Genomic DNA, 72,089 nt, shown 5'->3' with positions numbered 1-72,089 from the left:
GTGTGTCTATCCCTTGGGGTGTTGTGTCCTCCCACTGCACCCGTTTGTCGGTTGCGTTCCCTCTCTTTCGCCCTCGCCCTCTGCCCCAACCTCTGTCTAAAAAAGGCTGGTTATCATGAGGGGCAAATTGAGGGGGGTACTGTGGTCCAAATTGTGGTGTGGCATGGGGGAATTGAGGATACTGCCACATAGGATGCCCCGAAAAATGCATTTGTGGAAGGGGCAATGGGTATTGCCCCCGTCTCCCGCCTCTTCCTCCACGTCATTGACGTGGGTGCCGTTCGTCCCCACTGGAGTTGCTTTCACTATTAGACCCTCTTCTCGAGGAGTTGTTACTGGAGTCAGAGAGATACCCTGTGCCTGACGGAGTATAGTCCTTTTTAAGGTATGGGTACACTTTCTTTTTGTCAAAACGGTCAATATCCTTTTGTAATTTGTTGACCTTTTGTTTCATCAAATAATCCTTGTGTTCACTGATCTCCTTATTGATTTCTGCCAGTTTTGTTTTGAAACCTGGGTTAGTGACAGCGTTTTTCAGTGTTGCTTCTAATGCCTGGATCTTTTCTAGCAAGGCATCAGCCAGACGCTTGGAGGTATTCACAATCAAAATCAATAAATCGTGTGTGCACTTCCACAATATCTGGGACCATTCAACCTTAAATTGGCCGTCTTCCCAGAATATCCTAGGGAAATTCTTGACAATCAGCCCGTTTGGGGCAATTTTGGCTTTGAAATATTCTGCCATTAGCGCACCTTGCAGACTGATTCTTATCCACTCTCTTTTGAGATCAGAGAGTGTTTTCCAGTCAGCTGTGTTGCTACCCGTTGCAGTGTCGTTATCCAAGTTTAAAATAGAGGGAGTTCTGAGAATAGCTGCGGCTTCATCCTCACCAAAACTTAGTCCCTGCCCTTCCATGTTGAGTGGTGGGGGGACCGTGTGGGGGGATGTATTTAGAGAAACAATGCCTGGCTTTGTTTGGGCTAGGCAGAGGGAACGGTTGGGGGACAGAACTGATCTTACCCACCGATGGGGGAACTCCTACGGGTGTTAGCCGTGCGAAGGATTTGGTATCAAAAAGAGAGGAGTGACGGGCTATTGCTGCTCTAGAAGAGTAGGAGGTCCAGACACGACGTGCCCAAATAGTATGTCTAAACAAAGTTGTCGTGTTGTTCCTAAGGAAGAGAAGAAAATTACAGTCTCTGATGCAGATGATTTATGGCAAGGTAACCAGGCGGTAGCCTTGGGAATCCATTTTGTTGGATTTAATGCCCTCACACACCCTTTCAGGTGTCATGCTTCATCATTTGGGCCTGCTCCTCGTTGGGTCGGTGGTGCAATACCCAACGGGCAACACCTCATAGAGGGGCTCTTTGGCGGAGATCTTTTTCCAACAGCCGTATAGATGAAGTGCGGGTGTGGGGCCAGAACAATGGGGTAGACGTGATGTTGTGAGTTAAAATAAAGCTAGTGGTACCGGGAATACTTTATTCAGAAGGGCCACTGCTTTAGTTAAAAGCAGTTGTTCTAGAGGAGAGTAAAGGAAAATGATGTTTCCAACTGTCATCTAGAATTTGTTGTGTAGTCCGGTCAACATGTTTCTCGCTACTCTGCAATTTGTCTAGCGATTCTTCAGGACCCGGTTGACTATTAGCAGGTACCTAATGTTGTAAAAACTGTCTACGCTAGTACCCTGGAGTGTGGTGCTTCTATTCTATTGTGGCTACCACATTGGTGGGTAAAGGGGAACTAAATGTTATATTACCCTTCTTCTAGTTGTGATTGTCAATACCTGTTGAAGGAAGAGGGAGAACGTATCACAAACAGATTGATAACAGGTGCATCAGTGACTGTAATACTTGTGCGTTTTGCATGCCGGTGAAAGTCAGGCGTGTCACAACACCATTGCACAAGTCTATCAAACCCTCTCACGTGTGAAGATTTGGTGAGTGTATCATGTGAGTATCTATACAACTTTTAGAATAAAATCTGAACACCAATTTGGTATTCATAGCTCGCAAGTCATTACAAAAACTCATCTAAAGTTAAAAACAATCAAATAAGACAGTGTCCAGCAGGTAAAGCTCCAGGGAGTTCTTCCACTACAAGGCTATGTAGAGGAAAAATCTTAGTGCCTTATGTTTTGTATACATATATACAATGTCTTGGTAGTGTTTATAATCATCTGTAAAAGTATTGTCTTTTGTACATTTATTACACATGTATACATATATACTAGTGTTCCAGAACTTGACTATGGCTCTAAGGCTATCTAGAGATATCAGGTTATGATAGGAGGGTATGGAGGCGAAGTCGTCAGAGGTGAAGCTAGATCCCACTCAAGGGGCCCCTTCCACAAATGCCTTTTTCGGGGCATCCTATGTGGCAGTATCCTCAATTCCCCCATGCCACACCACAATTTGGACCACAGTACCCCCCTCAATTTTCCCCCCCATGGTAACCAGCCTTTTTTAGACAGAGGTTGGGGCAGAGGGCGAGGGCGAAAGAGAGGGAACGCAACCAACAAACGGGTGCAGTGGGAGGACACAACACCCCAAGGGATGAACACACGTAGCAAAACGAACAAAAAATTTGCCTTGTAGTCAACCTCTCCTCACACCAGTTAACCAATGAAGAGGAGAAGGTCTTACAAAAAGGGCTCGGTTTTGTCCCAACTCCCAGAACCGACTATTTCCATCAAACCGTTGAATTGCAAAAATTCTTCAGGAAAATAAGACTGCATGCCTTTTTTGATGGCAAACCGCAAGAACCCAATAATGACTCTGGGTTACATAACGCTTTCACCTTTACTCCGCACAGTGGCCTGGTACAGAGTGAGGTCCTCACTTTTGAGCAAGCAGTCCTAGGAGATATTAACAACTTATCAAACTTCTCTACACATAACAATCTGTCTAGGGACGAAAGAAACATTCTAGATACATTATCCAACAACCCCTCGCTGACGATCAAACAAGCTGACAAAGGGGGTGCAACTGTAATAATGAATACTGTGGACTATGAGACAGAGTGTCAAAGACAACTTGACGATACAAGATACTATAAGGCTATCACACAGAACCCAACAGAACGCCTCACAACGTCCTTTGTGAGTATGGTTGAGTCAGCAGTATGTGACGGCTGGTTAAGCAAAAAGGAAGCAGAATTCTTAGTGAAAAAGAACCCTAGGGTTCCGTATTTTTATACATTGCCCAAAATACATAAAGGAGTAACTCCGGTTCCGGGTCGACCTATTGTTTCAGGCATTGACTCCTTGCTAGAACCTTTATCCAAGTTTTGCAACCATTTCCTACAGCCCCTGGTGAAGCAAATTCCTTCGTACATCCAGGACACAACAGATTTACTACGTCTGTTGCAAGACTATGGCGAGACCCAATCGATTGACTTCCTCATAACCCTAGATGTTGAGGCCCTCTACACCAACATTCCTCAGAGGGCCTCCCTAGGTGTTATGGAGGCGGAACTCGAAAAAACTGAATGGACATCTGCAACACCCATTACCTTCATCATGGACTGCGCGGAAAAAGTCCTCACTGAGAACTACTTCGAATTCAAAGGCACCTACTGCCATCAGATACAGGGAACTTGCATGGGGAGCACAGTAGCCCCTAGTATAGCATGTCTGTACATGTCAAATTTTGAAGAGAACCACATATCTTCAATGACAAACCCCTACCACAGGAATATCAAGCTATGGAAACGTTAGATAGACGATATTCTGATCTTTTGGTCAGGGAATGAGGACTCATACACACAGTTCTTTGAGTGGATTAATAACATCAACCCTTACCTCAGTTTTACAATCACGGCCTCTAATAGTCAGATAGCTTTATAGGACTTAAAAATAAGCATCGAAGGGGGAACCCTCAGTACTACCCTATTTAAGAAAAGCACAGACAGTAACAGTCTGTTACACTATGCCAGTCACCACCCAAAAGCCCTGCGTTCCAACCTACCGTTTGGGCAATTCCTTAGGATCCAACGTAATTGTAGTACAATGGCCAATTACAAAACTGAATCTGCGATCCTATCTAGGAACCTAAGAGAAAGAGGATACCCAACCAGAGACATCAAAAGAAGTATGAAGAGAGCACAGAACAACAGGGAGAGCCTGATAGAACCAAAAGAAAGGCATCCCCTGACCGACCAACCCATGACATGTGTGACAACCTTCACACCGGTGTCCAATCAGATAAGAAAAATCGTAAAACATCACTGGCCTATACTTAACACTGGTACCCTGAATATAGACCAACCAAGGTTTGCCTTTAAAAGGTCAAAAAATATCAAAGAGATGTTGATCCATACCAGACCGAAAAACACTAATGAACCTAATTGCCAAGTAACACTATGGAATTTGCCACCGGTTACTGGACATTACGCATGCGGTGGCTGTGCAGCATGCCCTTTCACTAAGAAATACAAAAGTATTGTCCTTTCTGAAACTTTTAGGTGGGAAATGAGAGGTCATACGAATTGCAATAGCACCAACTGCATATACCTAATCATATGCCCGTGTAACCTATATTACATAGGCATGACGACACGCAATATCAAGACTAGAATCTTTGAACACCGTAGCAACTTCAGGTGTAAGAAAAGCAACACCAAGATGTGTAAACATTTCCTGGAAATGAATCACAACCCAGACTCCCTTCACTGGCTTGTTCTAGAAGCAAGTCAACAGATATCCAAGGAAGGGTTATTCTATAAAGAACAGCGTTGGATCCATAGATTATCTTCTGACAGGAATGGTCTAAACAAAGATATACCTTGGGCCAGTCTTTAGGGAAATCAATGAATTCCTTCCGCCCTAATCTGCATACGTACACTGCACAATGAATTACAAAAGTTAATACTCCTCAAGATGCCCCCGAGAGGAACCTATAACCCTAAGTATATAGTGCCGTAAATAACAATTCATTTAATTAAACCATTTGACCAAAATGGCCGAAATGTTGCTTTCTAAGACCCACACAACCATCCATTATGTTGTCTCAGTATGTCATTATTTATACATAGGCCCAACCATTTATTATAATTTCTTCCACCATTTGAACAGACATACGCTAGCGCCCCATACCCGCAATCCTAAGTACCTTATTGGTGATTATCCTAACGAATCCACTAGCTCAAGATGGCCGAAATGTTGCCTCCCAGGACCTACAATACTGTCCATTATGATATCACAATACGGCATCAGACACTCAAAGATCCAACCACTAAGTGTAACTCTTTTCTAGTAATTTATTACGAAACCGCTAGTGCAAGACACCGGCAATCCTAAATGTCAACATGAGTTGAGGACAAAAAAACGGGTCCATTTACCGACTTTTAGACCCGATCCAAGTCCAAATAATGTATTTGGTTTAAGTCTTTCGCTCACAAAACCTACACTTATAAAACATTTATTAAACATTTAAGTGGTATGATATATGTATTAGAATATGTAAAGCTTTAGCCACTACAATATGGCCCCCATTGTATTTATCCAATCAGAGCCAGGGCTCACGCCTTTTAACCGGAACTCACCCCTCCCACTACCTCCACCCGGTTCCAGCGGCGAAGGGTAGGTGCAGTCAGCGAAGCCCAGGCATTACCAAGTAAGTGGCTTGCAGTTAGGTTAATAAACTATTGTAGCCCTCGACTAAGAGTCGTTCTCAGCGCGTAGTTTTTAAATAATTCTAGCGTCCCTGCACAACCGTAACTAAATGGCCCCCCCGTTAAAATAAAATACACTTAGAGTTGTTTCCAGCGCCTAGTACCGAAATAGCTGTAACGTCCCTGAACCACCTCATTGTACTTGCAAACCTATTGAAATTGGCTCTCACGCCAAACCGCGGCCACTATTTATCACGAAAACACCGTGAACTAGAATACCGCGCATAGCTGTAATGAACCAAAACCTCCAATCACAATAAACTGACTGAATGCGGGCTATTGTTCACGGCGATAGATTCCTGCCTAACATACCCAGAACGAGTATAGGGCACACAACAGTAATGGGTTTACGGCGGACTAACGATGTATTACCGATGGTAACGTTGTTATTCAATATTAGCCAGCGTTTAAGGCACAACAAACAGGCACACATACTTGGGGTGTCTTGAGTGGGTTCTAGTTATTTCTGCAGTCCATTACTGAATGCGGACATTTCTTCACGGCAATATATTCCGGCTTAACATACCCTTAACGAGCATAGGGCACAAAACAGCCAAGGGTTTAGCGCTGATAAACAACGTATTACCAAAGGTAACGTGGTTATTCAATATTAGTCAACGTTCAAGGCACAAGAAGTAGACATACATACCAGGGGCCCCTTGAGTGGGATCTAACTTCACCTCTGACGACTTCGCCTCCATACCCTCCTATCATAACCTGATATCTCTAGATAGCCTTAGAGCCATAGTCAAGTTCTGGAACACTAGTATATATGTATACATGTTTAATAAATGTACAAAAGACAATACTTCTACAGCAGATTATAAACACTACCAAGACATTGTATATATGTATGCATGTGTAATAAATGTACAAAAGACAATACTTTTACAGGTGATTATAAACACTACCAAGACATTGTATATATGTATACAAAACATAAGGCACTAAGATTTTTCCTCTACATAGCCTTGTGGTGGAAGAACTCCCTGGAGCTTTACCCGCTGGACACTGTCGTTGTTTGATTGTTTTTAACTTTAGGTGTGTTTTTTGAATGACTTGCGAGCTATGAATACCGAATTGGTGTTCAGATTTTATTCCAAAAGTTGTATAGATACTCACATGATACACTCACCAAATCTTCACACGTGAGAGGGTTTGATACACTTGTGCAATGGTGCTGTGACACGCCTGACTTTCACTGGCATGCAAAACGCACAAGTATTACAGTCACTGATGGACCTGTTATCAATCTGTTTGTGATACGTTCTCCCTCTTCCTTCAACAGGTATTGACAATCACAACTAGAAGAAGGGTAATATAATATTTAGTTCCCCTTTACCCACCAATGTGGTAGCCACAATAGAATAGAAGCACCACACTCCAGGGTACTAGCGTAGACAGTTTTTACAACATTAGATACCTGCTAATAGTCAACCGGGTCCTGAAGAATCGCTAGACAAATTGCAGAGTAGCGAGAAACATGTTGACCGGACTACACAACAAATTCTAGATGACAGTTGGAAACTTCATTTTCCTTTACTCTCCTCTAGAACAATTGCTTTTAACTAAAGCAGTGGCCCTTCTGAATAAAGTATTCCGGGTACCACTACCTTTATTTTAACTCACAACATCACGTCTACCTCATTGTTCTGGCCCCACACCCGCACTTCATCTATACGGCTGTTGGAAAAAGATCTCCGCCAAAGAGCCCCTCTATGAGGTGTTGCCCGTTGGGTATTGCACCGCCGACCCAACGTGGAGCAGGCCCAAATGATGAAGCATGACACCTGAAAGGGTGTGTGAGGGCATTAAATCCAACAAAATGGATTCCCAAGGCTACCGCCTGGTTACCTTGCCATAAATCATCTGCATCAGAGACTGTAATTTTCTTCTCTTCCTTAGGAACAACACGACAACTTTGTTTAGACATACTATTTGGGCATGTCGTGTCTGGGCCTCCTACTCTTCTAGAGCAGCAATAGCCCGTCACTCCTCTCTTTTTGATACCAAAAATACATGGAAGACCGCCATGGCTCTCCCACTACTCCCTGCCCGGGCACGGGTGCCGCAGCACTCCCCTCAGCCTGCCCAAGCCCAGCCTGCCTTTGCGTCTTCAGGGGGCCCTTGCCCTTGGAACCCTGAGACCTGACCACCTCTTTCCGGCCCCCAGAATGGTAGACCGGCTGTTCGAGGATAGGGCACACCTCCTCCCCCCCAGACTCCCCCTCTGACAGCTCAAGAGCAAAACCCTCACCAGCCGCCACCTCCCACTCACCCAGGTCCTCCCCCCACTACCTTCACTACTCTCCTCATACTCTACCAACTGGCCCTTGCTCCCTGACCCCCCGGCCTGTGAGGCCAGTGAAACCTGACCCTGCCCGGGCTCCCCAACAGCACGCTGGGGGCCATCGTGCCCTTCCCCCTCGCCCCCCCCTCCTGGCACCACTTCCCCGACCTCGATCCTGGCAGGGAGGCTCAGCCGCCACCCCCCTTTTTTGGGTGCCTCCTGCTGCCGTTTTCCCCTCTCCCGCCTAGGCATACCTTCCTGCTCATCCATGCATGCTGCGACGACCGCAGCAACCCCCGCAGACGCGGACCTAGGCGTGAGGGTCATCCCGACCCACGCCTGGTCCGGAACGCCGGGCTGGAGGAGATCAGTCCTCCCAGCCCGGCCAAGCACCAGGAGCGCCGCCCGCACCGCCTCTGCATCTGGCGTGGCCATTGCAGGACCCGAGCGCTCCTTCCGTCCGCGAAATGCGTGGGATATCGCACCTCCTCTCGCCACTCCGGGGCACCAGTGGCGACACGCTGTTCCGCCTAAATGCCACTCCACCTACGAGAACCCAGAAATCTAAGCTAATCGCCGCACCGGGGCACCAGTTGCGACGTCCAAAACCACTAAATCACACTCCGACTGCCTAATTGACACTCCGCCTGCTAACTTCCAAAACTAACTTGGCACTGGGTACAGGAAGAGGAAGTCCTTCCCCTCCTGTCCCCTTAAATAGACTCCTAACCCCTCCCACCCCTGACCTAAACCCCCTACCTAACTTCCTGGCTGTCCTGTCTTGCGCGAACACCTCGGGGAAAAGACTGGTCTTCCGACCTGCTTTCCCCGGGGGCCGCATTGGGGAGCCATCTATCACCAGTCGCTGAAGAAACTGTAGCAGGTACTCTTCAATGAAGCGCCTGATTAGCAGCAGCTCAGTTTGTTTTAACCATTTTCTGTTGCGGGGGTACTGCATCAGGTGGAGGCAGGGGGGTGGGTCCTGAAGGGTTGTCAAAATGCGTAAACCGCCAGGATTAGACTTCTCTCAGATCCTGCCATTTCTGCTGAACCTCTGTCACAGCCAGCTAGCACCGCTATAGGCGTTCTAAGCGGCCACCATCTTGCCCCCTGGGCTCTATAATTCCTTAAATTCTACTCTCTGTTTTGTTAACTTATTTGAAATCCCATTAATTATAATTCTCTTTTACTGAATAACCAGCATACTCTTATTTGACAGCTGGAGTAAATAAAGGAAAAGTGTAATTCCAGTATCTCAAATAAAGGAGATTTATATGCATGCTGTGTCTCTCTATGAGTTGATAATTTTCTTTAACTGTTTAACACACTTTATCTGCACTTACAATAATTACTAGGGCCAGCTTGTTTGGCATTCAATTATCATGTTTTCTAACATATCAATAGAAGGTAAACAAGCATCAGTCACTCTGTTAATGAGAGCAATCCATCAAAAGCAACAGCACTAAACCCTACAATCTACATAACCCTCATGGCTGTTCTCTGCATGGAAGCTTGAAATTCATAAAAGAGAACAGTGGAAAAAGAAGCATTGATTCTTAATTGGTGCTAAATGTACAGTGCAATCAGATTCTGGAACTTATTATTCAATGGTCAATACTATTTATGTATTATACTTTTTTATTTTAAACACGTCTCTCTTCTTGGAGGAAAAAAGAAAATGAACAATTTTGTTTGCACTATACTAAGAAATATAACACACACGAAGCAAAGGAGTACACCAGATCTGCACCCTCACTTTATTTGTTCCATAAAATGCTGGTCCTTCATACAAAATGGAAAAGTGAGCATTTGAGAATGTGCACACGGCTAAAACATGCATGATAAGGATTCACAAACATCAGCAAATGCAAGAAACAGGGAGAACAAGGCAGTTCTTCCCGCGTATACTCAGTGCTATTTGTAACTCCTGCACTATCTTTAGATAGTGCAACATGTTAAAAACAGATGCACAGCTATGCTACTCGCCAGCGCACATTTCCATGAAACTGGCCCAGGTGCACAGACATGTTTATCATTGATGCACAATAGTAACGCTGTCCCCAACCCAAAAACCTAGGAAGGGCGCAGTTAGACTTGCGGACAAAGGGGCTCACTACGTCATCTACAGAAGTCCTACCAGGTGAGCTCTTTGGCCAGTGGCTTCTTGCTTCCCCAAGTTTGAGTCTTTAGGGGTTTCCCCTATATAGGGCAATTGGTGCAAAGAGAATCGGAACAATGTCATTGGGGATTGTTGGTGGGGAAGCTGTCTGGCTACCTTGGGGCCTATATTCTTTGCCTGTTCCCTGGGATGCTTCCTGGACCTGCTGCAGTTTTAAGGATTAGTACATGGCAGTCATGTTGGTACAGTACAAGCAATACATCCGCCATGACATAGCTTGCAGTGTTGTATTCCAAGAGCTTGTTAGGTATATGAGAATTAATTTGTGTGGATGTCAGTCGAGTGAATGTGGAAAACTGAAAGGTGTACACCAGATTTGTGGTTCAGAGGGTTGGCAGTGAAGGTCTCTTTCTGAACCAGCGAGGGACAAAGTTACAATGAAAATCTGTTGTGTGGCACTCTTGATAGATGATGTGCTCACAGGTGGGAAACACATGGAAGCCACCTCTGGAGAGGAACACATTCCTAACATTATGTGGAATATTGCAAAATTGTATTTCCTTTTTGTGGTGGCATAGTCAGCCATGATGTCTATGAAGATTTGGTAGAGTGGGATGACACCCAGAGTGCAGAATGTTTTCGCCAGACTACTGAATTTACATTTTGCCAGCTTAGTGGATAGTTTAAAGAGGATGAAATGCATCCTGTGAGAAAGTGGTTGGGGAGGATTGCCATCCACCACAAGTAATAAAGTCCCTATCCTGTTAGGTCCAGTAAGAGGTTTCAAACATGTAAACCTAAGCTTAACCTTTAGTAGCTATGGCACAGAGCAGACTGGATTGGATTAATGAAATTCTATAAAGGGGTATTTTCTCACAATCACTATAAGACACATTCCATGCTTCATAAATACTCCAGTATAAGCAAAGTGTGTCTGACAGTCTCCAACCCAATCAAATTATCCAATTTAAAGAAATGTCTTGATATATTATGAAATTGGATAAGTACACTCTTTGCAAAACAGAACATGACTGATCTGAGTCTATACTTTCAATGCTCCAATAGTTTTCTACCACTAGTCCAAAGTAGCTTGAGTCATTATCTCTTCAAAGAATATCTCCAGCCTTCGTTCCCTACGTCAAATCACTTGTCTTCATCATTCACCAGAACTATCCTATGCCTGAACACATCACCAAACGGACAAAAGGTCATTTCAGTTGTGCCAAATGGAAAAGATGAAATCCTCAATCAGACTGCAACTCTATGGTTCAGGCTCGAGCACTATTTCTCTGTATGGAGGAAGTGCAATACTCATAGACCTTTCCACATTTTTAACTTCTCTCCTTATAATTATTGTGCATTCTGCAACCCACTTAGTCACATCAGGTGGGAAATCAGACCACATTACTGAAATTCTGAGAGACTTACACTGACTTCCTCTTGAAGCTAAAATTACATTTAAAATAGCGTATTTAACCCACAAAGTCCCCTATACAGGCCTTCTTTTTTGTCTAAAAGATAAACTGCACACCACAGGCAGTCTAATGTCAATAAAAATTGAGATCAATATCATTAGAAAAATACCCTCAACCAAGAAAAAAAACACGAATTAAGATTTCTTTTACTTAACTTCTAGATGGCAGACCATGATAGTGGAACATATTGGGCTGGAATCAACCTCATAGCTTTCAGAAAGAGCCTAAACATGAACCTGTTCAGTCTCTTCCTCTTAGTTTAACTATTCATGTCCTCTACCCACTTTCAATCATGATATGTTATTTATTGCTGATAAGATGATATCTGCCGCTAACTATATCTTTGTTACCTAGCTATTGAAAGTGCTCTACTATTCCTTTGGCAATATTAGGAGAGGTGGGCGTAACTCATGGGGTTATACTCCAAGGGATTCAGCAGAGTTACCTAAAAACTCAGTGAGATTCTGCGGAGTTCAGCGAGGAGAGGAATTCTGGTCCATCACGCTGAAACAACTTGCATCTGAGTTATAATCCACTAGTTTTTCAGGCAGGTCTGACTCTCTGACATGCTCCTCCTCCTCTTACCTTAGACAAGATGGTCTACCTTCTTGAGAGTCCCCATCTTGCTGGGCAAGACACAGAAATGCCCATGTGCTGAATTGCTTGCAAACACAGCATCCACCAGAGAGCTCTGAACATCAAGTTAATGGCTTTACCAGGCATACGCTTTCTATCATTCTGGTGCTCAAAGTCCTGAAGTTATGTGAAAAGCCTTAATACCGTCAAGGAATTGAAGAAACAAGTCAGATATATTTAACTAACCACATCACACAATTGGCCACCTCTGTTTCATGTTCTGCTCCCGTCCTCTATTTCTATTTATCAGGACTTTATAAATGGAACATCTTCTTTACATCGTCAAATTACAACCACAGTTCATTGGTCTACGAGGTTGATATATGTGCCTTTAAACACACTGAACCCATGTTTACAGTGCTTATTATTTATTTTAAATACCATAATTACGCAATACTTCAGTTCAATTCTGCTGATGTTAGTAAAGACTACAGCTCCCAGAATACAGCTTTAAACTGGATAGAATCCTAGGACCTTAAGCATATTATTACTGGCACAGGAATGCACTGGTCTATCTTAGGTAAATTGAAAGAAAACATGAAGTCGGGCCATATTAGATGGCCAAATGCCACAATCCTGCACCTACTCTCTTATCTGCTCTAAATATCGGGGATGAGTGCTACATTCCTCGGCTTTCTGTTGCCCCCTGGGAAACCGCTGACTGCAGAGCTGGTTCTGGGCCATGATCGGTGGGCTGTTGGAGCTCCTAGGGGAGGGCACAGGTGCAGAGCCCTGAGAAGAGGCTGCCAGGCACAGGTGTGCATGCAGTAGAGGAAGCTTGCTTCTTGAATGCTTGAACTATGTCCGCATTCCTGGGGATGGACTGCTTGGGGTGTTGGGGCCAAGTCTCCTAGTGAAGCACTAGTAGCACCAAGGACCTGGGCGGTGCTACTCCGGGCTCTAGGTAAACCAGGTGTGGTGCAGACAGGAGAACTTTGGAGCCGTGCACCTAGCACAGACTCTACTTCTCACAGATTGAAAAGAGTCGCTATGCGCCAACGAACCAGCAGCAGCACAGGATGCCAGCGTGGAGGGGATGACACTTCTGGGCAGGAGGCAACAGCGCAGTTACGCCACATGGCCTAGCCTCAGGCCATGCGGTGTCCCTGTAAACAGGGTGAGGTGCCGAGGTTGCTGTGAGTTGGAGGAGGGAGGGGCTTATTCTCATGTATTGAAAGATAGCAGTAAAGATTGTGTAACAAGAGAGCAGCGCAGAAACAGAGTTGCAGCACCGGCTAGGCATGGGCGGTAAACTCTGCCATGTTGTCGAGTGTTTACCAAACCTTGCACCCCAAACAGAGTATAGAGTGGGCAAAACTCAGCGAACTCCATTGGTGAGTTTACTGCCCACCCCGAAATGTTAGTTCTATTAATAAATAACAAACCAATAAAAACTAGAGAAAACAAACGGTGGGGTGTTTTTCCTAGTGTGGAGCTGGCACCTCCTGAGAATGAGCAATTATGTGTAAACTATCTGTGCGGTGCAAAAAGGTGAGGGGCAGGCCGCAAATATATGTACCTCATCTACTTTCGGGACTCCGCATCTCACACACTTTGCTTCTCCATTACCCTTTATTTTGGAAAGTTTTAGAGGGGACCAGTATATCCTGTGGAGTGTGAAAAAGTGATTCTTCCTATGTGCAGCAGATTTAATCAATGGGTATAGAATGTCTAAGAATACTTTCCATAAATTTTCCAGATCTTCACTCGGCAAGCACCTCTCCCTGACCAAGTAAGGACGCTCCATTTTTCTAACTGCTGTGACAAGAAGGTAATAATACCACTGTCCTACTTCCTTTTTTTTCACAGTTGGATCTTGTAACTCGTCTTCCATATGCGGCCTCCTTTAGTGGCTGAACTAAAGCGTCTAAGAGACATTCTTGTGTTCCTGGGATTCCCACATTGGAGCCCATTCACTGTAATAAGACAGTCCCAAACAAACCCGACAATCCGACCATAACTTAGCCGCCATGTATAGAGTCTTCAATCTAACTTTTTTAAAGAATTTAGGAGTGCCAAATTTGTACACAAAGACTACCTCATCTAGGTTTGGGAGCACAGCTTTAAACATTCTGCTGATCATGGAACTATCTGGCTTTAAAAGAAACATCCTACAGGTCTTTAATTGGTATGCCCAGCAGTACAACTGATGATTCGGCAGACCCATACCTCCATGTGCTAGTTTCCGCCTTATTTTCTTCCAGGACAGTCTGATCCCTTTGGCTGCCCAAATAAATGAGGAGATTTTACCCTGTATTTTAAGATGTTCACCTTTATCAAATTCCAAGGAAATGTTATTAAAAAGGTAAGCATACTTAGGGAGAACACACATTTTAATCAGATTGACTCAGCCATAGTGGGATAGCAGCATACTCTGACATCTCTTCATTAAGATCCCAACCTCCCTAGAAACATTCTCTAGATTTATTTTGGGAATCTTACTTATATCTTGAGTTATTGTTACTCCCAGGTATCTTAATTCCTTAGAAAGCCTCATCCCCTGAGAGTGTGTATTCCAGGCCATAATTTCTGTCTTTTAGCTATTAACTTGATTAACTGACATTTTCCCAAAAGCCTGAACTCCAGCCAGTAGCTCAGATAAAGTGGGATTGACGTTTGATGACAATAAAATCAGGTCATCCGCATACAGTGCTAGCTTCCTGGTAAACCCATTAACTTTAAAGGGGGAGATTTTATCATTCTGCCTTAGATTTGGGGCCAAAGGCTCGATATACAAATCAAAAAGAATGGAGGACAATGGACACCCCTGCCTCGCACCACGCTGAATTGTTACTGCCGCAGTAAGTTTACCATTAACCAAGATCTAGGCCCCAGGGACTTTATATATTTTTTTAAGGACTTGGCATCACCCAAGACCCCAGAGTAACCCCAAGGTCTAGATGGCTTACCTCTTGATCAGAAGCCTCAGCGACATAACAGGCTTCCAACAACCTTGAAACCCATCACCTGGACTGTGCTATCCATGAGTCCTACCCTGCCAACGTGGTGTCACCCCAATCCTTAATACTTGGAAGTAGGCCTAAAGGTGCTCTGCCAGCCCCTTTGCAGATTAAGCAGAACTGATGCATCTCTGCTGCTGCCCAGCGCAACCTCAAGCAGAACTGATGCATAGTCTCTGTTGAGTGGACTTTCCTGGCACATGCATCACAGCCCTCAGTCTCATTGGAACCACTGCTAAGCGAGGCATCCATAATGTAGGTCCTCACATCAAAAGTCTATTATCGATGGCCTCCTTGGCGACAAAGCAGGACCTCACATGGGAGCCTCACAGCTCCTCACAACTGACGCTGCATGACGCAACTTAGACCATGGATCTCACATCGCCTCGGCTGCACAACAGACCTTGGACACAGGACTCTTCAACGTTTTGCCACCGGGATGTAAGGCAATCTTGTTCAGTGGTTCCAACAGGGTTTTAATAGCTGGCCAGCGCTCCATCACATTCAGGCTGCGCTAATGACATTCTCCCATTCTAGTGCAACCAGATTTCCACTGTTGGAGCAATGTGCCTTTTGGCACTATTTTCACTAAAATCTTTAAAACTACATTCATCCAATTTTACTGATTGATTTGTTGTTGTGTTGGTCTTGCTTTATTTATTAAAGGTACTTCATGTTTCTAAGTTGATGTGGGATGTTTCTTGTTTTGTGTTTTCACTTTATTTCTGTTTTAACTGCATACATACTTTACTAATTGTCTCTAAGTTAAGCCTGATTGCTTTTATGCCAAGTTACCAGAGGGTGAAGCACAGGTAAATTTGGGGTTTGCTCGTGCCTTACCCTGACAAGGATTATGGCTTCTGTTTGGGAGGGGATTCACCCGCCTCAATGAGTAACCCCATTTTCCACATAGCCACTACTGATCCACTAGTTGTTTTTAGAAGGAAATGTTTTTGCAGAACTTTGTATGTAGGTTGGTTGGCCTCATGAAAGGTGTAGGTTGGATTGTACGTTTTCCATTATCCAGTAATGTTGAGGAGCCACAGGCTTTATTGAGAGATTACATTGTGCTTCTGAGGTGTTTTTGTTAATTGATTTTGTGTTAACGAGTAGGGGATCAGTGACATATTTGGGTGAATTTGGGAAGAAGTTGCATCTTTGGACTTTTTGTCCATCTCTGGAATGAAATTAGGATTTGTTCCAGTGGCAGCTGGTAGGGGATGGTGGTGAGGGGCGGGGAAAGGTGGGAAGGGTAGGAAATTAATAAAAAAGAAACCTTACCTGCTGGTTGCCCTTACCAGCTGCCGCCTCTCCTCAGCAGGAACCGGGAAGCACCCAGGCTTCCAGCCAGACTCCCCTAGCCAATCATGACACTGCTGAAAGCAGTGTTATGATTGGTCTGAGCTCTGTGGTTCAGTGTTCAGAGAAGGAGTGGAAGTCTGGACATGTTGCAAACTACGCATGACTGTTTGCCGGCCAGATATGGCTGGCTAAACAGTCATGTGCACTTAAGGTGCAGCAGCTGCCACTCCTCCTCCCTGTAATGCAGGGAGGCCAGCCCCCCCTCGCCCTAACCTGGTGCCAACTGCAATACAAAAATTAAAATGATAATAACACTCTTTTATTATCATATTATTTTTTCCTCTACACTGCTTTAAAGCAGTGGGGCAACTCTCCTCCGCCTTAGTAGAGGAGCCGCCGCTGAATGCTTCACAGATAAAAAAAAATGTTTTCCCAATACAGTTGCTTTATGGAGCATTGTGAAGGGCTGGTTATATGCATGATAACTACATTCAGGTCAATTCATTGCCTGGCCCATTGACAGTATTCCTGAAAGCAACAGAAGCGAAGGCTATCACCTATCTGCAGGCTCCTTGTGATGCTCTACAGACAGGCACCTCACAGACTCTCTCATGCTGGGATATTTGCTTTGATGCACTGTCAGGAGCCAGGCAGTTTATTTAACTTAATGCAATTAACATTAAGGTGTTTGGATTTTGTTGCCTTTGACAGTGCTGGACGGCACAACTATTCCTTATTCTATGCACTGCTCAGAGCAAAGAATGAGGAGATCTTGTGGTGCATGGCATTCAGCCTCCATGCTGCATTTTTCAAAAAGAAAATCCAGGACAAGCAAATGTGAAACCAGCAGCAATTAGTAGAATTGTTAAACTTTTCTCATCCAAGTGGTGTGGAGGCGATTAATAGCAAAAAAGTGATAGGGAGTAGAAAATGGGTAGGCAGTGTTGATAGGTGCATTTTCAGGTTTGAGGAGGCTGATAAGTGACTTCTTGAGTTTGGAAGGACAGGTACAGGAGAAGGAGCAGCGAAGGTGATAGGTATGTTAAATTGGGAAGGGCAAAGAGTGGTACAATGGGATGAAATAGGTTGTGTAGAAAACAGATTACACTGGTGATTGGAGGAGTACTTGAGCAAGACAAACCCCTGTTTGTCTCTAACTTCCCACTCTACCACCAGTGAACCATAAATGCTGGCCTGTGAGAGTCAATATTTTGAATATCATCTGCATACATAGGAGTTTCTGCCCACCTTGTATCATTAAGAGATGACCCTCTGCTATGTGGCTGCTGTCTCTCCAGATGAAATCTGAGATCCTGTATAAATATTAAGTTGATGTGTCCTAAGATAAGCCAAAAAATGTACCTATACATTAGATGGACTGTACTTCCCAGGAGTAGTCAACCGTATCAATGGTAGACCTTTACAAGACTCAGTTGCCTGGAGAATTTGCGTGCAGGACATTTGAATGTACTGAGGTTTCCCAGGAGCCTTGTGATCACTTCAGCCCACCTGGTTAGGCGAAGAAAGATGCAAACACTGCAACATCTTGGGGGTAGAGCTGTCTTAAATGAAGTGGTAAGCTTTACAATCAATGGTTAAACATACCTCTTCATGGTGCCCATATCAGCCCTTTCCAAGTCCTAGAACAACCTAGCGGTAGTCCACTTCACAACCATAGGGAATAGTCATGTTAGGTTGAATCAAGGATGTCACCCCTCCACTTCACAACCACGGGGAAAAGTCATGTTAAATTGGATCAAGGATGTCACCCGGCTGCTTCACAACCATGGTGAAGGGTCATGTTTTGTTGGAGTAAGGAGGTCACTCACCCTGATGTTAAATGTGGTTAACTATCTGTCACACCTAAATAGTTCCAGAGATAGCAATATTTTGAGGCATGTTTGAGTCCATACCATTAAGTTTAGTTCTAAAGCCACTGGGTCCCTTGGAAACCTCAGCCACCAGAAATGTTTGTCTGCCACAGATAGACTCCAAAATATGGACACAATAACTTTAGGAGCCCCATAAATCAAATAAAACAGTTAGGCCCTAAACAGGGTTTTGAACTACAGTGAACTGAACGCTATTCTCACTGCACAGTTTAGACCAGATTACCTGTTGCCACTGACTCCAATACTATAAGAACTAGAGAACAGGGGAAGTAGCAGTAGAACACCATTTCTTTATTCTATGTTTTTTAACTTTTAGTAGCTACAGTGTTGGGATTTTTTTTATATATTTTGAATTTGATATCAGAAAAATAGCAGCTGAAACTTCAATACACTGAGTAATTGAATCAGGATCACATGGTTGAACCAGAACAGAGACTTCGCTCAAAGGCGCTACATCAATGTCTTTGTATAAGTCTAAAGTCCTTTCATGGAAATGTCCTGGCAACAAACTAAGGGCCACATGCATTAAAGTCAGGATTTGCGAATCCTAAATACCGAATTTTAAGAAATCGCTATTTAGGATTCGCAAAACCCTATACATGTATGAATCGCAAAAGAAATTGCGATTACTACAAATTCCTTAATTGTGACTCGCAAATTGTGAATCGCAATTAAGGAATTGCCTCCCTTTCATTCCTATGGGCCTCGAGGCCAATAGGAATGAATGGGAATTGCATGCCCAATTTGCGAGTACCAAATAGGTACTCGCAAATTGCGCATGCAATTTCAAGGGTGCAAGGGTGCCAAAAGGACACCCTGTTGCACCCCTGATATTGAGATGTTACCACATGTTGCGCACATACATGCCCCAAGGGCATGAAACTTTTTGCAAATTACCATCAGGTTCAAATTGATGGTAATTTCCGATACCTAATTGCAAATTTGCAATTTGGAATTGCATCATGCATTGCATTTAAGGAATCACAATTTGCGATTCCCTAAATGCATTCGCAATTACAGTAGTCGCAAATTTAGCAAATACTGAAATTACAAATTTGCATTTGGGTTGATGCATCCCAAATTCAAAAATTCTGCTATTCTGCCCATTTGCGATCAGTATTTTTGCTGATGCATATGCCCCATAGACCTAATGAGTTCCTAAGACCCCCTAGGAAACATCTGGGGAACCACATAGGATAACATTCTCTAGAGCACTTTTTGCTACGAATATCAGAAAGCTAAATATTATATTTAATTACCAGATTTGTGTTTGCATTGCAACAATGGCAGATAATATCTTGTTTCATCATGCTGATGCAAGCAACAATAAAGCAAAACGAGATAAAATAAATAAAACATTACAACTTAAATATAAAGAACAAATGAGCAAATCATTTTGACAGGAATGGAATAACTAAATACATTTCACAGAACAATGAGAACGAAGCTGCTCAAGAGCAATGTAGTCTGATATTGAATGTTATTTATTGTTATATGGTATCTGGGCTTTTTTAACATATCACTTCCTACATTAGGAAACACTGTGCAACCTCACAACCTAGAGAGAGTCATGCGCCCAAATCATGTAAGTTGGTTATCTTATTGAAGTGCAATATTAATATGGCTGTGATACCAGTGGTATTTGACAGTATAGGGTAGCATGTGATTGAAGAAATATGACCTCCAGCAAAAACAATTACTCTGGAAACAAGACTGAACTGAGAAACTAAGAAACAACCTCAAGGAGAAAACACATAAAGAAGATAAAACTGTTTATAGTAAATGTATTTTGAAATTTAACAGGTCAATGCTTTTTCAATGAGCAACAATTTGTAGGACTCATTTAATGTATATCAATGTAATGGGGAGCCTAGGGCTCTTCCTCCTGGATGGAAAGTTTGGGCCAGCATAACATTCATGCAATTTATATCTAGCCAAATGCCTCAGCATCAAATTCGTTGACACGCACCACATCTACTAGTACTTTCCTAAGGTCTACATCTTAATTCTCCATAAAAATTCTTTTTAAAGATACTTTCATAATTAAAGTAATTAAAATGAAATCTGATTACATACCAAAATATATTTGAATGCATTCTCCACGATTTTTGTAAAACAATTATTTTCTGAAATTGGTATTTTCTCCATTTCAATCTTTTCTCTAAAGGTCACCTTGCAAAGGTCAAGTCACCAGTTGTCTTTTTCACTGCAGTCTTTTCACATGTAACCATCACTGTCCTGCATACTTTTGGGCTGCTCACGATACAGAATTGTAGCTGCTTCTCTTAGATTTCTCACTTTTCTTACATATTAAAATAACATCTGAAAATTGCTCTGATTAGATTAAAAAGATGAAAGGATTTCTTGGATCAAAACAATTTTCCAATATTTCAATAATGTTCGTTGAACATGTAAAAATCGATTTAAATCTCTAAAGAATGTGCTGACAGGTTTCCATTCTTTGTTTACTTCAAGCAAAAACAAAGCCTGATTTTATCTTGTGGATTTTTTCTGCATGACCTCTTTTTTGTTTATTTTAGCACAGAATACCACCAATTAAAAAAACAATACCGCCATGAAATTGTGTCAGACTTTTAAAATGAAGTGCAGGTGTATTCTGATTATATGTATTGCTATCTGAACCATCCCTCTCCGGGCAGTACCGTTTGTGTTTATAGCACACGGAGCGAATCAGGGCAACGTGAATGCTAACAAAGGATGAAAGTATCCGATTTAATCTACCCGGAAGATGTATTTGCATCTTTTCAGAAAAAAAGAGGTTTGGGAGTTAATTAAAGATAAGATAATCACCTGCCTCCTAGGAGTCAAAAGGAGAAAGGACGTATTTCAGGGAATAAATGACAAAACTATTGTGCCATAATTTGCAAATAGAAAATGCGTATTTCTGGTTGTGGATATTCTACAGTTATACAAGACACACACATCGGGAAAGTATTTGGATGAGGGCAAGACAGGTTCTGCGGAAAGAGGAGTAACACTATGGACTTCAAGACACAAACACACATACACACACATATATATGTGTGTGTGTGTGTGTGTGTGTGCATGTGTTTGTGTGTGTGTGTGTGTATATACATGTATATATATGTATATATATATGTATATTCAATGAGATACAGGTTTCAGGGAAGTTATAGTTCGGCTGAAATTTCACTTGTACAAAAACAGAGACATGTGGTCATTATAATTAGCTGAGCTAACTATAACTCGCACCCTCACACCGCGCTGCTGATGATGTCACATATTACATCACTCATGACATGGTCAGTGACATTACTGATGACATAACAGATGACATCTCAAATGACATTACTGATGACATCCTGTGAGTGTTTCTAAAAAAAATTAAAATGTTATCTATATATATATCCACCAAGGTGTAATGAAAAATGAGTGGCTGTATGAGTGTCAGATTGGATGTTTTAGTGGGTGTGTGAATGACTGTATAAGTGAGTGATGAAACATGTATTAGTGAATTCATTGGTGAATGACTAATCTGTGTGAATGTCTGCATCAGTCTGTCAGTTGGTGTGTAAGTGGCTGTATGAGTTGGTGAGCAGCTATGTGAGTATCCATATGGGTTAATGATTGGTTGTCTGAGTACCTGCATGGGTGCCTGAGTGTCCGTCTGGGTGGGTGAGGGGGGTGTATGACTCATCGCATAGATGTTTGAGTGGGTGAATCCCTGGGTATATGGGTTCATGAGTACATCTGGAAGAGGCGGTATGGTTGAGTGAGTGAGCATATGGATGTGTTGGTGAATGTATATATATTTCACTGCTATATGGGTTAGTAACTGAATTGTGGAAGGCAGTATATGTGAGTGTTGGAGTATATGTGACTGTATGTGTGAGTGAATGATTGTGAGAGTGGCTATATGGATAAGTAATAATAATAATAATAGGGGTTTTGTAGAGCGCATGGTGACGCCATACGGCGTGTCCCCGCGCTAAGATGCAAGCGCTAGCAGAAAAGGTGCTTAGGTGGGAAACCACTACCGGGCATAAAGAAATGTTTTTGCTTGTGTCAGTGATTGTAGAAGAGAGTAAGTATGTGTTACTATAATATATATACTATAATGAGGTGGTGTGTGCATAATTGTATAGATGAGAAAATGGCAGTGTGTAATTGATCCTTTGGGTGACTGACTAGGTATGTGAGCAGCTCTATGGGTCAGTGGCGCTATGTGAGTATCTGTATGGGTATATGAGTGCATGTATCAGTAGCTGTAATATGTAGACCTATGAATCAGTGAGTGTGTATATACTAATTGGTGTGTGTATGGTTTTGAGAATGGTAGTCTATATTTTAGAGTGAGTGTATCAAAGGTTATATTAGGGTGTGAGGAGGGGCATCAGATATTACGTTTTTTTAAATGATAATTCCTAACTATAATGTCCCTGAAACCTGTTTTTTTAGGGAATTTCTAAGGTTTTTTAAATGCTAAACCCTGACTATAAAGTCCTTGAAACCTGTGTTTTTTAAGTGAATTTCTTAGGTTTTTAATTGCTAATTTCTAACTATGCCTACATAGGTAGTACAGAGAGAGGAAGAAAGGAGCAGAAAGGAGCTTGACAAATGCATGAAATGGCAACAGAAGTCCTGAAAGAGGAAGAAACGTGAAGAAAAAGGAAATAGAAGTGCATAAAGAAGCAACAGAGGTTCAGAAGGATGCCTACTACAACTGTACCTTACCACAGACTCATGCACGGTAGTCTAATCACTAATCCTTCTCCCAAGCTGTATTAAATCTCACTTTTCACTTGAAGGTCTACTGTTCCTCGACTACTCAGAATATTAGATCAAATGTAAAACAGCAATCCTAACCATATCAATGTTGTAAGTATGACCACGTTTATGAAGGTATGCATGCGTGTGTCTCTGCTTTTCCCTAGTGACATGTTATATAAAACATACAAATACTTGAATACCTGTAAATGTGTGTATTAAAAAGTATATGTATTTTTTCTGCTCATAATACAGGGCACATGGGTATTCAATATAATATTTGAGGGGCTCTATAACACCTATATACATAAGACATGTCTGCATGTGCAACCGAATGACAGAGCAGCACTAATAAGATTTGACCATAAGAGAATGTGTAGAAAGAGGCAAGAGAAGTGCGGATTCAGGCAAAGGAGGTGCAGAAAGAGGGAATAGGGGTGCAGACTGAAGCAAGAGAGGTGCAGAAAGATTCAATTCAATTCAATTCAATAGATTTATATAGCGCGCTACATACCCAGAGGGTCTCAAGGCGCTTGAAGAGGGGTGGGGAATTACTTGTCAAATATCCACGTCTTGAGTTGCTTTCTGAATGCTAGGTGGTTCTGAGTAAGGCGAAGGTGAGTGGGAAGTGAGTTCCAAGTCTTAGCTTCTAGGTAGGAGAAGGATCTACCTCCCATGGTGGTTTTGTTGATGCGAGGTACAGTGGCAAGGGCTTGGTTGGAGGATCGTAGCTGGCGGGGGGGGGTGTAGAAGGATAGTCGTGTGTTGAGGCATTCAGGTCCGATTTCGTAGAGTGCTTTGTGTGCGTGGGTTAGGAGCCGGAAAGTAATTCTCTTATTGACGGGGAGCCAGTGGAGGTTTTTCAGGTGACCAGAGATGTGTTCTTTACGCGGGATGTCTAGTATGAGTCTGGCTGAAGCGTTCTGGATGCGTTGGAGTTTTTTCTGGAGTTTTGCGGTGGTCCCGGCGTAGAGGGTGTTTCCGTAGTCCAGTCGGCTCGTGACCAGAGCGTGGGTGACCGTTTTTCTAGTTTCGGTGGGGATCCAACGAAATGTTTTTTTGAGCATGCGAAGAATGTTGAAGCAAGATGAAGAAACGGCATTGACTTGTCTGTTCATCGAGAGTGAAGAATCCAGGATGACGCCCAGGTTCCGTGCGTGGTCCGTCGGGATGGGTGCTTTTCCAAGGGCCTCTGGCCACCAAGAGTCATCCCAGGCGGAGGGGGAGGTGCCTAGGATGAGGACTTCTGTTTTGTCTGAGTTCAGTTTCAGACGGCTGTGCTTCATCCAATCGGCTACTTCTTTCATTCCTTCGTGCAGGTTTGTTTTGGCCGTGTTAGGGTCTCTGGTGAGTGATAGGACCAGTTGAGTGTCATCCGCGTAGGAGATGATGGTGAGATTGTGTTGGCGAGCGATGGCCGCAAGGGGGCTCATGTATACGTTGAAGAGGGTGGGGCTGAGTGAGGATCCTTGTGGTACGCCGCAGATGACTTCAGTTGCTTCTGACTTGAATGGTGGAAGGCGGACTCTCTGGGTTCTTCCGGAGAGGAACGAGGTGATCCATTCCAGTGCTTTTCCTTGGATTCCGACGTTTCTGAGGCGTTGTAGAAGGGTGCTATGACAGACCGTGTCGAAGGCTGCGGAGAGGTCGAGGAGGATGAGGGCGACTGTGTCTCCATTGTCCAGTAGAGTTCGAATGTCGTCTGTTGCTGCGATGAGGGCGGTTTCAGTGCTGTGTTTGGCTCGGAAGCCGGATTGTGAGGAGTCGAGGGATTTGTTGGTTTCGAGGAAAGCGGCGAGCTGGTTGTTGATCGCTTTCTCGATGACTTTGGCCGGGAAGGGAAGGAGTGAGATAGGGCGGTAGTTTTTGAGTTCGGTGGGGTCAGCTGTGGGTTTCTTCAGGAGGGCGCTGAGTTCGGCATGTTTCCAGCTTTCCGGGAAGGTTGCGGAGTTGAGGGAGCAGTTGATGACGTCACGGAGGTGCGGTGCAATAATGGAGTCTGCTTTGTTAAAGATGTGGTGAGGGCAAGGGTCTGTGGGGGATCCTGAGTGGATAGAGTTCATCAGACGAATGGTGTCCTCAGTGGAGATTGGCTTCCAGTCATTGAGGATGTTCAGGGGGGGTGGGGGTCCAGCAGGGGATTGGGTGGGTTGGTCTCCGGGTTGGTTGTCGAAGCTGTTGTGGATGTCCGCAATTTTGTTGTGGAAGAATGAGGCTAGGGAGTCGCAGAAGGCTTGAGAGGGGGTGATGTCGTTGGAGTTGGCTGAGGGGTTGGTAAATTCCTTGACGATGTTGAATAATTCCTTGCTGTTGTGGGCGCTGTTATCTAGTCGGTCCTTGAAGGCGGCTTTCTTGGCAGTCCGGATCAGTTGGTGGTGTATGCGGGTGGCGTTTTTAAAGGCGTCCTTGGTGCTGGTGGTTGGGTCTTTTTTCCAGGCCTTCTCGAGGGAGCGACAAAGTTTCTTGGATTTCTTAAGATCATCGTTGAACCAGGAGGCCTTCTTGCTGACTAGTTTGATTTGTCATTTTTTCAGTGGTGCTAGGATGTCGGCGCTGTTGGATAACCATTGGGTGAGGTTGGTGGCTGCTTGATCTGGGTTTGAGGAGTGGGCGGGGGGGTTTTGGAGAAGCGGTGAGGAGATCTGGTCGATGGTGATTTTGTTCCAGTTTCTTTGCAGAGTGGGTTGGGGGTGGTTGTTGGATGTGGGCTTGTTGTAGGTGAAGTGAACGCAGCTGTGGTCAGTCCAAAGGAGAGCTGTGGTGTGGCTGAAGGAGATATGTTTGCTGGAGGTGAAGATAGGGTCGAGTGTGTGACCTGCGATGTGGGTGGAGGAGGTGACTAGTTGTTTAAGTCCGAGGTTTGCGAGGTTGTCCAAGAGGGTGGTGGTGTTGCGGTCGTTGTTCTTTTCAAGGTGAAAGTTGAGGTCTCCCAAAAGGATGTAGTCCTCGGAGGGGAGCGCGTGTGGAGTGATGAAGTCCGTGATGTCTTCACTAAATTGTGCGCGGGGTCCTGGTGGCCTGTAAAGGAGGGTGCCTCTGAGTGTGGTCTTGGGGTCGATGTGGATCTGGAAGTGAAGGTGTTCAGAGTTGGCGAGATTGATGTCTGAGCTGGTTGAGATGCGGATGGATTTCTTATGGACGATAGCGATGCCTCCTCCTGTGTGGCCGGTACGGTCCTTGCGAATGATCTTATAGCCTTCCGGGATGGCGATGGGAGAGGGGTACAGAAAGAGGCAAGAGGGGTGCTGAAATTCATAAGCGAGGTAGAGAAAGAAGCAAGAGGAGTGCAGAACAAACCAACAGAGGTGCAGAAAGAGACAAGAGGAGTGCAAAAAGAGGCAAGAGAAGTGCAGAGAGAAGCAAAAGAGGTATGTAAAGAGGCACAAGGGGTGTAAACAGAGACAAGAGGGGTACAGAAAGTGGGAAGAGGGATGCGTAAAGAGGCAAGAGGTGTGCAGAAATGTGCAAAGGAAGGGTGCAGAAAGAAGCAAGAGGTGTAGAAAAAAGCAATAGAAGTGCAGAAAGAAGCAAAAGAGGTGCATATAGAGGCAAGAAAACTGCAGAAAGAGGCAATAAAGGTATAGGAAAAGGGAAGAAGGGTGAAGAAAGAGGCAAGAAGGGTGCAGAAAGAAGCAAGAGAGGTGCAGAAAGAAGCAACGTATGTGCAAAAAGAAGAAACAGAGGTGCAGAAAGAGGCAAGAGGGGTGCAGAAAGAAGCAAGTGAGATACTGATAGAAGCAAGAAAAGTGCAGAAAGAAGCAACAAGGGTGCATAAAGAGGTAAGAGAAGTGCAGAAAGAGACAAGAGAGGTGCCGGAAGATGCAATAAAAGCACAGAAAGAAGCAAGACTAGTACAGAAAGAGGCAAAAGATGCGTAAAAAAAGATAAGAGATGCATAGCAAAAGGCAAATGAGGTGCAGAAAGAGGCAAGAGAGGTGCAGAAAGAGGTAGAGGGGTGTAGAAAGAGATAAGAAAAGTGCAGAAAGAGGCAAGAGAAGTGCAGAAAGAGGAATGAGAACTGCAGAAAGAAGCAGGAGAAGCATAGTAAAAGGCACGTAAAGTGCAGAAAGAGGTAAGAGAGGTGCAGAAAGAGGCAAGAGAAGTACAGAAAAGAGCAAAAGAGGTGCAGAAAGAGGCAAGTGAGGTGCAGAAAGAAGCACTAGAGGTGAAGAAAGAGGCAAGAGGGGTGCGGAAAGATGCAAAAGAAGTGCAGAAAGAGGCAAGAGAAGTGCAGAAAGAGGAAATAGAAGAGCAGAAAGAAGCAGAAAATGTGCAGAAATTGGAAAGTAAGGTGCAGAAAGAGGTAAGAGAGAAGCAGAAAGAAGCAACTGTGGTGTGGAGAAGGTGCAGAAAGAGGCAATAGAAGTTTAGAAAGAGGCAAAATAAATGCAGAAAAAAGCAAAAGATGTACAGAAAGAGGCAGGAGGAGGACAGAAAGAAACAACAGAGGTACAGAAAGAAGAAAGTGAGGTGCACAAAGAGCCAAGAGAAGTGCAGAAAGAAGAAAGAGACAAGTGAGGTATAGAAAGGCACAAGAGAGTTGCAGAAATAGGGAAACGAGATACAGAAATAGGGAACAAGGTACAGAAAGTGGCAACAGAAGTGCAGAAAGAAGCATCATAGGTGCGGAAGGAGGCAAGAGAAGTTCAAAAAGAGGCAAGATAAGTGCAGAAAGAAGCAAGAGATACACAGAAAAAGGCAAGTAAGGTGCAGAAAGAGGCAAGAGAGGTACAGAAAGAGGCAAGAGAAGTGCAAAAAGAGGAAAAAGAGGGAAAAGAAGTGCAGAAAGAGGCAAAAGAAGTGCAAAAAGAAGCTGGATATGCTCTGAAAAAGGCAAGTAAGGTACAGAAAGAGACAAGAGAGGTGCAGAAAGAGGCAAGAGAAGTGCAAAAAAGAAGCAGCATAGGTGCTGAAAGAGGCAAGAAAAGTGCAGAAAGAGGCAAGAGAAGTACAGAAGGTGGCAAGAGCAATGTAGAAGGAGGCAAGTGAGGTACAGAATGGGGCAAGAGAGGTGCCGAAAGAGGCAAGAGAAATGCGGAAAGAAGCAACAGACATGCGGAAAGAGGCAAGAGAAGTGCAGAAAGAGGAAAGAGAAGTTCAGAAAGAGGCAAGAGAAGTGCAGAATGAAGCAAAAGATGAACAGAAAAGGGTAAGTGAGGTTCAGAAAGAGGCAAGAAAGGGGCAGAAAGAGGCAAACATGGTGCAGAAAGAGGCAAGAGAAGTACAGAAAGAAACAAGAGAGGTGCAGAAAGAAGAGAGTGAGGTACAGAAAGAGGCAATAGAAGTGCAGAAAGAAGCAAGAAATGTGGAGTAAGAGGTAAGTGAGGTACAGAAAGGCGCAAGAGAGTTGCAGAAAGAGGGAACAGGGATTCAGGAAGAGAGAACAGGGGTGCAGTCAGTGGCAACGGAGATGTAGAAAGAAGAAACATAGGTGTGGAAAGATGCAAGAGAAGTGCAGAAAGGCAAGAGCAGTGCGGAAAGTGGAAAAAGAAGTGCAGAAAAAGGCAAGAGTAGTACAGAAAGAAGCAGGAGATGCACAGAAAGAGCAAGTAAGGTGCAGAAAGAGGCAAGAGAAGTGTAGAAAGAAGCTACAGAGGCAAGAGAAGTGCATAAAGCATCAAGAGAAGTTCAGAAAGGAACAAGAGAAATGCTGAAAGAAGCAAAAGATGCACAGAAAAAGACAAGTGAGATGCAGAAAGAGGCACGAGAGGTGTAGAATTAGTTACGCGTGGTATAGAAAGAGGCAAGAGGAGTACAGAAAGAAAACAAAAGAGGTGAAGAAAGATGCAAGAGAGGTGCACAAAGAGGAGAGTGAGGTGCAAAAAGAGGCAAGAGAAGTACAGAAAGAAGCAACAGAGGTGCTGAAAGAGGCAAGAGAAGTGCAGAAAGAGGAAACATGGGTGCAAAAAGAGGGAACTGGGTGCAGAAAGAGGCAAGAGAAGTGTAGAAAGAAGCAAGAGAAGTGCAGAAAGAGGCAGGAAATGTGCAGAAAGAGGCAAGTGAGGTACAGAAACAGGCAAGAGGAGTGAAGAAAGAGGGAAGAGAAGTGCAGACATAAGTAACGGAGGTACAGAAGGAAGCAAGAAAACTCCAGACAGAGGCAAGAGAGTTGCAGAAAAGGCAAGAGAGGTGAAGAGATGGCAAGAGAGGTATAGAAAGAAGAAAGAGGGATGCAGTAAGAGGCAAGAGGGATACAGAAACAAGCAAGAGTACTGAGGAAAAATCAAAAAAAGTGCAGAAAGAAACAACAGATGTGCAGAAAGGGGAAAGAGGGTTGCAGAAAGAGGCACGAGAAGTACAGAAAGAAGCAACAGAAATGTAAAAATATACAAATGAGGTGCAGAAAGAGGGAAGAGGGGTGAGCAAAAGGTGCAGAAAGAAGCAAGAGAAGCGCAGAAAGAAGAAAGAGAGGTGCAGAAAGTAGCAACAGAGGTGCAGAAAGACACAAGAGAGGTGCAGAACTAAGGAAGAGGAGTTCAGAAAGAAGTGAGAAAGGTGCAGAAAGAAGCAAGAGAAGTGCAGAAAGAAGTTAGAGAGGTGCAGAAAGAGGCAAACGGAGTGCATCAAGAAGCAAGAGAAGTGCAGAAAGAGGCAAAAGAAGTACAGAAAGAAGCAAGAGAGGTGCAGAAAAAGGCAAGAGAAGTGCAGAAAGAGGCAAGAGAGGAGCATAAAAAGGCAAAAGAAGTGCAGAAGGAAGCAGGAGATGCTCAAAAAAAGGGAGGTAAGGTGCAGAAAAAGACAAGAAAGGTGCAGAAAGAGGCAAGAGAAGTGCAATAAGAAGCAACATAGGTGCAGAAAGAGGCAAGAAATGTTCAGAAAGAGTCAGGGGAAGTTCGGAAAGAGGAAAGAGAAGTGCAGAAAGAGGCAAGAGTAGTACAGAAGAAGCAGGAGATGCGCAGAAAGAGCAAGTAAGGCGCATAAAGAGGTAAGAGAGATAGATAAAGAAGCAAGAGAAGTGCAGAAAGAAGCAACAGAGGTGCGGGAAGAGGCAAGATAAGTGCATAAGGCGTCACGAGAAGTTCAGGAAGAGACAAGAGAAATGAAAAAAGAAGCAAAAGACGCACAGAAAAAGGCAAGTGAGATGCAGACAGAGGCAAGAGAGGTGCAGAAAGAGACAAGCGTGGTACTGAAAGAGGCAAGAGAAGTACAGAAAGAAACAATAGAGGTAAATAAAGAGTCAAGAGAGGTGCAGAAAGAGAAGAATGAGGTACAGAAAAAGACAAGAGAAGTTCAGAAAGAAGCAACAGAGATGCTGAAAGAGGCAAGAGAAGTGTATGAAGAGGCAAGAGATACTCATAAAAAGGCCAGTGAGATGCCTAAAAAGGCAAGAGAAGTGCAGAAAGAGTGCAGGGGTGCAAAAAGAGGGAAGTGGGTGCAGAAAGAGGCAACAGAGGTGTAGAAAGAAGCAAAAGAAGTGCAGAAAGAGGCAAGAGAGGTGCAGAAAGAGGCAAGCAATGTGCAGAAAGAGGCAAGAAAGAGGCAAGTGAGGTACAGAAACAGGCAAGAGGAGTGAAAAAAGAGGAAGAGAAGTGAAGAAAGAGACAAAAGAAAGTGGATAGTGAATAGTTTAGTTTACTATTCCAACTCCAGTCCCCGTGGATAGTAGGGAAGGTGTTGGATAGTAAATTAAACTATTCCCTATCCTAGGGCGCCCCCCAGCGCAAGTCGTTGTAACAACTTGCGTTGTAAAAGTTGCGTGGTAAAGGTAGTTTGTGGTAAAAGTTGCGTTGTAAACGCTGTTCACCGAAGAAAGCAGCAAGAGAGTTGCAGAAAGAGGCAAGCGAGGTACAGAGAGGGGCAAGAGAGTTGCAGAAAGAGGGAACAAGGATACAGAAAGAGTGAACAGGGGTGCAGAAAGTGGCAACAGAGGTGTAGAAAGAAGCAACAGAGGTGCAGAAAGAGGCAAGAGAAGTACAGAAAAGAGCAAAAGAGGTGCAGAAAGAGGCAAGTGAGGTGCAGAAAGAAGCACTAGAGGTGAAGAAAGAGGCAAGAGGGGTGCGGAAAGATGCAAAAGAAGTGCAGAAAGAGGCAAGAGAAGTGCAGAAAGAGGAAATAGAAGAGCAGAAAGAGGCAAAAGAAGTGCAAAAAGAAGCTGGATATGCTCTGAAAAAGGCAAGTAAGGTGCAGAAAGAGACAAGAGAGGTGCAGAAAGAGGCAAGAGAAGTGCAAAAAAGAAGCAGCATAGGTGCTGAAAGAGGCAAGAAAAGTGCAGAAAGAGGCAAGAGAAGTACAGAAGGTGGCAAGAGCAATGTAGAAGGAGGCAAGTGAGGTACAGAATGGGGCAAGAGAGGTGCCGAAAGAGGCAAGAGAAATGCGGAAAGAAGCAACAGACATGCGGAAAGAGGCAAGAGAAGTGCAGAAAGAGGCAAGAGAAGTTCAGAAAGAGGCAAGAGAAGTGCAGAATGAAGCAAAAGATGAACAGAAAAAGGTAAGTGAGGTTCAGAAAGAGGCAAGAAAGGGGCAGAAAGAGGCAAACGTGATACAGAAAGAGGCAAGAGAAGTACAGAAAGAAACAAGAGAGGTGCAGAAAGAAGAGAGTGAGGTACAGAAAGAGGCAATAGAAGTGCAGAAAGAAGCAAGAAATGTGGAGTAAGAGGTAAGTGAGGTACAGAAAGGCGCAAGAGAGTTGCAGAAAGAGGGAACAGGGATTCAGAAAGAGAGAACAGGGGTGCAGTCAGTGGCAACGGAGATGTAGAAAGAAGAAACATAGGTGTGGAAAGATGCAAGAGAAGTACAGAAAGGCAAGAGCAGTGCGGAAAGAGGAAAAAGAAGTGCAGAAAAGGCAAGAGTAGTACAGAAAGAAGCAGGAGATGCACAGAAAGAGCAAGTAAGGTGCAGAAAGAGGCAAGAGAAGTGTAGAAAGAAGCTACAGAGGCAAGAGAAGTGCATAAAGCATCAAGAGAAGTTCAGAAAGGAACAAGAGAAATGCTGAAAGAAGCAAAAGATGCACAGAAAAAGACAAGTGAGATGCAGAAAGAGGCATGAGAGGTGTAGAATTAGTTAAGCGTGGTATAGAAAGAGGCAAGAGGAGTACAGAAAGAAAACAAGAGAGGTGAAGAAAGATGCAAGAGAGGTGCACAAAGAGGAGAGTGAGGTGCAAAAAGAGGCAAGAGAAGTACAGAAAGAAGCAACAGAGGTGCTGAAAGAGGCAAGAGAAGTGCAGAAAGAGGGAACATGGGTGCAAAAAGAGTGAACTGGGCACAGAAAGAGGCAAGAGAAGTGTAGAAAGAAGCAAGAGAAGTGCAGAAAGAGGCAGGCGAGATGCAAAAAGGCACAAGAGAGGTGCAGAAAGAGGCAGGAAATGTGCAGAAAGAGGCAAGTGAGGTACAGAAACAGGCAAGAGGAGTGAAGAAAGAGGGAAGAGAAGTGCAGACATAAGTAACGGAGGTACAGAAGGAAGCAAGACAACTCCAGACAGAGGCAAGAGAGTTGCAGAAAAGGCAAGAGAGGTGAAGAGATGGCAAGAGAGGTATAGAAAGAAGAAAGAGGGATGCAGTAAGAGGCAAGAGGGATACAGAAACAAGCAAGAGTACTGAGGAAAAATCAAGAAAAGTGCAGAAAGAAACAACAGATGTGCAGAAAGGGGAAAGAGGGTTGCAGAAAGAGGCACGAGAAGTACAGAAAGAAGCAACAGAAATGTAAAAATATACAAATGAGGTGCAGAAAGAGGGAAGAGGGGTGAGCAAAAGGTGCAGAAAGAAGCAAGAGAAGCACAGAAAGAAGAAAGAGAGGTACAGAAAGTAGCAACAGAGGTGCAGAAAGACACAAGAGAGGTGCAGAACTAAGGAAGAGGAGTTCAGAAAGAAGTGAGAAAGGTGCAGAAAGAAGCAAGAGAAGTGCAGAAAGAAGTTAGAGAGGTGCAGAAAGAGGCAAACGGAGTGCATCAAGAAGCAAGAGAAGTGCAGAAAGAGGCAAAAGAAGTACAGAAAGAAGCAAGAGAGGTGCAGAAAAAGGCAAGAGAAGTGCAGAAAGAGGCAAGAGAGGAGCATAAAAAGGCAAAAGAAGTGCAGAAGGAAGCAGGAGATGCTCAGAAAAATGGAGGTAAGGTGCAGAAAAAGACAAGAAAGGTGCAGAAAGAGGCAAGAGAAGTGCAGAAAGAAGCAAGAAATGTGGAGTAAGAGGTAAGTGAGGTACAGAAAGGCGCAAGAGAGTTGCAGAAAGAGGGAACAGGGATTCAGGAAGAGAGAACAGGGGTGCAGTCAGTGGCAACGGAGATGTAGAAAGAAGAAACATAGGTGTGGAAAGATGCAAGAGAAGTGCAGAAAGGCAAGAGCAGTGCGGAAAGTGGAAAAAGAAGTGCAGAAAAAGGCAAGAGTAGTACAGAAAGAAGCAGGAGATGCACAGAAAGAGCAAGTAAGGTGCAGAAAGAGGCAAGAGAAGTGTAGAAAGAAGCTACAGAGGCAAGAGAAGTGCATAAAGCATCAAGAGAAGTTCAGAAAGGAACAAGAGAAATGCTGAAAGAAGCAAAAGATGCACAGAAAAAGACAAGTGAGATGCAGAAAGAGGCACGAGAGGTGTAGAATTAGTTACGCGTGGTATAGAAAGAGGCAAGAGGAGTACAGAAAGAAAACAAAAGAGGTGAAGAAAGATGCAAGAGAGGTGCACAAAGAGGAGAGTGAGGTGCAAAAAGAGGCAAGAGAAGTACAGAAAGAAGCAACAGAGGTGCTGAAAGAGGCAAGAGAAGTGCAGAAAGAGGAAACATGGGTGCAAAAAGAGGGAACTGGGTGCAGAAAGAGGCAAGAGAAGTGTAGAAAGAAGCAAGAGAAGTGCAGAAAGAGGCAGGAAATGTGCAGAAAGAGGCAAGTGAGGTACAGAAACAGGCAAGAGGAGTGAAGAAAGAGGGAAGAGAAGTGCAGACATAAGTAACGGAGGTACAGAAGGAAGCAAGAAAACTCCAGACAGAGGCAAGAGAGTTGCAGAAAAGGCAAGAGAGGTGAAGAGATGGCAAGAGAGGTATAGAAAGAAGAAAGAGGGATGCAGTAAGAGGCAAGAGGGATACAGAAACAAGCAAGAGTACTGAGGAAAAATCAAAAAAAGTGCAGAAAGAAACAACAGATGTGCAGAAAGGGGAAAGAGGGTTGCAGAAAGAGGCACGAGAAGTACAGAAAGAAGCAACAGAAATGTAAAAATATACAAATGAGGTGCAGAAAGAGGGAAGAGGGGTGAGCAAAAGGTGCAGAAAGAAGCAAGAGAAGCGCAGAAAGAAGAAAGAGAGGTGCAGAAAGTAGCAACAGAGGTGCAGAAAGACACAAGAGAGGTGCAGAACTAAGGAAGAGGAGTTCAGAAAGAAGTGAGAAAGGTGCAGAAAGAAGCAAGAGAAGTGCAGAAAGAAGTTAGAGAGGTGCAGAAAGAGGCAAACGGAGTGCATCAAGAAGCAAGAGAAGTGCAGAAAGAGGCAAAAGAAGTACAGAAAGAAGCAAGAGAGGTGCAGAAAAAGGCAAGAGAAGTGCAGAAAGAGGCAAGAGAGGAGCATAAAAAGGCAAAAGAAGTGCAGAAGGAAGCAGGAGATGCTCAAAAAAAGGGAGGTAAGGTGCAGAAAAAGACAAGAAAGGTGCAGAAAGAGGCAAGAGAAGTGCAATAAGAAGCAACATAGGTGCAGAAAGAGGCAAGAAATGTTCAGAAAGAGTCAGGGGAAGTTCGGAAAGAGGAAAGAGAAGTGCAGAAAGAGGCAAGAGTAGTACAGAAGAAGCAGGAGATGCGCAGAAAGAGCAAGTAAGGCGCATAAAGAGGTAAGAGAGATAGATAAAGAAGCAAGAGAAGTGCAGAAAGAAGCAACAGAGGTGCGGGAAGAGGCAAGATAAGTGCATAAGGCGTCACGAGAAGTTCAGGAAGAGACAAGAGAAATGAAAAAAGAAGCAAAAGACGCACAGAAAAAGGCAAGTGAGATGCAGACAGAGGCAAGAGAGGTGCAGAAAGAGACAAGCGTGGTACTGAAAGAGGCAAGAGAAGTACAGAAAGAAACAATAGAGGTAAATAAAGAGTCAAGAGAGGTGCAGAAAGAGAAGAATGAGGTACAGAAAAAGACAAGAGAAGTTCAGAAAGAAGCAACAGAGATGCTGAAAGAGGCAAGAGAAGTGTATGAAGAGGCAAGAGATACTCATAAAAAGGCCAGTGAGATGCCTAAAAAGGCAAGAGAAGTGCAGAAAGAGTGCAGGGGTGCAAAAAGAGGGAAGTGGGTGCAGAAAGAGGCAACAGAGGTGTAGAAAGAAGCAAAAGAAGTGCAGAAAGAGGCAAGAGAGGTGCAGAAAGAGGCAAGCAATGTGCAGAAAGAGGCAAGAAAGAGGCAAGTGAGGTACAGAAACAGGCAAGAGGAGTGAAAAAAGAGGAAGAGAAGTGAAGAAAGAGACAAAAGAAAGTGGATAGTGAATAGTTTAGTTTACTATTCCAACTCCAGTCCCCGTGGATAGTAGGGAAGGTGTTGGATAGTAAATTAAACTATTCCCTATCCTAGGGCGCCCCCCAGCGCAAGTCGTTGTAACAACTTGCGTTGTAAAAGTTGCGTGGTAAAGGTAGTTTGTGGTAAAAGTTGCGTTGTAAACGCTGTTCACCGAAGAAAGCAGCAAGAGAGTTGCAGAAAGAGGCAAGCGAGGTACAGAGAGGGGCAAGAGAGTTGCAGAAAGAGGGAACAAGGATACAGAAAGAGTGAACAGGGGTGCAGAAAGTGGCAACAGAGGTGTAGAAAGAAGCAACAGAGGTGCAGAAAGAGGCAAGAGAAGTACAGAAAAGAGCAAAAGAGGTGCAGAAAGAGGCAAGTGAGGTGCAGAAAGAAGCACTAGAGGTGAAGAAAGAGGCAAGAGGGGTGCGGAAAGATGCAAAAGAAGTGCAGAAAGAGGCAAGAGAAGTGCAGAAAGAGGAAATAGAAGAGCAGAAAGAGGCAAAAGAAGTGCAAAAAGAAGCTGGATATGCTCTGAAAAAGGCAAGTAAGGTGCAGAAAGAGACAAGAGAGGTGCAGAAAGAGGCAAGAGAAGTGCAAAAAAGAAGCAGCATAGGTGCTGAAAGAGGCAAGAAAAGTGCAGAAAGAGGCAAGAGAAGTACAGAAGGTGGCAAGAGCAATGTAGAAGGAGGCAAGTGAGGTACAGAATGGGGCAAGAGAGGTGCCGAAAGAGGCAAGAGAAATGCGGAAAGAAGCAACAGACATGCGGAAAGAGGCAAGAGAAGTGCAGAAAGAGGCAAGAGAAGTTCAGAAAGAGGCAAGAGAAGTGCAGAATGAAGCAAAAGATGAACAGAAAAAGGTAAGTGAGGTTCAGAAAGAGGCAAGAAAGGGGCAGAAAGAGGCAAACGTGATACAGAAAGAGGCAAGAGAAGTACAGAAAGAAACAAGAGAGGTGCAGAAAGAAGAGAGTGAGGTACAGAAAGAGGCAATAGAAGTGCAGAAAGAAGCAAGAAATGTGGAGTAAGAGGTAAGTGAGGTACAGAAAGGCGCAAGAGAGTTGCAGAAAGAGGGAACAGGGATTCAGAAAGAGAGAACAGGGGTGCAGTCAGTGGCAACGGAGATGTAGAAAGAAGAAACATAGGTGTGGAAAGATGCAAGAGAAGTACAGAAAGGCAAGAGCAGTGCGGAAAGAGGAAAAAGAAGTGCAGAAAAGGCAAGAGTAGTACAGAAAGAAGCAGGAGATGCACAGAAAGAGCAAGTAAGGTGCAGAAAGAGGCAAGAGAAGTGTAGAAAGAAGCTACAGAGGCAAGAGAAGTGCATAAAGCATCAAGAGAAGTTCAGAAAGGAACAAGAGAAATGCTGAAAGAAGCAAAAGATGCACAGAAAAAGACAAGTGAGATGCAGAAAGAGGCATGAGAGGTGTAGAATTAGTTAAGCGTGGTATAGAAAGAGGCAAGAGGAGTACAGAAAGAAAACAAGAGAGGTGAAGAAAGATGCAAGAGAGGTGCACAAAGAGGAGAGTGAGGTGCAAAAAGAGGCAAGAGAAGTACAGAAAGAAGCAACAGAGGTGCTGAAAGAGGCAAGAGAAGTGCAGAAAGAGGGAACATGGGTGCAAAAAGAGTGAACTGGGCACAGAAAGAGGCAAGAGAAGTGTAGAAAGAAGCAAGAGAAGTGCAGAAAGAGGCAGGCGAGATGCAAAAAGGCACAAGAGAGGTGCAGAAAGAGGCAGGAAATGTGCAGAAAGAGGCAAGTGAGGTACAGAAACAGGCAAGAGGAGTGAAGAAAGAGGGAAGAGAAGTGCAGACATAAGTAACGGAGGTACAGAAGGAAGCAAGACAACTCCAGACAGAGGCAAGAGAGTTGCAGAAAAGGCAAGAGAGGTGAAGAGATGGCAAGAGAGGTATAGAAAGAAGAAAGAGGGATGCAGTAAGAGGCAAGAGGGATACAGAAACAAGCAAGAGTACTGAGGAAAAATCAAGAAAAGTGCAGAAAGAAACAACAGATGTGCAGAAAGGGGAAAGAGGGTTGCAGAAAGAGGCACGAGAAGTACAGAAAGAAGCAACAGAAATGTAAAAATATACAAATGAGGTGCAGAAAGAGGGAAGAGGGGTGAGCAAAAGGTGCAGAAAGAAGCAAGAGAAGCACAGAAAGAAGAAAGAGAGGTACAGAAAGTAGCAACAGAGGTGCAGAAAGACACAAGAGAGGTGCAGAACTAAGGAAGAGGAGTTCAGAAAGAAGTGAGAAAGGTGCAGAAAGAAGCAAGAGAAGTGCAGAAAGAAGTTAGAGAGGTGCAGAAAGAGGCAAACGGAGTGCATCAAGAAGCAAGAGAAGTGCAGAAAGAGGCAAAAGAAGTACAGAAAGAAGCAAGAGAGGTGCAGAAAAAGGCAAGAGAAGTGCAGAAAGAGGCAAGAGAGGAGCATAAAAAGGCAAAAGAAGTGCAGAAGGAAGCAGGAGATGCTCAGAAAAATGGAGGTAAGGTGCAGAAAAAGACAAGAAAGGTGCAGAAAGAGGCAAGAGAAGTGCAATAAGAAGCAACATAGGTGCAGAAAGAGGCAAGAAATGTTCAGAAAGAGTCAGGGGAAGTTCGGAAAGAGGAAAGAGAAGTGCAGAAAGAGGCAAGAGTAGTACAGAAGAAGCAGGAGATGCGCAGAAAGAGCAAGTAAGGTGCATAAAGAGGTAAGAGAGATAGATAAAGAAGCAAGAGAAGTGCAGAAAGAAGCAACAGAGGTGCGGGAAGAGGCAAGATAAGTGCATAAGGCGTCACGAGAAGTTCAGGAAGAGACAAGAGAAATGAAAAAAGAAGCAAAAGACGCACAGAAAAAGGCAAGTGAGATGCAGACAGAGGCAAGAGAGGTGCAGAAAGAGACAAGCGTGGTACTGAAAGAGGCAAGAGAAGTACAGAAAGAAACAATAGAGGTAAATAAAGAGTCAAGAGAGGTGCAGAAAGAGAAGAATGAGGTACAGAAAAAGACAAGAGAAGTTCAGAAAGAAGCAACAGAGATGCTGAAAGAGGCAAGAGAAGTGTATGAAGAGGCAAGAGATACTCATAAAAAGGCCAGTGAGATGCCTAAAAAGGCAAGAGAAGTGCAGAAAGAGTGCAGGGGTGCAAAAAGAGGGAAGTGGGTGCAGAAAGAGGCAACAGAGGTGTAGAAAGAAGCAAAAGAAGTGCAGAAAGAGGCAAGAGAGGTGCAGAAAGAGGCAAGCAATGTGCAGAAAGAGGCAAGAAAGAGGCAAGTGAGGTACAGAAACAGGCAAGAGGAGTGAAGAAAGAGGAAGAGAAGTGAAGAAAGAGACAAAAGAAAGTGGATAGTGAATAGTTTAGTTTACTATTCCAACTCCAGTCCCCGTGGATAGTAGGGAAGGTGTTGGATAGTAAATTAAACTATTCCCTATCCTAGGGCGCCCCCCAGCGCAAGTCGTTGTAACAACTTGCGTTGTAAAAGTTGCGTGGTAAAGGTAGTTTGTTGTAAAAGTTGCGTTGTAAACGCTGTTCACCGAAGAAAGCAGCAAGAGAGTTACAGAAAGAGGCAAGTGAGGTACAGAGAGGGGCAAGAGAGTTGCAGAAAGAGGGAACAAGGATACAGAAAGAGGGAACAGGGGTGCAGAAAGTGGCAACAGAGGTGTAGAAAGAAGCAACAGAGGTGCAGAAAGAGGCAAGAGAAGGGCAGAAAGAGGCAAGAGCAGTGGGGAAAGTGGAAAGAGAAGTGCAGAAACAGGCAAGAGTAGTACAGAAAGAAGCAGGAGATGCACAGAAAGAGTAAGTAAGGTGCAGCAAGAGGTGAGAGAGAGGTATAGAAAGAGGCAAGAGAAGTGCAGAAAGAAGCAACAGAGGTACAGGAAGAGGCAAGAGAAGTGCATAAAGCGTCAAGAGAAGTTCAGAGAGAGACAAGAGAAATGCAGAAAGAAGCAAAAGATGTACAGAAAATAGAAGGTGAGATGCAGAAAGAAGCAGGAGGGGTACCGAAAGAGGCAAGCATGGTACAGAAAGAGGCAAGAGAAGTACAGAAAGACACAAGAGAGGTGAGGAAAGAGGCAAGAAAGGAGCAGAAAGAAGAGAGTGAGGTACATAAAGAGGCAATAGAAGTGCAGAAAGAAGCAAGAGAAGTGCAGGAAGAGGCAAGAGAAGTGTATAAAGAGGCAAGAGATGCACAGATAAAGGACAGATGCAGAAAAAGGCAAGAGAAGTGCAGAAAGAGGGAACAGGGGTGCAAAAAGAGGGAACGGGGTGCAGAAAAAACAACAAAGGTGTAGAAAGAAGCAAGAGAAGTGCAGAAATGTGCAGAAAGAGGCAAGTGAGGTACAGAAATAGGCAAGAGGAGTGAAGAAAGAGGGTAGAGAAGTGCAGAAATAAGTAACAGAGGTACACGAGACAAGAGTACTCCAGAAAGAGGCAAGAGAGTTGGAGAAAAGGCAAGAGAGGTGCAGAAACAGCAAGAGAGTTATAGAAAGAAGAAAGCGGGATCCAGAAAGAGGCAAGAGGGTTACAGGAACAAGCAGGAGTGCTGAGGAAAAAAGCAAGAGAAATGCAGAAAGAAACAATAGATCCGCAGAAAGGGGCTATAGGGGTGCAGAAAGAGGCAAGAGAAGTACAGAAAGAAGCAACAGAAATGCAAAAAGACAGGAGAGAGGTACAGAAAGAGGGAAGAGGGGTGAGTAAGAGAGGTACAAAAAGAAGCAAGAGAAGTGCAGAAAGAAGCAGGAGAAGTGCAGAAAGAAGCAACAGAGGTGCAGAAAGACACAAGAGAGGTGCAAAAAGAGGAAATAGGAGTACAGAAAGAAGCTAGAGAGGTGCAGAAAGAAGCAAGAGAAGTGCAGAAAGAAGCTAGAGAGGTGAAAGAAGCAAGAGAGGTGCAAAAAGCAAAAGAAGTTCAGAAAGAAGCAACAGAGATGCATAAAGAGGCAACAGAGGTGCAGAAAGAAGCAACAGAAATGCGGAAAGACAGAAGAGGGGTGTAGTAAGAGGCAAGAGAAGTACAGAAAGAAGCAAGAGAGGTGCGGAAAAAGGCAAGAGAAGTGCAGAAAGAGGCAAGAGAGGTACAGAAAGAGGCAAGAGAACTGCAGAAAGAAGTGAGAGAATTGCAGAAAGAAGCACCAGAGGTGCAGAAAGGGACAAGAGGGGTGCAGAAAGAGATAACAGAAATACAGAAAGAAGCAACAGAAATGCAGAAAGACACAAGAGAGGTGCAGAAAGAGAGAAGAGTGGTACAGAAAGAAGCAGGAGAGGTGCAGAAAGAAGCAAGAGAAGTGCAGAAAGAAGCAAGAGCGGTGCAGAAAGAGGCACAAGAGGTACAGAAAGTGGGAAGAGATGTGCAGAAAGAGGCAAGAGAAGTACAGAAAGAAGCAAGAGAAGTGCAATAAGAATCAAGAAAAGTGCAGATAAAGGTAAAAGAGGAGCAGAAAAAGGCACGTGAGATGAAGAAACAGGCTATAGCGGTGTAGAAAGAAGGAAGAGAAGTGCAGGAGGAGGCAAGTGAGGTGCAGAAATACACAAGAGAGGTGTAGAAACAAGCAAGAGGAGTGCAGAAAGAGGGAAGAGAAGTGTGGACAGAAGTAATAGATGAACAGAAAGAGGGAAGAGAACTACAGAAAGTGGCAAGAAAGTTGCAGAAACAGGCAAGAGAAGTGCAGAAATGGGCAAGAGAGGTGCAGAATGAAACACCAGAGGTGCAGAAAGAGGCAAGAGAGCTGTCGAAAGAAGCAAGAAAGTTGCAGAAAGAAGCAACAGAGGTGCTGAATGGGGCAAGAGGGGTGCAGAAAGAGACTGGAGAAGTGCAGAAAGAAACAATAGAAATTGAGAAAGATGTAAGAGAGGTGCAGAAAGACGGAAGAGGGGTGCAGAAAGGAGCAAGAGAGGTGCAGAAAGAAACAAAAGAAGTGAAAAAAGAAGCAAGAGAAGCATAGAAAAAGGCAAGTGAGGTGCAGAAAGAGACTAAAGAGTTGTGGAAAGAAGGAAGAGGAGTGCAGAAAGAGACAAGTGAGGTGCAGAAAGGCATGAGAGGTGCAGAAAGAGGCAAGAGATGTGCATAAAGAGGCAAGTGAGGTACAGAAAAAGGCAAGAGCAGTGCAGAAAGAGGGAAGAGAAGTGCAGAAACAAGTAACAGAGGTACAGAAGGAGGGAAGAGTACTACAGAAAGAGGCAAGAGATATTCCTCTCAGTGGTTCATTCTGTTTTTTTGTCTCATTTAGTTTATAGTTTAGCTTCAATGGAAACGAGGAAGACTAAACCTGAGGTTACTACTTCACAACACAGACTACAATACCACCTAATTATTTTGAATTACTCATAATCCCACTCTACATAATTCATATACACTAACTACCACATACTTTCTATCCACATAATTTCACTGCACAACATACCACCTATTTCCACTGCACACCACGTACATCCCTTTCACTCCCAAAAACATTAGTAAAACATTTTTACATTTACAACACCAATAGCTCTAACTCTCGCAAATGCAAGACCTATTACATTGGAAATACTTCTTTAACTAGTAGTCACATTTGCAGAGTGGTGGAAAAGGGGGGCTGGACCTCCGAACAGCGCTCAGGAATTCCACTGTGTTGGACTTACAGGAGATACTAGGAGGGCTTCTTCATCCCCAAAGTCCCTCAGGAGTGGACTTCATCCCTCAACCAGTAATTTTCCAGGAGGTATGTTTGCAGAGTGGTGGACTAAGTGGGGCGTGGCCTCCAAAGACCTCTTAGCAATCAGACTGTATGGGGCTTACTGGAGGTAAGCCCCACAAGATATAAGATGAGCAACAAGTTATATTTATGAATTGTGATTTATCGGAGAATGATTTTCAATGCGATTATGTATATATAATTTCTTGTAAGAGATTATTTTGCTAAAGTGTAAATATCTAGCTGGCCCCGCAGGACATCCTTGGGGGCCACCTTCCCATCCTATTACCTCGGGTAAGTCCCACACAGCAGGATTGCTAAGTTCTCATAGCAGTCCATGCCCCTTTGCCCACCACTCTGCAAACACACTCTCTGGTGTGCTCTTGGATGGGGATTGATGTCCCCTTCACTGCTGGGGGTCTTTAGGGGCCAACTAGCCTATCTGCTCCCTCCAGTAAGCCCCACACAGTGGGTTGCTGACAGGTGGACACAGGCCACCCCCATTTCTCCACCACTCTGCAAATGCTCTTCCCAGCGTGCTCTTGGTGGGGGATGAATTACCCTTGCCTCCTGACGATCCTTGGGGACAACTGTTCCTCCTATTACCTCCAGTAAGCCCCACACAGCTAGATCGCTGAAAGTGGTAGGAAGCAATGCACTTTTTACACCACTCTGCAAACATGCCTCCTGGTGCACTGCTGCTTGGGGAATAGTCCTCAGGACACAAGGGGACCTCATCGCCCTACCACCGGTGTGTCAAAAGGTGCATTTGCAGAGTGGTGTAAAAAGGGGCATGGCCTCCTACCACCTTTCAGCATACCTGCTGTGTAGGGCTTACTAGAGGTACCTTGTGGGCTAGTTGGCCCCTAAGGACCCTCCGTAGTGACAGGGACTTCACTCCCCAATCAAGAACACACCAGGAGGTGCATTTGCAGAGTCTGCACAGTGGGGGCAGGGCCTCCCGTGACAAGCCGGCTTTTCTTTGCTGCCTTCTTTTAGGAAGGGGGGCTATGTGGCCACCTTTCCCTTAATACTTTTTGGCCCGTGGGGACCCCATTCCCATTAACCCTGCCCTTTAAAAAAATTATTTTTAAAAACCAGAAGGGGGTGTGCGCCTGCCCTCCCGAGGCAAATTACACCCCTTGGGACCCCATCCCCTGGGGCATGGCAAATTCTGTTTTTTATACAGAATCTCTAATTAATTATTTAAAACAAACAGAAGGGGGCCATGAGACCCCCTTTTGAGGCTATTTTCTACCCCAGGGAACCTATCTCCCAGGGATTTGCCATGTAAAATATATATTTTTTATTTTGGGGGAGGGGGCCCCCAAGGGCATGACCTCACTGTTGGGGACCTGCCGGCTTCCCACCTCCTGCGGGAGCCGGCATTGCTTTTGGACAAAGGGAGCTGCAAACATGCAGCTCCCTTTGCCCAAAAGCAAATCTGCGTTGCTTCATGGAAGCAACATCAGTTTTTCTGCTCCCGCCCTGCCATAGCAAAACTGAAAAGTCCAGGGGTGGATACCTCAGTACATAGTTGGAGCCAGCACTGGGGGGGGTTCCCAAGGCCATGAAAAGCTGCTGGAGGGGGTCCAGGTGGCTCCCCTCACTGCATGTTTAAAGCCCCAGGAAGGTGGTGGTTGCCGGGGCAATGGGTCCGCAACGGACCTCTGCCCTCAATTTATGCTTGCCCTGGGGAGGTGGTGGTCCCCGGGGCAGTGTGAGGGGCAGCAGCCCCCCACACTCTTTTTTAAATAAAAACTGAAGCCCCTGGAAGGTGGCGATCCCTGCGACTTGGCGGGCCCACGAGGCCCCCACCCACGCATTTTTTATTCAAAGCTCCGGGGAAGTGGCTTTCCCCGGGGCTGCAGGTGTCCTCATAGGCACTCACGTAATAGTTATGCATTACCCCGGGACCTGGCCAACACCGGGGCTTTGAGTTTTTTTCCTTTTTTCGACGGGATTCGCAGACCCTACACGAATCCCACCCAAATTCATTTATAAACATTTTGTGGGGTCATCGGGGTCCCTGCACAGGCCTAGGTGGTCAGGGTGTTTCTACCCTGAACCCTTTCCTTTTTTTTAACCTTTTTTCTTGTGACTCGGTTCAACCGAATCTGTATTCACAGATAATAAAACATTGAACCTTGGGCTGCTGCTACCCTAAACCACAAAGGTGAACCCCTAGAACCTATTGTACAATTTTTTATACATTTATGTGTTTTTCTCCATAGAACTTCATTGTGCGTAATTACTCACAGAAGTGTTATTTTCCAAACTTTGAAAAATAATAACTAAAAAAGTACTTACCTGTGAATGAAGTTCTTGGTCTGTAAAATATATAAAAAGCTGTGTTATTTTTGTAAATTGGTTTCAGATTTATTCTTGAGTGTGTGTCTCATTAATTGCATCTGTGAGTACAACAAATGCTTAGCACTACCATCTGATAAACATAAATGATCACCCAAACTACCACAAATAGAGCGTTAGTGTTATCTACTTGTGCTCTGTGGACCAATCTTAGACACACTGGACTTTTGGCACAGTGTACTTTGTTTTAGTACACTAAAAAAGAGAGCCAGCTTCCTACAGTCATCCTTTAAAGATTCTCAACTCCCTCAAAGGCAGTTCCTTTGAAGATTATGGGCCTCATTACGATGTCGGTCAGAAAGCATTCCGATCATCTTGGAATGGTTTGAGTCCAAATTGGCTTCGGGGAATCAGATTGACTAATTATGATGGTTTCAAACACCGTTTGGTCGTAATTCCATTTACTTCAATGGCAGCCTGTGTTCCGACTGACAAAACAGGGTCCCATTGAAAAATGGGGTGGGTGGGGAAAATCGGGCACTCTGTGGCAGGCACCCTACAGTGCCTGCCACACTGTGCATGGTTGGAAAGAGGGGGCGTACGGGTACCCCCAGGAGCCCCATTCAGAGGGCCACAGGTGGAAGAGGGCCTTGTACGGGCTCCCAAAGTTGGATTTCGACAGCTGATCTATGTCAGAACAACCGAGTTGGAAAGGCTGTCTGAATCCGACATCATAATCAGCCCCTATGTCCTATTCTCATCTTTCATCTGAGCTCTCTTCCAGAAAGCTGTCTCACTATTGCTCACCAATGACAATTTCCCAAAATAGACAATGTCTGAGTGTGTTAGTTTAGAAAATAGACTCTGGTGTGAGGAGTACAAGAACATTGGATTGTCAGTATCACCACTAAAGTGACAGTTGTGCTGCGCCTTAGTCTTTCAACAGGCAAATGTGACTGGGAAAGAGGGGAAAAAAGGGGAGTAGAGACAGAGAGAAGGGAAGAGGAAAGGGGACCACACAGGCTAAACATCAAAAGAGAGATGAGCGTTGAAGAACAAAGGAGGGAGAAGAAGGAGGAAAAGAAGTGAACAAAAAGCAAAGGACAGAGAACAGGGTAATAAAGGACACAGTTTACAAATATCTCAAGAAGAAAATGGTTGAAAAAGGCTAGAAGACAAAAGAGGAACAAGGGCTGATGGGAGGAGAAAGGGCCAATTAAGAAAGTGAATGGAGAAGGAATGAGAAGAGGACAAACGTGGAGAAAAACTAATAGGATTAGTATGTAAGTTAAAGGGGAAAGAGAAATGGCACAGAAAGTGTGCAAAGGAATAGGATGAGAAGCATAACAGATACAGGAACTCCCAAGGTGAATAGGAAGGATGTCTGAGCAGAGGAGGAAGGCAGCATTTAAGTATTTTTACCACAATTTCACTGTTTATAGCACTGTAAATTGCACAATATTATAACCCAAGGTACAATTACTCGATTTTTCTAAATTTCTATTATAAAGGGCAGTAACAGCCATTCCAGGAATCTCAAATATGAGCTTCCAGGTACTCCCAGATGCCAAAATAAATTGCTTTGCTAGCTCGCCAGATAAGGGAAAGTGAAAATCTGAGTGGAAAATGATGATGGCAAAATAAAGGGTGAAAGAAAGTGACCGTGGGAGAGGGATTGGGACAAGAAGAATGAGGTGGAGTCGAATGGTTGTCCAGAGAAACATCGGAATACTGAGTGTACAGCATGGGGCCAGACTAAGTTGTGAGGCTAAAAAGTAGTGCGTAGAGAACGTTAAGGGAAGATCAGGTGCACAGAAGAATAGAAGGCGAAGGTAGGAAAGGAGAACTGAAAGAGGGGAAGAAGGCCAAGAAGAGGAGAGAAAGGGATGCATGAGACGAGTGGTGGAGAGTGAGGGACAAAGACAGTAATATGTTGGATGGGGAGGACAAGCTATGGCAAGAAGAATGAGGGGGCGAGAAAGTTCTGTATAGTGCAGATGTGAAGAGAAAGTGGGTAACAAGAGACTGTCAGGAAGAAAATTAGCTTGAGCGGGAAAACTGAGGGGATTTACTGGTCAACAGAGAGGCAAGCAAGAAAGATGCTTTAATAAAGGTGCTAAATAAGTTACAACAAATTACCTGAGAGAACCGGAGAACCTTAGTGGAATGCGAAGCCATGTAAACATTATTAGACATGCTTCCGTCTGTAATACATTTAAATAATTTTTTTTCACTTTTCCTCATACTTTAGCAAGGAGATTCATAATAAGTAGATCATCAGTGCATTGGTTTATTTTTACTCAGTTTATCGTCATCAGATGAAAAGTTAAATTACCCTACCCTGCAGGTAGCTCCTAGTCACAATGATGTGATAACAAGTTAACTCATTGGCTAGTGGCATCACATAACACCTTGCCCTTAATGCCATTGATGAGCTTACTAATGACATGCAAGCATTTATTTCTTTGTGTATTTTTTATAGTTCACTCATGTTGTGTATTGCTATTTAATGTTTCAAATATCATCTTAGCCTCGGCCAAATATAGGGTCCCTCTCTCATGTTGTATGTAAGCTATGCACTCTCCGACTGGCATGACATGTTTTATAATGGCATGAATGATTATTCTGTCACAACTCTGTATGAAACGTTGTTCAGTTTAATGTATGGATAAAAATGATTAAAACCAAATATATGTAATGCATGCTCATGAATTCTCAGAAGTGCGCAGCGAAGACTGAATGCAGGAACCTGCCACATGTCGAGCCTTTCCTGGTGCCACCATACAATCACATGGCTTTTGGATCTAGTTCTGAGACAAGCTACATCCCGTAGGGTAGGTCTTATTTCATGTGAATATATAGTAATGATCTGCTTGTCGGTCCTCTGCACCAGTCCTTCTCTCGTCTCGATAAAGTCCTAAACTTTGCTCTTCGAGCCACACTCAGATAAAATGCTATCATTACTAGGCTGGCTCTCTGTCAAGATGAAGGCCCTTTGCAAACTTGCAACCACCAGCTGGAAAGCCACTCATGGCTTATCCCTAATCTCCCTCTTTTATGTCCCTTTTTCTCCTAGCACTGACTCACTGGAACTCACTTCCAATTCAGCGTGGCTGATCACTAAAGCAGAAGGTAGAACAACAGCCTTGGCAATCAGAAGATGCAGACACTGTCTTGAGAGGAGCTGCCGAACAGGTTAAAGCAGGGAAAACCCTGGAGGCGGAGGCCGACGTTTGACTCTCTAAGTGCTGGAGTCCCCGAAGGTGCAAAAAGACAAAGTTTGAAAATGAGCTTCTCTGGTTCAGTTTGCCAGGATAGCGAGAGTCTGTCCATGTGACGTGGGGCGGTTGGGAAGGTTAAAGAGAACGGTTTAGGAAGGGGATGCTATTTTAGTGAGCCACCCAGGCGACTAACGGAGAATGTTTTCACTGGCGACCGTCTTGGCCGGGCGCAGACCAGAAGGTATAAATAAATGTGCAGCCAGCACTCGTGGTTGACTACACTCACCCAGTAACCTGGGTAGTGTGCCTTATTGTGAGGGCACTCATTACTGCAGGTCCACCATGTGTGTACGGCCACAGAGCCCCGCATCACCACTCTACAATGGCAACAAAGGGGACTCAAGCGCACTGTGGCTGCTACGATCAGAGGTGTGGCACAGTAGAAGTGTGTACCTGCTCGTCGAGGGCTTCGCCGGGTGGAAGATTGCAGTACTGTGGCCGCCGACATGGTGTAGGTGAGGAGGTGAAGCATTATGAGGAAGAGGCAGGCCATACAGACAATAATTGAAGCCTCTAATCCATTCCTCCAGGTTCTAAAAACGTTTAGGGGCATAAGTACCATTGACTATGTGTTTGCCTCAGGAAAACTCATGGAATACCTTGAGAGTTTTTCTGTAATCCCCTTGCAAGCAAGTGACCACCTACCACTTCTCACAACACTCAACCTGGATAAAAGAGAAAGACAGAAGACATTGGGCTCCTCCCTTAATGCAGAAGAAACACTAGTAACTAGGAGAATAAAGTGAGGCCCGGTATGATTGCAGAAAATAAATCTTTGGAAATCTACTATAGGGCATTCTATTCGGGCCCAGTGTGGCGAACATCTATAACCCGCTGGGAACAAATAATTGTGGGTATCCACAAATTAATTACCAACTTATCAAGGCATGGGTGCCCCATGACCACATTTTTTTAAGAAAACCGTGCCATTCTGATCAGTGCATGGCAAATTCACAGGATGACATAAGCATGCAATAAGACCCAGAACCATAACACCAAAGTAGCTCTATTACAAACGCTGAGGGGTGGAAGAAAACCACACAAGCAGTTGGTATGATCAGTAACAAAATGAGCAGTGGGGTAAGGAGTGGCAATATGTGTACTCACTTATGAATTAATGCAATCAGGAAGACATTTGGAGATATATCAAAAACAAAACTCCTCAGGATACCAACAGAACCAATGCCATTAATAAACCCACATTGATTGTGCATGTAAAAAATGTGTATACAACTGAACACTCGAGCGCCCCCTTATTCTCACCAGAAAACTTAAACCCAACGGATGAACAAAGAGAAAGCGACAAAAAGCCCATGATCAATATGATCAAAGAAGCCATACATAAAATGAGAGCATCAGATGCATCAGGCCCAAACGGGCTTCCAGCATTGTGGTCGGCTATACCCTACCCACTATTCAGCTCATGCCTTTCTCTCTGTCAAATTCTCAATAGCTGGAGAGGGTCACTACTGCACCCAATTTTCAAAAAGGATGATAAACAAAGTCCCGCTAACTATCGCCTGATCGCCCTTTTGGACATAGAGGCCAAGATATATGCCTTAGTCATTTTAAAAGATCTGGAGGTATAGGCAACTACAAGTACAATCATCCTATTTTGTCAAACAGGATTTAGAGCAAACTCTTCCACACTGGACAATATAATTACCCTCTCATACCTCATCCACCAGGCGAACACTCAAAAAACACAAGCTCTTTATGCATGCTTTGTAGACTACTCGTCGGTATTTGACCTGGTGGACAGGGGAATTCTATGGAGTAAACTCCAGGCGTGGGGCATTCCAAGCGATTTGCTCATTGCGATCATTGTACTCTATTCATCAACTTGGGTGAGGGTCAAGTTGTCAGCCATCGCTTTATCAAAATGATTAATACCAATACCTTGTTTAATACCAATCAAGGCCTAAAACAAGGATGTGTCCTAGTCCCAATGCTCTTCAACCTATATACAGCAGATATGTCTGCATCACTGAACCAAGCAAACTTAATGCCCCAAAAAATAGAAACAACAAAGCTTACGATATTACAGTATGCTGATGACATAGTTCTTTTTGATAACTCAAAAATAGGGATTCAGAGAGCCCTTAATGCCCTCCATACCTACAACATGACAAACAGATGGTAGTTAATACTTCAAAAATAAAAGTTTGCAAAGACGTATAAGGAAACCAATCGTCAACGGTCTCTTGGTCCCTTAAAACTAACAATTATTTGGGTACTTGGGGACTTGGTTGCCGGCAAAAGAGGGACCTAAAACACATCTGAATCTTAACGCCCTCCATACCTATAACATGACAAACAGATGGGAGTTAATACTTCAAAAACAAAAGTGGTCTCGTTTGCAAAGACGCGTAAGCAAACCAATCGTCAACGGTCAATTGGTCCCTTAAAATGAACAAGTATTTTAGTATTTGGGGACATGGTTGCCGGCAAAAGAGGGGCCTAAACACATCTGAATCATCTTAAAGATAAGGCTGCACTAATTATCACCAGATTGTGCCAACTGAATGCCCCTCTCGAAAGATCGTCTTTAGTACCAATTTTAAAAGTACTCAGGGCAACATTAAAAGCCGCCATCACTTACAGTAGGGAGACTTTCCCGAGACTTTTAATTAAAAACATGGGAAAATTACATCTAAATGCCTATAAAAGCGTGTTTAGGCTGCCATATTACACCAGGGGATGGCTGGTGAGACTGGAATTTGGCCTATAGGCCCTAAACTTGACCAACATGGGCTCTATCATGAAATACTACCATAGATGCATTTTGGCCACACCCAGCACCTTCAATTTTATCCTTCCAAATATATTCCATACCAAAAAATAGCCCCTGGAGAACATATTTAATGGCTTCAGCAGATACCCTCCAAATTGACCTAACTGTATTAAACTCTCCATCACTTCCTCACTCAGCAGTGAAAAACATAGTGAAGAAACATAGAAGATTCTTTTCGAAACTTGCTGATGTGGAAAATATTACGACTAGCTCATTCTCACAAGCCCTGGTAGCCTCATATGTCAACGAACACCGGGCTGGCCGGAAACCACAGCTATACCTTAGTTGTTTAAGTCAGAAAGCTTGCGTCACTCAAATTTTAGTTGTGAGGATGATGACACTACAAATTCAAGATTTTAATCTAAACTGGTCGATCCTCTCCAATATAGTGAAGTGCTCACTTACTTTGCTGCTGCCCGTCGCTACACTATCCCAGGTGGATAGTATTAAAGCCACTCTTTCTAATTAGTGGCCTAAAGACATGTAGTCATGCCACAACGTGGATATTTACCACTACGGTCCCCTCAGAACTGGCATGAATTGGAAAATACTTCAAGGTGGTGCAGCAATGATTGCTGATTAAAAAAATGAACATGGCATTTGGTTCTACTTTTTCAATAGATCTCAACCACATGATCTTTTATGCAATGACTGCTGATTGTAAAACACAATTTTATTATTTTGATACTACAAGATCGTGATGGACATATGGTACTCAAGTCCTATTAATCTCAATGCACTGCGCACTTTGACTCAATGGCAATAGATCCTCTATGAAATGTCTGCTGGCTGCAAAATCTGCATTTTATTTTCTCTGATATCACAAGATTGTGATGGACTTATGGTACTCAAGCTCTACTTATCTCAATGTACTGTGCACTTCGACTCAATGACTGTCGATTTTAAACAATTATATTAATAATAAGATAACCACAATCATTTAAAAAAAATGCATCTCCAATGTGCTATATTGTTAAGGTTTTAATTAATCACACAATAAACAAATTCCTTCAAAAAAACATTTTTTTTAAAAGAGGCAGGCAGCTGTGACAGGTCAGCCACCTGAAGATTTCCCCACTGAAGGTGAGCGCAACCAAGGACATGTGAGCCAGAGTGTGGTGCTCGCAGTGGAGAGTGAGATGCATGCCCTCAGGCCTGGCGGTTGCAGTGGAAGGCTTGTGCAGGTCACAGCAGTGTGTATAAGCCATTGAAGAGGGTTAGAGGTGACGTGCTGCCTGACACATGTCTCCTAGGCCCGAAGGGCAGCGAGCTGAAGATGGTGTGCACGTCAGGAGGTGTATGGCCAGTATAAGAGGCAGCAGGCACAGCTAAGAAGGCAAAGAAAGGAAAGGAACAGTGCAAGGTATCATCAAGAGTAAAAGAAAAGAGAAAGGCAGACAGAAAGTTACGTTCTCTGCAGAAAAGAATACAACAGTTACCAGAAAGACAAGCCAAGAGAGTATATCAGTTACCTGAAGAGCAGGCCAAGAGCCCCAGGAAATACACTGAGTGAGTGAGTGTGAGAGAGCACCATCAACAAGGGAATTAAGCGGCATCAGCAAGTGGGAGTGTGCGTGGCCAATCGAGGGATTCCGGAGAGGAGCACAACAGCACAGAGAGCAGACAACATCTCAGTACAGGCAGAGGGAGGAGCAGAAGGCACAGTGGAGCAAGGCGCTCTCCCCAACCTAGTAGCATTGCCCCCATTCAACCAGTTGGCGGACCCAGCCACAGCAGCGCCAAGATGGAGGAAGTGGGTAGGGCGGCTAGCAAATGATTTTCCAGCGATGTGCCAAACCAATGGGGCAATCAAGCGGCCAATGATGCTGCACATGAGGGGTAACAAATTATACGAACTGTTCCAGGATTTGCCTGATACTGGAGATGTGAATGACTATGAGAAAGCAGAACGAGCCCTGGACAGGAACTTTGACCCACAAGTAAACACTGATTAAGAGCACTTCAAATTGAGACAGGCAAACAGACAGAGGAGGAATCGGTCTATTGCAAAGTTGTGCACGCTGGTTAGCTCCTGCACCAGGATTGACTGGCAACTAGAAATCAGGGCTCAACTGATTCAGGGCTGCAAGTCGTCATGCCTCAGAAAACTGATATTGCATCAGCCAGGAATCATGCTGGATGAGATTCTGGTGCTGAGAAGGTCCCATGAGCTGGCGGATGCAGGTACAGGGGAAATGGAGATGGCGCTGGCACGGAGAACAGCGGGACCCCTGCAGACCCACCAAGGCACAGTCAAGGAAGAAAATGTCAGGACAAGGAAGAGGGGCTGCCAACGTGCACCCAGGAGGGAGAGGGTGTGGAAACTGTAGACTGGACAAGCACCCGTCAAAGGGGAGCACCGAATATTGGAAGCCTTGTTTGAAGTGCAGAAAGTCGGGACACTTCGCAAAGGTGTATATGAGTGCAGTGAAGGATTCCACGTCAAGCGGAAAGACAAGAAGATTTGGGCCTTCCAGACTTTTGGTAAGGGTGGCTGATGCCACAGAGGACGTGGATAATCTATATCCGCAGATGCGGTTAGCGGATGATGACGAGGAGGATGATGTCTTTGTTATTTCGTACACAGGCAGTGCAAATCAAAAGAGATGACCCCCACCGATATGCCAGATACAAATTGGGGAGGACCAGATTACAGCCCTTGTAGATAAAGAAGCGTCAGTGAACACCCTGGATGCAGAGCACTATCGAAGAGTAAACCCTCGACCGAAGCTGATGGCCAAAAAAGCAAAGATCTTCACATATTGGGGTGACACGCCCATCCCTCTGCGGGGTGTCATTGAGGTGGAAGTGACCCATGGAAGCATTTCATCACAAACAAAGTTCCATGTGACACAAGACAGTGTGGAAACATTGCTGGGGTGTCACTCAGCTAAGGACTTGAGTCTCTTCAAAGGGCTTGGCTGTATGAAGGGCATAAAGGTCAAACTGCACATTGACAAGTCCCTCAGGCTGGTGGCGCTGCGCCACAGTATGGCGCCATTCCACTTGTGACCACTAGTGGATGCAGAATTATAGAAACTTGAAAAGGCCAGAGTGATTGAGAAGGTTTCGGGTCCCACTCCTTTGGTGCCTCCATCCGTGATCAAACCCAAACACAAACAGCTGGGGGCGATACATCTATGCTACGGAGGATAAAGTCAGGTATAGAGTGGCGTTGAAACAATACCCCAAACCTCTCATCATCAAGAGAAGAGATTTCCAGGCTGATCAGATTGCCAACGCTAGGAATTCCTCAAGGAATCCTTCACCAACCCCTCGGCACTTCTACACCCGGTTGTTCCTTCATTGGAGATTTGCAACAATCTCTCAAATTTCTTTGAGAAGAAAATATCACAGATCTATGCATCGTTCCCTGTATCTCTCCACCCGAGTGGGGAGGACGCTTTCTGTGGCCACAGCCAGAACCGACTGGTGTATTCTGTGTTCGCCAAGATTCCCATTGAGGGCTCCTTGGCCGAACTTCGGAAATGGAAATCTGGGTGGCCCAGTAATCCCTGGCGAGCTAGACAGTACATCTCACTGGCAGAGTAGCTTAACCCCCACCCCCTTAATGCTTTCTGGAATTCCTCACTCAGGCTAGGGGGGTTTCTATCTGCCTGGGAAAATGCTTTCCTCCTCCCCATATTGAAGAAACCCAACACTGACCCGGAAGTCACCAGTAATTTCAGGCCCATTTCTCTTCTCTTGGCCCCTACCAAAATCCTAGAGCAATTAGCACATCAGCAGTTGGCTGCCATCATTGAATCCAATAGGCTACTGCAGGACTCCAAGTCTGGCTTTTGCCCTGGCTACAGCACTGAATTCGCTCTGATTGAGATGGGGGATTCCATTCGCTGGGTGGTGGAAGGGGGTGCTGCGACCATGCTGGTACTTCTCAACCTGTCAGCGGTGTTTGACACGATGCCCCACTCCATCTTGCTTGTTTGTCTTTAGCAAATTGGTGCCCGTGGGACGGCACTGGACTGGATGGCGTCTTACCTTCATGACAGAGACCAACAGGTCTTTCTCTACCCTTTCTCCTCTTCTGCTAAACCTCTAAGATGGGTGGTGCCTCAGGGCTCAGCCCTGAGCCCTCTTCTCTTTAATGTCTATCTGGCACCATTGGCAGAAGTTATCGCTAACACAGGAATCAAGGTGAACGACACCCAGCTGATGTTTTCCTTCAGTGAAGTGTCGACATCAGTCTTAGACTCTTTCAGAGACTGTCTCAAAGCATTTCCGGCTGGATAAGGAGCAATTTTTTAAAGCTCAATGCAGACAAGACGAAGGCCTTGTTTTTTTAACCAAGCAGTCTCACCCCCAGCAGCCCTGTGGTGGCCAGTAGAATTGGGAATGTCTCCTGTACCTAAGGACTCAGTCAAGAATCTTGGAGTCTGTTGGGACAATGACTTATTCCTTTCCGCCCATATCCACCTCGTATCAGCGGCCTGCTTTGGCAAGATGAAAATTAGTAGAAAATTCATTAACTTCCTGCCAGAGATAGCTCGTAAAACTGTAGTGCATGCATTAGTCACCTCCCATCTCAACTATGCCAACGGACTCTATATGGGACTGCCGTGTAGCTTGATTCGGGAGGAAGCAGACAGTGCAAAAGGCAGTAGCTAGGCTGGTCTGCAAGGTCCCTCTCCGCCACCATACCTCCCCCCATCTAAGACAACTCCATTAGCTCTCGGTGGCAAAGAGAGTTGAATTCAAGGTCCTTACATTTGCATTTCGGGCCTACCAGGGAAGAGGCCCTTACCAGCAGGGCAGATCGCTTAGGTCCAATTTGAAACACTACCTCTTCATCCCCCAATTTGCTAAAGCGAAAATGGGGGGCAGAAAGTTTGAGGTGGGAACCTCCAAATGTTGTAATGACCTGCCCCTTCAACTACGTATGATGCACTCTGAGCAGTTGTTTAAAAAGGCCTTGAAGACCTGGCTGTTCATCCATAGAGACTAGATGTCCGCCAGCATGGCTATGATGTTATCCACTTTAACGCCGGGACACCTCAGTCGAGGTGCCTACGTGCTCTATAAATGTCTTTATTATTATTTTTGTAGAGATGTGGCAGCCTAACAAGGCGATAAGGAGAGAAAGGCACATCACCCCCGACCATAGATGTGGGAGCCGCTGACAATAACAGGGCGAGGTGGTTTTCAAAGGTAGACCTCAATTCTGAGTACCAACAGCTGATGCTGGCCGAGGCTAGCCGTTATATTCCAACATTCTCTACACATGTGGGGTGGAGGAGATTCAAATGGCTCAGCTTTGGAGTATCATCGGAGGTGGAGATCTTTCAGGAAGCTATCCTTGAGGCCCTTTCTGGGTTGATGGGAGTCATCAATGTCAGTGATGACATGCTGATCTTCTCTCACACACTGGAGGAACATCAAGAGCACCTACGGGTGACTCTGCAAGGCTGGCAGACTGGGCTTTAACGCTGCATCGGGACAAGTGTGCCTTTTATACCAAAGAAGTGGAATTCTTTGGAGACAAGTTTTCCAAGAATGGGCTACATTTTGACTCGGCAAAAGTGGATGCCATTTGTGCTTCAAGCATTCCACAAAATCAGACGGAAATGCTTAGGTTTCTTGGGCATGGCGAAATATTGTGGCCATTTCATACCCCACCTAGCAACAATCTCAGAGCCACTGCTGGCCCTCACCAAGAAGGACACCAAATGGCAGTGGAATAGTGAAGCAGCAAGGGCATTTCAGGAGGTGAAAGGAAGGGTACTTCAGGGATGACAGTATCCTACTACATACCTGGAAACCCTACAGAGGTCAGTGCTAGACATCAGCCCAGTGGGTCTTGGGGCAGTACTCCTTCAGCAGGATACACACTAGAAATGGGTGCCGATAGCATATGGAAGTAGAGTGCTAACAGCTGTAGAGACAATTTATGCTCAAATTGAAAGTGAGGCACTGGCCATTCAGTGGGAATGCCAGCACTTCAACATCTACCTTTGCCGGCACAAGTTTAACCCGTTGGCTGCTTTGAACGTTCTGCACCAGTGCTGAACGTTAGAAGAAACAGGAGGGGCCGCGTCGGCCAATGGACCTGCGCAGCACTACCGAGGTAGTGCTCGTGACGACCGATGGCCGACGGCAGCAGTCAACGGGTTAAAGTGATCACTGACCACAAGCTGCTGGGGAACAGCAAGAAATTCCTTGCATTGAAAGATGGGCAGTGCAGCTCCAACACTCCAATTTTGATGTAGTATATCGAACAAGTTTCAACAATCAAGCAGATTACCTGTTGTGCCATCCCATGACGGGGGATCCTGGCCAGCAGCAAGAGGGGGACAAAGGAGCTGGGTGCTTTGTCAAACTGATCACTGAGTCTGCCTGCCCTCGAGCGTTGTCCCTGCAAGAAATCATCGAGGCCTCAAGAGAAGACATCTGCCTGACGGCGGGCAAAAAAGCCAATGGAAGAACTTCTTGGATGGTGTGAGCAGCTTGATGAAGGAGGAAAGAGAAGCTTGACCAGTTATCTGGAGGTGCTGAGATGAAATCAGTGAGAGCAGTGAGGGGCTGGTCCTAAGAGGAACACAATCATCTTGTGGAAGAGGATGGTGGAACTCGCTCCTCAAGGTCATCAAGGTGTTACGCAGACCAAAGCATGCCTGAGAGCCAAAGTGTGGTTCCCTGGAGTGGACCAGATAGTCAATGAACTGGTGAAGAGTTGCCACGCATGCATCATCACTTGAGGTGAATCGCCAGCTCCTCGGGTAATCACGGACGCATCCAGTACAAGTCCGTGGCCAGCAATAAGTATGGACTTCGGTAGCTTTCTCGATGGGCAGCTCACGCTAGTCATGATGGACAGCTTTCAAAGTTTCCTGTTATCAAGGTTGTGAGATCCACAGCATTTCAGTGTGTCAAGCCTGTAATGGAGAGGAGATTCGCTCTGCTTGGGACACCGGAAGAAATTCGAACAGACAACGGATCACCCTTCCACAGCCAGGAGTTCAGTGAATATTTACGCCACTGCAACATCAGACACAGGAGAGTGACTCCCTAATGCCTCAAGCCAATGGGAAGGTAGAAAGATTTATGGGGACGATTAACAAAGCACTAAGGATTGGCATTGACCAACAAGAAGACCTAGAAGGATACTTACACCAGTTCCTGAGAGCATATAGTCAAACACCTCATAGCACGACCGGATGTTCTAATGATGAAAAGGGCGGTGAGAGATGTTGGACCGGTGAGCGAACACTGGACGGCTCATGAGCTGGACAGTGAAGCTACCCAGGTGAAAAGGAAACAAAACAACGATATAGCCAGCCAAAGTAGAAGAGCTCTGACGGTGAAGCTTGGCACGGGAAACAGAGTGGTGGTGAAAGACAGACATCTGGAATGGAAGATCCGGACACAATTTGAAAAAGAACCCTGGGAGGTGGTAGATGTATAGGGAACAATGGTCACTGTGCAAAGATGAAAGAGGCCTCTGTTGAGGAACGTGTCCTGGTTCAAGAAACTCACACTGCCAGAGGAGGAGAGAAGAGAGCAAGTCAAGCACAAGAGTCGGCTGGATACTCCTAGTCAGGAATTGGACGAAGAGACACCAAGGATGGTAGAAGAAGACGTGTGTAGAGATCCTGGAAGAGACCTGGAAGAAGAAGGGATGAGTCAGGCTTCAAAAACTTCAAGGGAGGCGTACATAAGGGCGACTCCCCCGGGGCACTCTACAGACTGAGAGAAAAACCCCACTGCGCCAAAGGCTCATGTGTTGAACATTTGGTTATCCATATAGACCTCTGGGTACCATATATCATTTGTCTTGTCAATGGTTTATTATTTTCTTTCCTTTTCTATTTTTTATTTTCATGATTGGTTTAGAGGGATGTAATGACCCACCCGTCCGCTACCGGACAATGTATCCACTGGCAATTGTCTGAGCCGTGTGCGGACCAGAAGGTATAAATAAACATTCAGCCAATGCTAGTGGCTGACTGCACTCACCCAGTAACCTGTGTACTGTCCCTTATTGTGAGTGCCCTCATTACTGTAGGTCCCGCCATGCCACGTGTGCACGGCCCTAGAGCCCCGCATCACCCAGCTACAGCTATGTGAGTCTAAAGTGTGAAGTTTTGAAGTTGCAATGTCGAAGGCTGAGTGTGATCAATAATTGGTGGCTGGGGAGCAGGAGAATAAGAAGATAAGATGTTACAGAGGAAGTAGCTTCAGTTATTTCTGTAGTGATGGAGCCACAACATCTCTCTGACAAATCTGTTTGATACTTTTTGCTGATATGTTTATTATTCTCATTCAATGTACATTATAACTCATTACCAATCCATTAGATCTAACGGATTGAGTATCCCTCGTGTATCTCTGTGCAATGCCCGTGTGATTATTTCTGTTTTCTGCAAATTACTTGTTTCATCAGTCATTTATAAACCATTAATAACTAATTCATATGAATGATTAAATACTCAAACTCCAGCACTAATCTCACTCCAACTGTACCTGATACAATCTCGTCTAGAGTGAGCAATACTTCTTTCTAATAACAAACGATGCAGCTTTCTTAGAAAGTCTACAGCAGTGTAAAGCGGTTGCACTTCACTTTACCCTTGATTGATTTTGAGTTTATAGTGGTTATACCATGCTTGAGAATTTTGCAGATTAGTGAGAGGGTTGACCTTAATTTCTTCAACAATCTGAACTTTCATGGCATTCTCCACATAACATTTTACAGTCAGCTGGGAGAATAAATTTCCTTCACACTGGTTTTTTCAAAGGCCATTGTAATATGTTAACCATTGTGCATGGATACTAAATCAATCGATTTGTTGAATAGCGAGTGAAAAAAATATAGAAAAACCTGTGCTTTTTTAAAGTTGCAATGCTTTCAACACAATAGTGTAAGAATTGAGGATTTGGATTTTAATGACATTAGACAAGAAGAAAAACGAGTTTAGGGAACATGGTTTCATACGTGGAACAGAACAGGCAATTTCGATTCTTTGAAGAGAAATAAAATGGATGAAATCACCTATCCTAAAGTGCATTGGGAAATAAACATTCTCCACAAAACACAATTTTTGTACTAGTGTAAAACGGCGTTTCTTTTTAATTAAAGCAAAAGCACAGTAGCACACAAAAGATAAAACACGTGCATATTTTCACGGGAACCTTCAATGTTCCCGGCAATGTTCCAGGCAGGACTTATTGACAAACTGCTGGGGGCATTTTACCTGATTTTAACATTAATAACATTAATTTAACATTACTCACGGAGCCATTATTTGAACCAGGCACCTTATTGATTGTTGGGGGCACTCCTGACAAGCTGGCTAGAAGCGAGCGGATGCAATTTTGGGCAAGTTGTGGTCTAGTCTTCCTAGGAGACTATTTAAACACCTATTATAGCGCAGCTGCGCAGTTGTTGATAACCTGCTGAAGCGAATCTGTTGCGGGCACTTTACCCGATTTTAACATTCTTTTTAACATTACTCATAGCTGCCAAGATTTCAGATTACTTAGGTGTGGCTTTTCTAAAATTTCAGTGCAATTATGAATGAGATTCAAGGACCATGAGTGACACTTTTCTCACGAGCAAAATCAAGCAATGAAGACGAGGGTAACATAAATGTCAGCATTTACACCCATTTGAGCAATGAGAAACTGTAAGAAGATCTTTAAACTGCTGCAAAGCAAGCACCCGAAATGCAAGAGCATTAACCTAGTGCCCTTGTAACCTGATCGTACTGTTAAACAAATGTGTCGCCATGAGGGCTGCCCAGATCTCTGAGGCTGTAACCTCAGCCGGCCTCCACCTTATTTACACCAACCCATAGTTACCTAGTTTTCATATTCTTTTGTGTGGCATTTCTATGGTTTCAATGCACTTATAAATGACATTCTACTGTTAGCTGTGTTTGACACTTAGGGGCATATTATCAAGAAGGGCGTTAAAATTATCGCCGCTTTACGGCACGAAACTGCTGCTAAAGCGCCGATAATGGGCTTGATAATATGCCGTTGAGAATTCCCATAGAAGCCCAGGTTCACACCAGAACCTGGGCCTCAGGGGAAAAGATGAAGAGACTTTGGAACAAACTGTGCTAAGAGCAGCAAGAATAATCTTTAGCCTACCAAAGTATGTCTCTCCCGCGCAAATCAGGCTGGAGCTTGTCCTACAGTCAAAACAATAGCTCGCAACGCTGCTTATGTGAATTGCTGGTTTAGGATTAGAAGCTCCGATAACTGCTCTCTGAATTTCCATCTATGGAAAGAGATAAACTCAAGCAGAGCTTGCACTGCAAAGGATTACCTGACCGCATCCATAAACCGCCTAGGCCTGAAGGAACTCTGGGTAACTATGGGAACGCAGAAGAGCTTTAAGTCTTTGGTAAATAAGACAGTAAAAAATCTATCAGTCCTTGAAGACAAAGATTCGCTCAGGAGAAGGTCCCATGGTTGGTGTGTGCTGCAGAGCTATACAACTCCTGCCCCTCAAGACTACCTGCGTGCGGGCTTCAGCAGGAGGCTAAAAGAGAAATACCTCCGGTTTCGATTGGGAATTCTTCCTGTCCTCCCACATTTACCACCATGGAAGCAAACCACAGAAACAACTGAGTGCCGCTTCTGCGGGGAAGCTGAAGATAGCATCATGCCTCTACTATGCATTTGCCACGATCTGGACCTAGAAAGATGCTTGTTCCTGAAATCTATCTTTAACACCAAGATGATAAGAACCTGCAGGGAAGCAGTGAAGGCTTGCTTTGGTGGAGGAGACATACAGCTGGCATGCCGGTTTGTACAATTTATGGTGGCGGCAGAGTAGAAAATGAAGAGACCTGGCACACCATAAAACAGCTCTAAAATAGAGGCTTACCGTTGCTGGTCCCGAGTTCGGCCTCTTCTTTTTTTTAAACGGGGAAACGCCTGACATAATAAAGTTCTCCTTCGTCGCCTTGAAAACTACGGGGCTTTGGAAAGGCTCAAGGTCAAGAAGGCCCAGTAGTATCTATATCATACAATTGAAACAAACCTGATAAATGCAACTATTAATTCTGTGACTTTTAAATATAAATGCAATTCTTAAACTCTTTTAATCTAGGTTTTTATATCTCAACTTTTAGACTAAAGATTGACTAAAGCACACTTGTTGATATAGACATTCTGTTGGAGTAAGGCTCATCCAAGCTGAAAAGGAAAACTTGGCTAGGCCATTTCCTCCCATATCTCTTTCTATCTTTATTGTTTGTGCAAAAATGATGAACTTTTAGTGTACTATTTTTATGAATTTGTTTTTACTTGAGCAATCTCCTTTTTATAAAGGTTTTTATTAACTTGTACAATAAATATTTACTTACTAACTTACTTACTTTCACCAGAACCTGGGCTTCTATGGGAATTCATAAGGGCATATTATCAAGACAGACCATTATCGCCGCTTTAGCGGCAGTTTCCTGTCGCTAAAGCATCAATAATTTTAACGCCGTTTCTTGATAATATGCCCCTTAGAGCGACACCTTCTCGCAAGTAAAACCAGGAAATGAAGTGCACTGAAAGGGATAAATATAACTAATGACAATCGTTTGAGCAATAAAAAGCTCTAAAAACATCTTGAATCTATTGGAAAACGTCTGAAATGGAAATAGAAGGTCCCTAACCTGCAGCCTCTTTATAAGATGACCATACTGCAAAAAACAATTACAACAGCATAATTCATCTCAATCAAGGCCCACCACACCATGAGGAAGATTGCAGGGGGCATCTGGAGCCAAACGCATAGCTTGACAAGATAGAATCAACACTATGAAATAAGCACCAAGTAGGTTTTAGAGACCACTGTGTCTAAAAATATAATGAAATTAAGAAAAACATGCCTTTTGTTGTCAGTATAATATAACTAAAACATGAAGGGTGGCCAAGTAGGTTAATGTGAATGCTACAGAGATGAGTCAGTGCAGACAGAGTGCATAACTCACCTGACTAAACTGTGCCACCAGAAGTACCTAGAGAGTGTGTCTGTCAGGATGAGAATCTTATACGTTCTTTGGCTGGGCTGAGGGGCATTAGGCTGTGCTAATTCATGTAAGGCTGAAGAGCTGTTGGCAGTCCAGTAATGAGCTGTCAGAGAGCTTGTCTAACAGTAAGACTGGAGAGGAAACATTAAGCTAGGGCACTGAAATATAAGTGGTCCACCATCATTAAATGAGACAGTTAAAAATGTGGCCTATGTTTGCAAAACGGGGCAGTTTTGAACTGCCAAGATACACTGTGTAGATAGTTTGCACAGTATAGAAAACTGCATGGATTTACACTTGCTGCAGGCAAGAACTATATTAATATCAGTAAATCCTGGTGCACCAGACCCAACAGTGCCACAATCAGCCCAAAAAATCAGCCTGTATGCTGAACTCATCAAACCTACACTATGGGGACTGTACTGGCTGCAGGATTGGCAAGGAAAAAGAAAGCTGCTGCCGTGTCCGCCAACTCATGCTATATAAGTGTTTGGCAAAGGATGGAAGCCAGCATGCATTTAAGCTTGTGAGAAGTTGGTCTGGTATATGCTGTCCACTAATTCAAGTGGGCACCTGTAATACTAGAAATCCTCAAACTCCTTCTCAGGGGTCTTACCAATAAGTAGTCCATTCAAAAGCAGCAAAGAAATCAACAGAGAATCTGAAATATGAAAAGACATCTTTATTACAATTAATTGTGAGGCTACGTCGCCCAGTCACACCTCAAGCAACTGAATGAGGCAGCCTCCTGAATGGTCTCAGCACAGACCTTTATACCATTTATTATGCCCTAGGCACACATTTTCTCTTTGAAGTACATTATTGTTGGTCACTCCCAGGACGTGCACACAAAGCACTGTATGATGACAAACCCACTTTCGAGATAAGTCCAGGCCATAAACAATGTCCACATAATGCGTACATTCTCTAGCTGACAAGGCTGGATAAACCCAAAACAGTAAGATCACAGCCCATGTCATAAATAGCTCGTGGAGGCAGGAACAGGAACAGATGGAAGTAAGATAGGCACGTTTGTGTGTAGTAAATCTTTACAATGTCCTGTGCTCTGATCTATAATCTTGATCAGCTAAAGGGCAGGAACTGGCTTGGCCAGGTTAGCCTCAACCAACAGGGTCAGCTTTCGCCAGGTCATGCAGGAGTCAGCACAAACCCATGCTAAGGTTATGTCCTTAAATACTTGTTCTGCCACAGTGAAGGCCTACTGTAAGGGCAATCCACAAAATGGCTGCTATGCACAAGATGGAACCCGAGGGTTCAGAACAAAACCTTCAAATACACAGTGAATCCATTGGTGTAACATGACGAAAACACTTGCACTTGCTGAACTCACTGTTTACGGTCTGCTGTTAACAAATTCATAACAGAATCATGATATTTAAAACACAGGTTTAGAATTCAAGGAACCACAGACCATCCTTTTGCCCTTACATAGGCAATCACTCAGTCTATATCTGCAACTGTGCCCAAAGTCCGTTATAAGCCTCTTTGGAAGGCTTCTATTGTCCATCAAATCCGCTTCCATTGTCTTCTTCCGCGTTGGGCCTCTCGATTCAGGCCTTTTTTATGAGAAAAAGTACTGCTTAGTTGGAGTGCCCTCCTGGCAAACACCCACAGCTCACTCGAAAGTCTCAATGTCTCAAAACAATGCACCAGTGTCTCTTCTTTGTGGCAGACACTACAAATGATGTGCTCTTCATTGATCATGGGCACAAAACATCTCGTGCAGATCCAAGCACTACTGAGAAACAACCTCTCAAGATCAGCAGCACTTTCAGACTCCAAAACTCATTATTTAGTGTCAGAGGACGCTCAAGCTGCTCTCTCATGGGCACCAGAATATAGTGCCTTTCCGTCGGAGCAAAGGGAAAAGAGGTGTGTGTGTGGCCAAAACTCAGGCCAAGGGCTCAAGGGACTGTACACTGTCAGAGGTTTCCAGCACATAACAGGTAGAAAGCTCAAACAAACAGAAGCTCTCATTCTGTGGCAAACAAGGAACCAGCTCCTTTTTTTTTCTGCAACGCCTTCCGATGAAGCAAATGCCTTGCTTGGGAGGTACCATTGACGGCACGCTGATGATCGCTGTCCAGCCTCGCGACTTTCTGGTTGCAGGAATTGTAGAGCCAAGAAGTCTGTCATTCATCTGTAGCGGTCACTGATGGGGAGTGGGCTTAGTCTCGATCACAGGTCTGCAGGGTATCACTCTTCCTTTGACTCTGGAAGATCCCGCAGAACCTAGTGATATAGGAAATGTAACACAATTGTTAGTTTCCTTCAAATCAAGCACAAAAAACAGTTCATGGGTTTTAACAAGGGGACTGCAAGCAGGTGGCCTGCAATCTGCAAGGGAGTGGCAATACGCCATGGGAATCTAAATGGATGTCCTCACACAGTGGCATTGTCTAATGGGGTAAATACATATTTTCCTCAATGATTAAGCCTAGGTGTTCCTAAATTCCTTATCTAGAACATCTCAAATAGAGAAATGACATAATACAGATTATCAAGGACATGAAGAAAAGTCCCTTTAAAAAATGTGCATCAAGTGCACTACGCAATACAAAGGCTAATGATCAAATGTGCAGACAAAAAGACAAGAACTAGAGAGTCCTGGTATTTGCATGATTAGAACACATCTGATCCCACCAAAAATTAAAGCAGCAGGAACAGAAGAGAACTGAAAAATTAAAATAGACATTGAAAATTCGTCATGTTCAAAAGGTAAACTTAAGATATCTCCTATCGAGATGGAAAACTTGTCTTACTATAATATTGGGTCAGTTAACCAGTCTATCACCACCCCGACAGTCAGTCTGAAAAAAACATTGAAGTAGGCCTGAGGAAAATTCTTGAAAACCAGTCTGGTCATACAAAAGGGAATTATACATAACATGGGGGGTCCCTGATACATCACTGCAGTCTAGAAGTGTGAACATAAACAATACGCCCATAATAATAAATGGGCTGACTGGTGAAAGGAATATGGAAAAGGGAAATGGTACTAGGACACAACTAAAATCCCCAATAACTAAGCATGATGCGACATCGGTCAGGGGAGAAGCAACAAAAGAAAAATCTATAGGAAGAACAAGCGTTTGCTTGGGTGCCTCAGGCATGTGACACAGCACCAAGAGTACGGGGGATACACAAAAGACCAAAGTTACACAAATTTGAACTCTACCGCTGGCAACCACACCATATACAGTAATCCTAACTAATGTTACTGTTCTCTCTTCAGGGAGAAAAAAATGAAACCTGGTTTCTGATCCAGCGGCCTATAGAAAATATATCATAAACAACGCTACCCAACTTCATAACCTAAAAACAAAATTCTATACTAAATTATGGACCCATTTATGAACCTGACATATTTTTGGGCCTACTGAATCAGGTGATCGGATTAAATCTATATACAACTAATCTACAAACTATATACAATATTATACATTAGCGGAAAGAATATTGTCATTATAACAAATCCTAATTATTTAAACGACCACCATTGGCGACGTGATCTAGCTAATAGTAACCTACACTTCTGAATAACCAAGACCAGCTTGTTTGTCAAAAGTAAGATTTTATTTACTATATTATGGTATTTCAATTGATAGTTTTATATAAGAAATTTATTAGCATTGAAGCAAACATGATTGTAAAGAAACTTGAAAAATACAATTTAAGCAATTGAATCGAAGTTAAAGTAAGTATTTAAAGTTTAGCATTTCTAAAACCTAAGTCCCTAACTAAGCTAAATAGATAGAAATTAAAGTAAAGTTCTTTGAGGATTCTTACGTGCTCCACGCAATGTCCGACAGCACTTCACCCTCATCGGAAAGTCAGAAAGCAGCAGCCAGCCCATCCCTAGGGGCATGACTTTTTATACCTTTCTACACTAACTAAACTACGCAAAGGAAAGTTTTCAGAAATCTTCGACGTCCCATTGGCTGAGAGTGACAAGTGACATGTCACCCACATTTCAAATCTTCCATTAGGTCACTTTTCTTAAGGACCATTGTCCTTTCCGAATGCAACCAGGAGCTTCCTAGGTTTGCAACAAATGTACAATAATGTTCTCATTGCTTCCAATTGATTTCCGCGGATGCCAAGTTAAGGGCTGACAAAATGTTCTTTCTCGACCTTGGCCATGTCCGACAGAATGATGATAGCACGTCAGTTTTTGCTTTGTGAATGCAGCTTTTGACGAACACTTTATTTCAGAATGGGCGTCTCGTGACTTTTGCAGAAGTAAAATTCAGCTCTTAGCAACTTGAGCAACTAGGCCCAAAAGCAGGCAACTTATGCTTTCTAGTATAAAACAAACACAAGAAAAGTATTAATGTAAGAAATAATGTAGATTCTGTATCCACCCCAGGATTTACTAATTAATTAACCCACCCGATTAATCAAATGTTACCTAGCAAATGCAAACAAATAAAGCAGCGTTTATATCTACCAGTCTTCATTAATCCATGAGACTTATGTGCACCTAGAATAGTAGAAATGACATCACACAGACAAGGAAAAGCAAAACAAGCACATGCTTCTTTTAAGTTTGCAGCAGTTAGTAGTGACAAAAAAACGAAAACAATAAATTATTTTATTATTTTGCACGAACAAAAAGATGCAACAATTATGCACGTTTATGAGCACACATGTTAGTCCCCCCATGTGTAAAGTTTAATCTAAGTTGTATTAGCAAGACATATCACAAATCATTAATATTATTATTCATGTTATGGAAATGTGACTTCACGAGTTTAAACAAAATTTTGTTTTCTATCTCGCTCCATCAACTCCCTCATCTGGTGATTAACAAATCACCACACCAGCACCCAAAATTTTGGTAATTTAAACTTCCGAGAAATCGATTCAAATTCATTTGTATCAGTAATCCTAAAAGTCTGTTTCTGCATAATCTTTGGAATTAGCATAACGCTCTCTATGTAACTCCTGTAATTCTATCTCCCTTTCTTCTTCTTTTCTAAGTTTATAGATTCTTTTCTTCTCTTTCAACTGCTTCTTTCTTTTATGTAACAAACAACCTATTTTGGTTAAAATAAAAATGAATACTATTATAATCAAAGGTGCCAAAATCTTGCCAAGAATTGAACTTCCGATATCATGAAACCAGTTTTTAATTGCTTGAAACCTTTTTGAAAGTTTCCCTGTAAAATCTTCTTCTTCTAAAGGAATTATCTCTGAATGCATTTGTGTAATATTTTTGATATACATTTCAATATTCTTACTTTCGTCGGGTATATATGTGCAACAATGTTGTACATGTAAAATGCCACAGACTCCTCCCTCTTTTGCTAGGAGTATGTCTAAAGCAAGGCGATCTTGAATTACCATGGATCTAATTGCAATAACTTCAACATTCACTAATTGGAACCCATCAGCTGTGTCAGTTGATAATCTATCAACTATAGTGGACAATTTTCTGATTCTCCCTGCATTTAAGGTTATACCAACAAAAGGTATTACTGCTTGAAAAATATCTCCCAGAACTTCAGTAAAAGTTTCTCTTTTAACTCTATTTACATAATTATGAATTTTAAACAATCCTTCTGAATCTCTGTCAACATGAAACACTTTAGGAAAAACAATTCCCACATAACAAGTTCCATACCAGTGGTCTGGAAGGTTGTAGTAGGCTTTGTCACCACAAACAAAATAAATCCCAGGAAAGATTGGATCCTTTCCACCTTTGAATCCCCAACCTCCCAAAATCTGATAAGTATCTTCACAGTTACTTGCACCTACAAAGTAATTATCAAAAAGTGTGTTATCTCTCCTAATGCAAAGCTTTCCACTAACTGGTTTGTCTATGTGAATTGCAATATTTTCAAGCATTTTGCCATTTAACTTTTCATCCTCTTTTTGCCAGAATCTAGACTTAGTCTGCTTGACTAATTCATTCCTCTTATAAATTGCTCTTCTCTCCTCAACCATATTCAAAAATTTCTTTCCTTCAGCACTTAATTTGCAAGTTAGATTATTTTTATAAGCATACTCATAAGTAAGTTTGTTAGTAACAAGGAAAAATTCTCTCATTTGCTTTGCTTTCTTATGCTTATTTAAAGCATTTTCAATCTTAATATTTGCAAAAATCTCGTCATAATCTGAATAGTAATATTCTAAACGTCCAGTTTGATAAAATAAGCTAGTTAACACACTACATGTTACACCATAAGTGAGAGGAAGCATATTATATGTTACTCCCTCAGAAACAGAAGCAGGTAACTTAACGCAGACGTAGCAGTCTTTTGCATCCATTACCTTAACATATTCACTCAATAGCTTTGTGAATGTATTACTTGAAAAATCACTAATTGATTTATCTTGATGAATGTTAGGCTGATGATCAATAACTTTTGCAGACGCACTATGTTTAGTTTGGCTAACCAGAGCTTTGCTTGTTATGTTAACTTTGTGTAATTCTCTATTCATCTCCAAAGGGATAATCACAGCTAAAACTAACCAGAGCAGAACTAATATGAGCAGACACACCAGAGTCATCTTACAACATCTCTTAAAAACAGAACACTTTGAAGTGCTCTCCTTAACATAAGGCATGTTTGGTTAGTTTAGCTTCAAAATAAAATAAAATAAAACAAAAATTTTAAAATCTAAATTTATATTTACACCCCCCTTTTAAAATATTATTATTTTTTTTATTTTTTTTTTAAAACCCTAAACAAGATTTCTTCGACCTTATGTCATACATAAGTTTTCTTCAACTAAACAGTTTTTCTTCGACCTTGTGTCAACTAACAAATTTTCTTCAGCCTTTTGCCAATTTAATATTTCTGTACTTCAATCATTGTCACTAATTTCTTGGACTTCGTCTTCTTCTTCACTACTACCATATATGTCAATAACGGGTGGAATTACTAAATAAGTCCACTCAGGTGACTTGTATTTTTGGTTTGGTCTTACTATTCTTTTTCCTTTTCTCGACACTACTTCAATTTTCCTTCCAACTCCAACTTCTTTTCCAGGACTCTTTTGACTACTGATTTCTTCAACTTGTTCTTTTGGTTTCTTGATCAATCTGACTCTCAATCTTCCACCAGGCCAGTAGTCTGCTTTTCTCACGTACTTCTTCTTTGGTTCAGAATTATTTGATTCTGACTTCCAAGTCCTTTTCTTTCTGTTTTCACTTTCACCATCCACGTCACTTTCTTCAGTTTCGTAGTCTGAAATTTCAATTGACTCAGGAACTTCTCTATTCGGCAATTTCACTCCTTCAGGAACTTCACTTTGTTTTCCATCACTGGTACTCGGTAATTCGTCTTCTTCCTCTTCTTCAATTACCTCCAACTTCCCAGATTTTGGATTTCCGTTCCTTACTCCAGAGCTTGTTCTCTGCCTTTCGATACTCTCCTGGTCTAAAACTTCTTTTTGTTCTGCTTCTTTGTCTTCGATAGAGACAACCGAATCCTCAGTTATCTTTCCCTTTAACAGATTCTCTTCACCTTCAGAATCTATTTCAATGATTTCCAAGTCTTTTCTTGTCAATTTTCCATTTACTGGTATAGTTTCCAGATGTCGACTTTCTTGTCGATCTTCAAATTCTGGATTTATTTCACCTTCTGTTTCGCCTTCTGCTTCAGAATCAGAATCATCTGTGGTATCACTTTCAACATCAGAACTTTCCGGAGTTGGTACTGGAATAGTATGACTAGGATGAATCCAACGTTTCAATCCTCTGCACTTTACAGCATTAGTAGTGATCAAAATTATCTGCCTAGGCTTCTGCCATCTAGGAGCTAGACAATTCCTTCTCCGATGTACTTTCGTTCTGACCCAATCGCCAGGTCTCAGATCATGTGTCAAAACCTTTTCATTTGATTGTGCTTCAGTTCCCACCTGATTAGACACAGAAGTTACCATATCAGATAACCTTTTACAGTAATCCAAAATAGCACTGTCATTTATGCTCAACAGTTTACCTACAGGTACAAAAGCTTGCCTCATAACTCTTCCCATTAAAATTTCATGAGGACTCAAACCTGTCTTTTTATCTGGTGTACTTCTTAATGACATCAAAACAAGTGGAAGAGCATCAGTCCACTTTACACCTGTTTCAAGACACATTTTTCCAATTCTGTTTTTAATAGTTCCATTAATTTGTTCAACCACTCCTGATGCCTCTGGTCTGTATGCACAGTGTATTTTCTGCTCAATGCTCAAAGCTTCGCAAATTAATTTCATCAGTTTGTTATCAAAATGGCTCCCTCCATCACTCTCAATAGTGACTGGAAAACCGTACCTTGGGATGATTTCTCTGAGCATTAGTTTTGCTACTGTAATTGAATCACAATGTTGTGTAGGGAAAGCCTCTACCCATCTTGAAAACAAGCAAACAATTACAAGCACATATTTCAAACAATTGTGTAAGGGCATTTCGATGAAATCCATTTGTAACCTGGTAAAGGGACCACCCTCTCGACCAATTATTCCTGTCCCCACCACTGATTTTCTGTTTGGATTCATTTGTTGGCATGACAAACACCTTTGACAAAAAGATTCTGCAATAGTTCTGAACTTAGTATTGAACCATGTTTCTCTGAAAAGTCTAACCATAGAATCTCTTCCCAGATGTGCTGGACCATGATATAATCTGGCCATGTCAGCAATCAAGCAATTTGGTAAGACTACTCTGCCATCTTTGTAAACCCACACTCCATCTTCTTCACGTGGTCTACAATCTGATCTTAACCACAAGTCTTTTTCTTCATCATCTGCTTCATTTTGTAAATCTCTAATCTCATGCCATGTTTCTACAACTGTTGTTAGCATTAATGAATTTGAATCAGTTTCTTTACTCCTCTCCCGATTGTAAGAATAATTTTTTCTTGCGCAGTATTTAGCTGTTTCATCTGCGAAGGCATTGCCCTTGGAAATATAATCAATTCCTCTAGTGTGCGCTGCACACTTAACAATGGCGATTTCTTTCGGCAATTGTATTGCTTCAATTAATCTCCTAATGAAAACTGCATTTTTAATTGGTGATCCTGCTGATGTCATGTACCCTCTCTGTGACCAGAGTTGTCCATAATCATGCACAACTCCATACCCATACTGACTATCAGTAATGATGGTAACTCTTATATCTTTTGATATTTCACATGCACGAATCAAAGCAATTAATTCAGCCACTTGTGCTGAACGAACTCCTTCAAGACATGATGCTTCTTCGACATCCTTAACTGTACAAACTGAATATGAAGCTTTTAAGACACCTCCTTCGGATCTTAAGCATGAACCATCTACAAAGTAGACAAAATCCGATTCAGACAAAGGTCTGTCTTTGATGTCTTTTCTTGGTTTAGTGCAGAATTCCATGACATCTAAACATTCATGTTCTGTTTCAATGTCATCAACAATTTCAGAATCAGGCAGTAATGTAGAAGGATTCAGATTCAAACATCTTGAAATCGAAACATTATCTGCTCCTAGTATGATTTTCTCATACTTTGTCAATCTGCTACTTGTTAAATGCTGAGTCTTACCTCTTGTCAGTAATATTTCTACTGAATGAGGCACAAAAACTTTCACAGGAAATCCCATAATGATCCCCTCACTTT

This window comes from Lissotriton helveticus, chromosome 7 (genome assembly GCF_964261635.1).
Source record: "Lissotriton helveticus chromosome 7, aLisHel1.1, whole genome shotgun sequence".
Lineage (NCBI taxonomy): Eukaryota > Metazoa > Chordata > Amphibia > Caudata > Salamandridae > Lissotriton > Lissotriton helveticus.
The sequence above is the reverse complement of the archived record's forward strand: the minus strand, read 5'-3'. Positions refer to the sequence as shown.